Genomic DNA, 72,089 nt, shown 5'->3' with positions numbered 1-72,089 from the left:
TACCAAACAATCAACCTTCTACCCTCCAAACCTCCAAATTTCCACAAGGGCTAAAAAAAGGCTATTACCCACTTCCAAATGGGGACTACTTTGATAATACAACTTTCTAATAGGTTTACAAACTCAACTCTTCAAACAAGACTTAATTCCAACTTTTTCCTACTTGAACCAACAAAGACCTATTACACCCAAGGTAGAAAAAGTGGGATTTGATGTTCCAAGACTCCCCAAAACCAAGAATGGTTTCAGAAAACTTCAATATAATCAAAACAAGGTAAATCACTGATTAGAACCACTATTGACAACCCACAATGCAAACTGTTGTAATAGACCTAGTAGGCTATTAGGTCTCCTATCACTATTTTTCACCAATAACACAAAAATGTTACAAAGGACTTAGCAAAACAAATACAATTTTAGGTACCATTTTCAAAGTATTAAAGGAATCCAAAGTTACAAGACTCCACTCCACTCTAGCATGTCTTAACCTTGTCCATGCACTCATGCCTAATTAGCAAGTGTAAGCATGGTCTACAAGGCAATGATCAAGAAATGGGTTCATGGAATAAATCTCCCAAGTCTAGAGTGTTCTCCTAACCAAAATGAAAGTTTTTTACTGATTTACCAAGTCCTCAACTCCTTTAATTCATATTACTCAACCAAATTGCATAAACAAGGTCTAATACATGGGCAATATTAGACCTAGGGCTTGCTTCCATAAATCTCTACAGCAACCTCCTATCTCCAAACCTTTGGAATAGGATAGTAAATTGCCCTAGCTTGCTCCATACAAATTTGGAAGAATTTCCAATGGTGGAGTTTCAAACTAGGGCCATTTTTTTGGCCAAACCCTTGTTTTGAGGGTTTCACAGGGCAGCGAGAGGAAAAAATTGATAACTTTTGAAAGAAAATTGATCTTCCCTTCAAACCAATGCCAAAACTCTCTATAATGTCAACCCCAACTTACCAATGCAAAATAGCCACCATGAAATTAGTAAAAATCCATACTGTATGTCAAAACAGAGCCAAAAGTGTTGGAACAACAGGTTCTTTTATCGATTTTGAAAGCAAATACATATGAAACTCCTTCTCTACCTCCAACTCATGTGCCTTGAGATCTTTCTCTATTATTCATGTTGCATTTGCTGCTATTTTTCCTTTCCACTATACAAGGTATTCATAATATAAAATCTTCCTCCTGGTCTCTCTACTGATCCTCTTGTCTAGAATGGGTTCCATAATGGGTTTAGGCTTTGGTGGGAAGGTATCCTTCAATTCTTCCTTGAGATCTGCAATAGTACCTACATCTACATCATCTACAATAGCACCCTTAAAAGCATACAGGCCAGAGACATTGAAAATAGGTGACAAGTTAATATCATGTGGTAAATCAATTTGATGGGCATTATTGCCACACTTTTTCACTATTTTAAAAGGACCAATCTTCTTCATCTACAGTTTGGTATGTAATTTATCTAGAAGTTTGGCCTTATTGAGGTGAATCATTACCATATCCCCCACCTTAAACTATAGTTCTCTTCTTCTTTTATTTGCCTGCTATTTGTACTTAGTGGAGGTGTTTTGCAATCTATCTTGTACATGTTGGTGGACTTCTCTCATTACCTCTGTAAAATCCTCAGCCTGTGCACTTCTTCTTTCCATGTCCTTGACTTCCCTAAGTTCCAAAGTACCCCTAGGGTGAGTGCCATAAAAAATTTGAGAAGGTGTTAAACTAGTACTTCTATTGATGGAATCATTGAAGCCAAATTTTGCATGGGATAAAATTTGCATGGGATAAAACATAATCCCAAGAAGCACCGCGTTGTTTAGAAAGACACCTTAGCATGTTCCTTGATGATCTATTGATTGCCTCAGTCTATCCATCAAATTGATGGTGATAGGAAGATGAAAAAAACAAATTGGTGCCTAGTTTTCTCCATAGTGTCCTCCAAGAATGCCCTAAAAACTTAGAGTCCCTATCTGATATGATGGATAAAGGCAACCCACGAAGCCTAACAATGTCTTTGAAGAACAAACCTACTACATTGGAGGCATCATGAGTGGTTTTGCAAGCCATGAAATGAGCCAATTTGGAAAACCTATCCACAACTACAAAAATACTATCATAACCTAATTTGGTTCTTGGTAGACGAACAACAAAGTACATACTCACTGAGTCCCAAGGTTTATGAGGTATTGGGAGTGGGGTGTAAAGTCCTGCATTTGATGAGCCTCCTTTTGCTTGTTGGAAAATTAGACACTCCTCAACAAATCTCCTAACATTAGTTTGTAACCTTGGCCAATAATAAAATCTAACCTACTCCAAAGTTTTATCCACCCCAAAATGCCCTGCTAAACTACCACAATGTTTTTCTTTTATGATATTTTCCCTAATGGATCCCTTAGGAACACAAAGCTGACTCCCTTTAAACAAAAGACCTTCTTGCAAGATATACTCACCAAATTCAGTGTGGCACCTTTCACCCATGGATTTGCAAACTTGATAAGCCTCCTTGAAGTCTTCATCTTGCTCATACATGTCTTTCATGGCATGAATTTTAATGCTTTCCAACTGAACTTCCTAAATGGTCAAGTTTCTCTTGTTAAGTGCATCATCAAATTTATTAGTTTCTCCCTTCTTATTCTTAATAGTAAAGGTGTAGGCTTGTAGAAATTCAATCCATTTCATATGCCTATGATTTAACTTTTCTTGCCTATTCAAGAAACTCAATGCATGATTATCAGTATATACAACAAATTCCTTAGGCAATAAGTAGTGTCTCCATTTTCTAAGGGATTGTACAATAGCATAGAGTTCAACATCATAGGTTGAGTATTTTTGTTTGGCCTCATTAAGCTTTTCACTAAAAAGGCCACAGACCTACCCTCCTAACATAGAACTCCTCCAATTGCCTTATTGCTTGCATCACACTCTATTGTGAACAATTTATAGAAATTAGGTAACACCAAAACTAGTTGGTCTACAATTTTTCTTTTCAAGAATTCAAAATAATCATTTGCCTCCTTAGTCTAAGAAAATATACATTTTCTTCCTCCTTTAATTGTATCTATCATTGGAGTGCACAAACCACTGAAGTTTCTTATAAAATTTCTATAGAAACTACACATGCCATAAAAGCTTTTTATCATTGAAGGAATGGTGGGTGGTGGCCAATTAAGGATGGCTTCAACCTTGGAAGGATCCATATTTAGTTCTCCTCTTGATATCACAAATCCCAAAAAATTAATTTAGCCTACAAAAAAGAACATTTCTTGAAATTTATCATTAGTTTCTCTTCATGAAGCCTATTCAAAACCAAATCAAGGTGCCCTAGGTGTTTATCCTTATCCTTGCTAAATATCAAAATGTCATATAAACACACAACAACAAAATTGTTGAAGAAGGGTTTTAGGACTTCATTCATTAGCCTCATAAAGGTGCTAGGTGCATTTGTCAAGCCAAAAGGCATCACAAGCCATTCATACAATCCTTCTAATGTTTTAAATGCTATTTCCCATTCATCTCCACTCCTGATCCTAATTTTATGGTATCCACTCTTGAGGTTCACCTTTGAATAGATGCTTGCCTTCCCCAAACAGTCTAAAAGGTCCTCTATTGTTGGCATAGGAAATCTATATCTAATGGTTATCCTATTGATTGCCCTTGAATCTGTACACAACCTCCAAATACCATCTTTTTTTGGAGCTAGGACTACAAGGACTACACACGGGCTTATACTTTTCCTAATGAACCCCTTGGATAGTAGATCTTCAATTTTCCTTGCTATCTCTTCATTCTGCTTTGGGCTTATCTTATAGGCTACCTTATTTGGAAGTGTAGCCCCTAGGATGAAGTCTATGTAGTGATTAATATCTCTTTTAGGAGGCAAAGTCTTTGGTTGGCTACCTACAACTATCCCCTTGTATTTCTCTAACAAATACCTTACCTCCTTAGTCCCAACATTGATGACCTTGGGTGGATCTTGTGGTGGTTTAATGGGATGTTTTTGAGGTCTAACAATCAATGCATAATAGGGTGTATCCTTCTCCTTGGTGATCCTCATGAATTGTTTTTCCCCTACCAACATTACCCCATTTGTAACTGAGCTTCCATCATCAGGCAAAGGTGGAATGGTGTACTCAATCCCATTCTTGGTTATGGTGTAAATGTTTGTTTTACCATCATGTTTTGAACACACATCATATTGCCATGGCCTCCAAAGAAGCAAATGGCATGCATCCATCTCTAACACATCACATAAAACCTTGTCATGATACTCTCCTATCTTGAATTCTACCCACCTACTCATTAATGATGGTTTGTTTATCTTTTGTTAGCCATGACACCTTCTAGGGATAAGGATGATGACTTCTTGTTAGTTTCAATTTGTCTACCATTTCCCTAGAGGCCACATTATCTGAGGATCCAAAATCTACTATAACTCTGCAGACCTTGTTGTTTACTTTGCATAATGTTTTGAAAAATGTTTTCCTCTATGGTGGTTCTACAATTGCAGGGGCTTTAATCAAGGTTCTTTGCATCATCAAGGATTCCCCATGCTATGGAAGTGTAGGCCTTGAAGTGGCTAATTGATAGCAAGTGACACTTTGACTATCCTCCTCTTATGTCAATTGGATTCTCCTATCCCCTTGCTTGTTCTTTTCAGGGAATATAAAGGACTAATGTCCTACTTGATTACAAGTGAAGCATTTCCCTGTAAACATACTAGGCCCCCTTCCACTAGATCTTCCTCTACTATTTGGTCTCTTGCCCCTAAAAGATCCTCTATTAGTGGACTCCCCATCAACATTTGATCCACTACACTCCTAATTGTTGTTGAAAGATCCTCTTCCATTAAACCTACCTCTACCCCTATTATAATTACCTGTACCCCTACTACTTGTGTAGACACCCAAAAATCCTTTAGAAAATAAAGTATTTTTATTTTCTGAAAAAGTCCCTGATGACATCATCATTTATTAATTAATTAATTTATTTTTATACCATTAAATCCCTTTATCTTAATTAAAAATATTTAATTAAGGAATCCCTCCCAAAAATGTTTAAATCTTATTTAAACATTATTTCCTTATTTATTAATTATTTAATTAATAAATTGACCAAAAATTCCAAAATAAATAATTTATTTATTTTTTGCCAAAAACTTGGCCAATTTTCTTAAGACCACTAACCTCTTCCAAAATCTTCTAATCCTTCTTTAATTTTGATTAAAGGCCAATCCCATCATTTCCTACCCCTAATCCCGACTCAAAATATTTAATTAAGATTAAATATTAATCCTCATGTTTATTAAAAATATTTTAATAAATATCTCCACAACCCAAACCCTTGAAATAAATAAAACTTTATTTATTTCCTAAAAACCTTATTTATCCTCATCCTAGGAAGTACTAGACTCTTCTAGAAATTCTTCATCCTCATCCAAAGCCTAGACTATTCTAGAAGATGTCAATCCTTATCTTTGACCCTAATCCTAATCCCCCCCTAACCTTGTCACATTCCCTAAACATGGGTTAAGACTTGCTAACCCAATCCAAACCCAAAAAATATCTCCTCCTTCACCCACCCTCATTAAATGCCATCCACTTGCCCATCTCTAATAAGCCTAATCTAATCTTAACCCAAGCCTAATCCAAGCCTTAATCATTTGCACATTCCTAAGTCAAACTTAAGACTTTCTTAATCCAACCCAAGTAAAAATATCTCAAGTCTCTCACAAATATCCCAACCATAAAACTTTATTAAGCCCACAAAGCCATAAATGACTCTTACAAACCCATTTATTGCTCTTACAAGCCATTATGAGGGTCTTTATGAGCTTTGAGCCTCTTTTGTTGACCCCTCAACCCCTCTTGCTCTAATCAATGACCATATGACATGTGTCACTCCTTGATTGGCTGTAAGGAAGCACAATCCATGTGCTCTCCTCTCATTCAATCTAAACCTTCCATAAGCTTTCTCCCATCCTTGCATCCTAGCCCTTGATCCCTCAAGCCTTTTGCCTATTTAAGGAATCCTCTCCCAAGCCATTTTAACACAATCACCCATAGTAACAAAGTAATGCCATTTTGATCATGAAGTAAAGCCATAATGCCATTTTTGAAAAGTCATTTTACATCAAATCCATTCATCCAAGCCAAAATCCATCAAGAATACCATTGAAGCCTTTGGAGAATCGAGCATACATCTTATCTAATTAGACAAAGCTACTAAACAAGAGAGATTCTCATTGAGAGAGCCCATTAATGACTCATATTCTCAATTGAGAGCTCATCTTAGTCTATATTGAAGTTACGTTTATTTAGTTTTGTGAATAGTTTTTGATTTGATATTTAGTGTTGTTTGCATTACTAATCCTCATATACATTCTGGCATTCTTAAGTCAAGCTTAAGACTTTTTTAGAGATGGGTAAGTGGATGGCATTTAATGAAGGTGGGTGAAGGAAGAGATATTTGTTAGGTTTGGCTTGGGTTAGCAAGTCTTAACCCATGTTTAGGGAATGTGACAAGGTTAGGGGGGGGGGGATTAGGATTAGGTTCAAAGATAAGGATTGACATCTTCTAGAAGAGTTTAGGCTTTGGACGAGGATGAAGACTTTCTAGAAGAGTCTAGAATTTTCTAGGATGAGGATGAATAAGGTTTTTAGGAAATAAATAAAGTTTTATTTATTTCAAGGGTTTAGGTTGTGGAGATATTTATTAAAATATTTTTAATAAACATGAGGATTAATATTTAATCTTAATTAAATATTTTGAGTTGGGATTAGGGGTAGGAAATGATGGGATTAGCCTTTAATCGAAATTAAAGAAGGATTAGAAGATTTTGGAAGAGGTTAGTGGTCTTAAGGAAATTGGCCAAGTTTTGGGCAAAAAATAAATAAATTATTTATTTTGGGATTTTTGGTCAATTTATTAATTAAATAATTAATAAATAAGGAAATAATGTTTAAATAAGATTTAAACATTTTTGAGAGGGATTCCTTAATTAAATATTTTTAATTAAGATAAAGGGATTTAATGGCATAAAAATAAATAAATAAATTAAATAATTAATTAATTAATAAATGATGATGTCATTAGGGACTTTTTCAAAAAATAAAAATACCTTATTTTCTAAAGGATTTTTAGGTGTCTACATTTTGCCCCTCTTTGACATAGTGTTGAAACAACACTATTTCAAAGAAGTTCAGATATAAATGACATGGAGATGACTTTATGGAGCAACACAGTTGCCCCAGTCTCAGGTAGAAGGGAGAGAATGGACTGCATGATGCCCCCTTAAGAAGGCCGTGGGGAGAGAAAATGAGGCTTGACAATTTTTTGAAAAATATAAGAATCCGGAATGATCAAGGAGACTCAGATTGGCAAAGAGAAGGGGTTGAATTAGCTCAAACTCTCACTATGGGAGAATGATAAAGGAGAATCAGATGCACAAGAGGAAGCAAGATTAAGACTTTAGGAAAGGTGGATATTGACGGAGTAGAGTGCTATAAAAAGGAATCCAGGATAGGGAGAAGGATGAGGGGATTATAAAGCTGATGCAACAGGATTTCAAAGAGTCAGATTGGCGGAAGATGGGTTTCGGAGATCCCTAGGACTAGGATTGTGGATCTCGAAAGATGAGGCTTGGTGGATTGATTGGATTGGTGGATCCCTAAGACTAGGATTGTGGATCCCTAAAACTAAGAGTGATGATTTATTTTGAGAGATACGGTTGCACAAGCTAGGGTAGGAGACACAGATGCTGGATATGGATGGGGGATAATAGAGATGAAGGGAATCCATTGAAGCTTTTGGAGTAGGGGGATACTTCAAAGAGAAGTACCACCATGTAGTTGAGCACTAGATTTTCTATAGGACTATTGGTTAATTGCCAAGGTTACCAAGAACATCAAGGCCATGTCACCAACTGTCTAGAGGACTGATGAACTAACTTAAATTAGTATGCAAATTCTTTTTGATTGTTTTAATTTAGTGTTTCTAACATACTAAAGTAGCATATACATTCTAGCACGCCTGGTGGGACCCCGCATGGGTCATGCTTGTTATCATTTGTAGTCAAAATTGCATGTTTTGTACTAACTTTGGCTGATTTTGATGTTTTGGTGATTGGTAGGGGCATTTAATGAGGTTTTGCAGGTCCAAGGAAGCAAGAAGAAGATGAAGCAAGAGTTCTTTGCAAACATTCTGATGGGATTTAGAGTGTTTTTAGATTTTTCAAGCTTATAGGTGGACGGAGCACTTGGAATTCTTCTTCCTCTTCTTGTCTATATTCTTCTTCTATTCTATCTACTTCTTCTTCTTCTTCTTGTGGGATCTTGGCCAATTTTTTTTTAAGGGAGCAAAATCATACACACCTTATTTTAGTGCTTAAAATGAACCCCCAAATCATACTTAAATCCATTAAAAACTAAAAATTTCCCAAAAAAAAATCTTTTAACAAGTGAAACTAAACCAATCCAATCATTTGCATCCTCGCAACATCAAGATTTTAGATGCATAGGAACACTTCATTTTTGGAAACTTAAAAAGAACTTCAAGTTTCCATTTCAAAAGGTTCAAAATCAACACTAAGTGCACACAAAATTCTAAATCAAACTCAAAGCATCAATCAGGGATAAAATGAACTTCACTTGCAAATATTTTAAAGTTCTTTTAAAATCTCATGAAAACCAAGAGTCCTAAATGGTTTCCAAAATTATCCTAAAAGCTTTGTTATTTGTTCCAAACAAATGTCTTGTTGCAAAATCTTGAATGTTTCCTAGATTTTTGATGCATCAAAACAATCTAGGAATATCATTTTTGGGCTTAAAACATGCAAACTAGAACACAAAATCTTGAATGAAAACCAAATTCCAAAGAGTCATTTTTTTTGAGTAAAAAACAATCTTGAATGATCTAAATTGGAAAGAAAAGCATCCCTATTCCTTCCTCTTTGAATTTTAGTTCAAACAAACTCAATCTTGAATGATCTAAGGTTAAAACAAAGCACTTCAAAGTTCTTAAAACAACACGCAAAATCTCAATCTTGAATGCTCGAAGGAAAGAGCTTGAATGTTTAAACACTCGTCTTTGAATGCATATTGCTAAAATCACTCTTGAGTGACATGGATTAAAATCAAGTTTGTTTTTTTTCATTGGAATGCATAACGAATCCAATCTCTAATGCCACAGATCCAATAATCATTATCATACATCACACTTCATCTTTTGGGACATAAAAAGAATCCACATTTTAGAAACTTTCTAACTTATAAAAACAAATAAAGACACTTTTAGTGAGTTTTTTGTTAGACTCACCCTCTTTAATCACCCATCATTCTAACCATTGGTTGCAATATTAGTGTCATATATGGGGATGGGTCTACCTAAGAAGGTGTTAAATGCTCCACAAAAATCAAACTCCACTCACTTGAGTTTTTATTGGTTTTTCTAAAATAGAATTTTTTTTGAATGCACATTAGTCTCACTAACACTTCATTTGGGCATAAAAATTGAACAAATATTGACATGGAGGGCATCCAAGTGCATGCTTGAAATTGAGCTTTACACACATCTTTGTTTTGGCCTTAAAAAGAACAAACACCAACTCTTGAATGCCTTAAAGGAAATATATCGATACTTGACATGGAGGGCCTCCGAGTTTCCTTATTGACCCTAACTCTCCTTTGTGTATTCATTATTTGATCACTTCTCTTTTGTTGGCACATTTCAAATTGGAATTGAACCTTTGCATCTTAATTACGTGTGTTTTGAAAAAGTCTAGATCAGAAAACTTAAGCGTTGGTTGGAAAATAACTCTGTCTTTTAGCCCAAGATCATCCAAGTCTTCTCTCCCCTTGTCATCTTTCGAGGCCATCTTGGGTACATAAGATTAGGATCCAAAATCTTGTTTAAGTTTTAGGAGGCCTGCTCAGGGATTTCATCACCCCTTGGGATGACCTCAACTCTAGCGTTTTGGTAGAGGATAAAGATCGAGAGGTGAATCCAAAGACACCTCTCTTGGGATCAAAATTTTGTCACTCGGGCTAAGCCTCAAGGAACTTTATACCCTTGAGAAGTGAAAGAGGAGAAGTGGGTTATCGCTCCTCTTAGCTGTGTGACATCTTTTTGATTTCATCTACGAAATTGGGCCTCACGTACCTTGCGTATATCAAGGACTCCCTAGCTAAAATAAATTTCATCCTTGTAGAAAGCTTCCTAGGATGTTGATGTGTTTGATATGCTTGCTTCAAACTTTTGGCTGCTTGTTTGTTCATAGCTTTTGAATGAATGTTTGCCAACTTTGGTCAAAATCCCAGAAAACTAGAAATCTCTTAGCTTAAGGCATACTTAGCGTAGTCACTACCTCATCAGAAAATCATCCAAGCTCCCCCGCCGCAATCGAATCTATCTAGTTCTTTGCTTTAGAACAATCCCAAATCCAAAGTCCATCCAAATCATCCCCCCAGCTAGCTAGCAACCCAATCCAAAATCACCCAAGCCTTTAAGGAATTGTTGTTACTTTGCCAAAGTTTGCTATCCAATCAATCTATCCAAATCCCTTAATCTCCCCAATGTTATCCCTTTGATAGAGCTTTTTCTAGGGTAATCCAGCCTTGTCACTTGTCATCCCTCATCACCTTAAGCTAAAGGTTGGGATCCACAAGTGGTCAATCTCATGTCATGCCCATAGGATCATTTGTCTATCCTCAAGTTGATAACAAAAGCCACCAATCCTGCACATAGGCAAGAAAAACTCTCACTTTTTGACAGCATACCCTTGAAGTCTTCCATCCACAGGAAAGCCAAAAATCTCCAGCCAATCTTCCTTAGGTCTGTCATGCAACTTTGACTCTCCCTAGGAAATCTTTCATCAGCCAATCCAAAATCTACGCTTAATCCAAATCCAACCATGAGCTTCCATGTTCATCCATATGCAAGACCCCATCCCCATCTAACTCATCATTAAAACATGAAATCCCAACCCTATCATGATGAGTTTGGTCACATTGTCCTTTCTCTCGCTACATCCTATTCCAATGATGATGAAAATCTTGTTGACTACGATGGGTATCTTGAGAGCCTTAGATGCCTTCTGCCAACTATCCCCCAAAATCCAAGCATTCCTCCAAAATATCTAGTCATGCCATCTCATATCCCAGCTTCTCCTCCATCACCCAATCAACCAAACTTCCAATCTTCCACCCCCATCACACCAGCTATTCTTATCAATCCACCACCTCCACCTTCGACACACGAGTCTCTTAGGAATCTCCTATAGGAAATACAAGAAAAGCCACCTCCAATAGTCAATAAGCCATGTCATCTAATCCAACCATGTGAAGTAGTCAATGATGAAGCTTCCCCATCTATAATATCACCTCCATCTCCCATAGCTATCATCCCCATACCATCCATCAAATTGCTTAAAATCCTTCCACTTACCGCAAGCATCAAAATCCCACCACCTGTCAAATCCCTCCAAATCTTATCCACATCACCTCCAAGCATTTTCCAAATCTCCCGTAATGACCCTTATGCATCCATCTTCTACTCACCCATCTCCACTACCGAATTTGCCATCTATCCATCCACTGTCTTTGAAGAATCCATCCCTTCACCTCCTATCATACCATCCACTCTAATCCAATCCTATCAAGATCCTACCCAAAAGCATGTTGACATCCCCTAAAGCATAAAAAAAGATATCATCGTACCATGTCTTCCATCCATAGTGCAGTCACCATCCCCTCCATCTCCAAAACCTCAAGCCATACCTCCTCTACTGCAGGATATCTTTTCATCCCATCAGCTAAATCAAGATCCTATCCTACCATCTCCTCTGCTCCATGCTTCCATCTTACCACCTATCCAAGATATTCCACCATCTATAATCTACCCTCTTGGTTTACTTACATTTATCCATGGTGGCACCCTCTCAACAGAAGAATTAATAATAGTATCTCCTCATTGCAGAACACCTAATAAAGTACTTCTACCATTTTCTACAAGCAAAAAGTTTCCTTAGCTCGTTCAAATGCTCAATCGATGGCATTATCAAGGTCAAGGTTTAGGACCACAAGAGCAAGGATTCAGAAAGCCTATTATTGCACAAAAGAATCTAGGATTTCATGGTCTTGGATATGTATCCAAAGGCTCACCATCTAAAAGTGTTGGTACACACCATCCCCAAACCAAGCCTATCTCCAGGCCCACCATGCCAGCCTCCCATCACTCCTTCAAGAAATCTTATGTCATCCCCCCTCCACCATCTTTGCAACCCAAAACAACCTACCATATCCCCCCTTCATTCACTAAATCCATTTTGGGTCATTATGTCCCAAAATCTACCATCCTCCATCCTCCTATCAGCCATCATAAAAATCCTATTCCCTCCATTCCTACGCAAGATCAACAAAGGCACATATCAGGGCACATAATCCATCATCATCCCCCTACACACTCTTCCATATCCTCTCCATCTCACAAAGCTTCTCCCAACCATCTTCCCAAAGCTTACCATAGCAATGTGAATGCCAACTTCAAAATGCATAAAGCTAAAAATCCACATCCTAGGCAATCATATGTCTATTCTAAAAGACATACTCCAAAAAGGCAAAATCCAATCAAAGAATGCAAAACAAAGAAAAAGCCTATGAAAAGAAAATCCAAAACCATGTGGATCCTAAAGAAAAAAGTTGAAACCCAATGCATAATGACATCCACCATTGCTAATCCCCCATCCAGTGACTCGTGTCCCCCATCTCCTAACTCCATCTTGGGTGCCTATATCCCCAAGCATGATTCCACAAATCCTCCATCAAGCCCACATCTACCATCTATCACCAATATGCTCTTTTCACACCCGTCCCAACATGTGCCAATGTTGATCTTGCAAGCATCCCCATCTCATGCTCCTTTCTAGCCTTTTCATCCCTCCATCTCCTACCATCAATCCCATCTAATCCGATCTAATGCATAAATCACACATCCGATGTACCAATATCTAGCAACAAAATTGAACATTCCAACAGCCAGTGAAAAATCCCAAAAAAGTCAAAAATAGCTAAAGAAAGCCAAAATCATTCTAGCTAAGTCCAAAGTCAAAAATTCAAAAAAGAAAAGAAAAATAAAGCATCCACTGGTGAAAAATTGGCAATTCAAGTGCCAAGTATCATGACGAAAACTTGGCAAACAAGCGTCATGCGTAATCCAGCCATCCCTAGCTTAGCCTATCATCCTCATGCTTTTGGTCACATCTTTTTGTCCAGCTCCATCTTTCAATTTATCCACCTATCTTTCATCCTCTAGGTTTTATCTATCACTATCCACTTATCTTCTACAACCTCACCTCATCATCCCAGCTATCATCCATCTCCATAGCGCCTTTAGCTTTTCCATCCTAGCTTCAATCCTATCACATCCATCATAAGACCTCCTTTTGCATGTTATCTTTTGACTGGGGGCACTGTATTCCTTGGAGATCTTTTCTTGTCCATCCTCCCTTGTCATTGGTATCTTGCTCTAGGCTATCCTCATGCAAATCCAATGTCATCCTCTCATTGGCCATTCACTCTAGCGCCATCTATCAGCTCAGCTGCCACCAACCTTAGCATTGTCCCCATCCTTGGTCACACATCTATCATCATCATTGGATGCATCTTGCCAAATCCATATCTTTTGCTATCACCTCATCCTTAGCTTCTACATCTTGCACCAACTTGAACCATCCCGCTATCTTATCATCTGGAGCTCCTATATAGCTTGTAAATAATCTTGTATTCAATGCTTGTATCATATCTTGTATATCCAATCTTGGTCTGTCAGCTTGTACATCCTCTTTAGCTTAATACCATTGTATCTATCTAGCTTTCATGTCAGTTCATCCTTGATCAACATCTTGCACAAATCGTACAAATCTTGGTTAGCTATTCCAATGCATCCTTTAGCTAGATCTTCTGTCGTCAAAGTGTTATCCTTCTCAATTTAGCTTGCCAAGTGCATCACTCATCCAAATCCACTAGCTTAGGTGCTCTCTGATAGATCCTTGCAGGATATAGCTTTCCTAATGTTTGATCTTGGTCTATTAGTACCTTGTCCTACCCATCTCATTGGCAAATGGTTCTCTTTGGGATTTTCTCTTTCTTTTGATTTGGAATCTCCCCTTTTAGGTCTTGAAGTATCTTTTCCAAGCAATCTTTTTGTTCCCTCCTCAAGGTTGCTACGATCTTCCATATCATGGTATGCTTTGAATGGGGCAATCTAAGCATAAGATATTGATTAGGTCTTTCGTTTGTTTTTCTTTTCTTCTTGTGGGTTATCCAGTGTCAGTTCCATGTTGTTTCCTCAAGGTTTCATGTGTGCTACTGGGGCAATCCTTGCGTGTTTGTTTTGAGTCAATTCGTTAGTCTTCTGGATAGTTGGTGACATGGCCTTGATGTTCATGGTAACCTTGGAAATTAACCAACAGTCATATAGAAAATCTAGTGCTCAACTACATGGTGGTACTTCTCTTTGAAGTATCCCCTTGCTCCAAAAGCTTCAATGGATTCCCTTCATCTCCATTATCCCCTATCCATATCTAGCATCTGTCTCTCCTACCCCAGCTTGTGCAACCATATCTATCAGAATCAATCATCACTCTTAGCTTTAGGGATCCATAATCCTAGTCTTAGGGATCCACCAATCTAATCAATCCACGAAGCCTCATCTTTCAAGATCCATAATCCTAGTCCTAGGGATCTTCAAAACCCATCTTTTGCCAATCTGACTCTTTGAAATCCTGTTGCATCAATTTTATAATCCCCTCATCCTAGATTCCTTTTTATACTGCTCCATTCCTTCATCCTCCACCTTCCCTAAAGTCTTAAGCTTGCTTCCTCTTATGCATCTGATTCTCCTTTATCATTCTCCCGTAGTGAGAGTTTCAGCTAATTTAGCCCCTTCTCTTTGCCAATCTGAGTCTCCTTGCTCATCCCAAATTCTTGTATTTTTCAAGAAACTATCGAGCCTCTTTTTCTCTCCCTACCGCCTTCTTAAGGGGGCATCATGCAGTTCATTCTCTCTCTTCTACCTGAGATTGGGGCAACTGTGTTGCTCCATAAAGTCATCTACATGTCATTTATATCTGAACTTCTTTGAAATAGTGTTGTTTCAACACTATGTCAAAGAGGGGCAAAATGTAGACATCTAAAAATCCTTTAGAAAATAAAGTATTTTTATTTTCTGAAAAGTCCTTGATGACATCATCATTTATTAATTAATTAATTATTTAATTAATTAATTTATTTTTATGCCATTAAATCCCTTTATCTTAATTAAAATATTTAATTAAGGAATCCCTCCCAAAAAAATTTAAATCTTATTTAAACATTATTTCCTTATTTATTAATTATTTAATTAATAAATTGACCAAAAATTCCAAAATAAATAATTTATTTATTTTTTGCCAAAAAACTTGGCCAATTTTCTTAAGACCACTAACCTCTTCCAAAATCTTATGATCCTTCTTTAATTTTGATTAAAGGCTAATCCCATCATTTCCTACCCCTAATCTCAACTCAAAATATTTAATTAAGATTAAATATTAATCCTCATGTTTATTAAAAATATTTTAATAAATATCTCCACAATCCAAACCCTTGAAATAAATAAAACTTTATTTATTTCCTAAAAACCTTATTTATCCTCATCCTAGGAAGTTCTAGACTCTTCTAGAAAGTCTTCATCCTCATCCAAAGCCTAGACTCTTCTAGAAGATGTCAATCCTTATCTTTGACCCTAATCCTAATCCCCCCCTAACCTTGTCACATTCCCTAAACATGGGTTAAGACTTGCTAACCCAAGCCAAACCCAAAAAATATCTCCTCCTTCACCCACCCTCATTAAATTCCATCCACTTGCCCATATCTAACAAGCCTAATCTAATCTTAACCCTTGCCTAATCCAAGCCTTAATCATTTGCACCTTCCTAAGTAAAGCTTAAGACTTTCTTAATCCAACCCAAGTACAAATATCTCAACTCTCTCACAAATATTCCAACCATAAAACTTTATGAAGCCCACAAAGCCATAAATGACTCTTACAAGCCCATGTATTGCTCTTACAAGCCATTATGAGGGTCTTTATGAGCTTTGAGCCTCCTTTGTTGACCCCTCAACCCCTCTTGCTCTAACCAATGACCCTATGACATGTGTCACTCCCTGATTGGCTATAAAGAAGCACAATCCATGTGCTCTCCTCTTATTCAATCTAAACCTTCCATAAGCTTTCTGCCATCCTTGCATCCTAGCCCTTGATCCCTCAAGCCCTTTGCCTATTTAAGGAATCTTCTCCCAAGCCATTTTAACACAATCACCCATAGTAACAAAGTAATGCCATTTTGATCATGAAGTAAAGCCATAATGCCATTTTTGAGAAGCCATTTTACATCAAATCCATTCACCCAAGCCAAAATCCATCAAGAATACCATTGAAGCCTTTGGAGAATCGAGCATACATCCTATCTAATTAGACAAAGCTACTCAACAAGAGAGTTTCTCATTGAGAGAGCCCATTAATGGCTCATATTCTCAATTGAGAGCTCATCTTAGTCTATCTTGAAGTTACGTTTATTTAGTTTTGTGAATAATTTTTGATTTGATATTTAGTGTTCTTTGCATTACTAATCCTCATATACAACTTGTTTCACCTTTCCTCTTATGTTTCTCTTCAATTTTTAAAGCCATATTAAAGCATTGATGTACTAAACCCAAAGTAATCAATGTTAGTTCATCTTGAATACTATATTTTAAACCATTCACATACATTGCAAGTTTTTTCTTCTCTATCTCATACATGTTGGCTCTAAGGGTTAGATTTTTATCTAAGATTTTGTAACTTTTTGTGCACCAAAACCTCATAATCCTTTGGTATGAACTGCTTTCTTATCTCCACCTTCATCTTCTTCCATGTAGAAATCTGCTCCTTGCCCTCATCCAATCTTTCATTTTGCAAAAAGTTCCACCAACTCAAGGCAGGACCTTTGAGTTTTGCCTTGGCAATCCCGACCTTCTAATTTTTAGAGGTCTTATCACATTCAAAGTAGTTATCTAAGGCCTCAATCCAATCCATGCATACATTAGGGTCCAACTTACCATGAAAAGTGGGTAAGTCCCCTTCTCCTTTCTTTCCAACCCTCTCCAATGCAGCAAGGAAAGGCCTCTAATTTGCAAGAATGTCCTCTTGTTCTTCATTCCTCACCATCTCCTCAGGTTTTGATTCATCAAAACTCCCTCTCCTCATTTTTTTCTTCAGTCTATCCAATTCCCTCTTCATAGTCCTATTCTCTTCTTGAACCATTCTACTTTCATCCATCTGCTCTTTGACTAGTTGGTTAACTCCACATTGGTGATCCTCAAGGGGGTCTTCCTCTCAAGTTCTTCTCCTCCATCAAACATTATGTCTCAACAAATTAAAGTGGCCCTGATACCACTTGATGTAGAGTAAGCACAAGGAAGCACCAAACAATCAACCTTCTACCCTCCAAACCTCCAAATTTCTACAAGGTCTAAACAAAGGCTATGACCCACTTCCAAATGGACACTACTATGATAATACAACTTTCTAATAGGTTTACAAACTCAACTCTTCAAACAAGAATTAATTCCAACTTCTTCCTACTTGAACCAACAAAGACCTATTACACCCAAGGTAGAAAAAGTGGGAATTGATGTTCCAAGACTCTCCAACACCAAGAATAGTTTAAGACAACTTCAATATGATAAAAAAAAGGTAAATCACTAATTAGAACTGCTGCTGACAACCCACAATGCAAACTGTTGTAATAGACCTAGTAGGCCATTAAGTCTCCTATCACTGTTTTTCACCAATAACACAAAAATGTTATAAAGGACATAGAAAACCAAAGAAAATTTTAGATACCCTTTTCAAATTATTAAATGACTCCAAAGTTACAAGACTCCACTCCACTCAAGCATGTCTTAACCCCAACCATGCACTCAGGCCTAGTTAGCAAGTTTAGGCGTGGTCTACAAGGCAATGCTCAAGAAATGGGCTCATGGAATAAATCTCCCAACTCTAGAGTGTTCTCCTAACCAAAATGAAAGTTTTTTACTGATTTACCAAGTCCTCAACTCCTTTAATTCATATTACTCAACCAAATTGCATAAACAAGGTCTAATACATAGGCAATATTAGACCTAGGGCTTGCTTCCATAAATCTTTGCTGCAACCTCCTGTCTCTAGAAATTTGGAATATGTTATAGTATATTACCCTAGCTTTCTCCATATAAATTTGGAATAATTTCCAATAGTGGAGTTTCAAACTAGGGCCATTTCTTTGGCCAAACCCTTGTTTTGAGGGTTTCATAGGGCAGCGAGAGGAAAAAATTGATAACTTTTGAAAGAAAACTAATCTGACCTTCAAACCAATGCCAACACTCTCTATAATGTCAACCCCAACTTACCAGAGCAAAAAAGCCACCATGCAATTAGTAAAAATCCATACAGTATGTCAAAATATAGCCAAAAGTGCTGGAACAACAAGTTCTTTTATTGATTTTGAAAGCAAATACATATGAAATTCCTTCTCTGCCTCCAACTTGGGTGCACAGGACCTATATAGGATATTTTCAACTATTTCAACTAACCCATAAGTAATTTTTTGTAGTTAGAGGTTACATTACAAAAAGTTGTCAATTTGTTGCAAAAAGTTACTAATGCAACTTTTGCAATTTTTATACCTTTTAACATTTTAACCAATTTCCTTCCTAAACCAATTCTAATCATTCCTAAATGTTTTTCTAAGGCTAAAAAAATCTAAACCAACCTAGAAAACATAAAACAAATGAAAATTCCACTTTTTGGATCAATTGATGCCCAGGTTCATATTAACACCTTGGGGTCTTGTATCCATTACATATGTGGTTGGGCTTAGGAGAATTCTTCATCAATCCTAAGGCCTTATTACATTGAATAAAACAAGCATTTTGTTTAGGTTCTTTCCACCAGTCAAGCCTAGAGAATGACCAATAGAAGAAGGCATGACATTGTTAGAGGCTCTAGAATTAATTATACAATTACTTAGTTTGTGTCCATTTACATATAAGGACACATAAAATGGATTGGTTTTCTAATTAGGAGAGGTAGCCAAGACTGAGGACTCTTCTTCTTTAAAATGTATAAGTAGGATAGGTTCCTCAATAGTGAGTGGGCCATTATTTAGTTGGGGTTGTTTGTTGCTAATAGTAGTGTTGACATTAAGGTGAGTTTTATAGCTAGCTTCACCTTTATAGTAGTCTACTAGTTTCTACAATTCAACATGGTGGGTTTTTAGGTAATCAAGGGGAGAAACTTGGATACAAGCATCTTTACAATATTGAATTATATCAAATGAGGAATTTTTCTTACCATTTAATTCAAATCTTATTTGTTCTTTTCTCCAAGAAAGGGAAAGCAAACACGCTAGCTATAGCTAATGAAGAGGCAATAGCTATGTCCCATACATGAATTGAGTTCACTAGGCTCTTATCTCTTTGACTCCTCATTGCTACATTCATTTTTACTTTATCCAAGATGGTGAAGCAATTACCTCCAACATCATATTCCAGAGTTTCCAAGGGGAGTAGAATCATCTTTTCTTTTAGAATATTCTCTTGTTAGCTCATTAATAGTACTAATTTTTTTGTATCTATTCATCTCTGAACAAGAGTGGCCATCATGATCTGATCTTAAGTAAAATATGCACAAATTTTTCTTCTTGGGAGCTACTTTGATGGTAAGATTTTTTTGAGTAGATGGTAATTGCAATGGTTTCCCTTCCATTTTCCTTCTTGGAATATCATAATAAGGTTATTGGAAAGAGGGAACTATTTTCCCCATTTGTCTTTTCTCATTTGATCATTTTTGAAGCATCACTTCTATATAATTGGCTCTACTAACAACAAAACTTGTCAAAGTTCCACTTTGAAGCTCTCTCTTCCATTTTTTTGTTTGCTATTAGATCATCCTCCAATTCTATTGCCAAGGTCTAAGCAACTTGAAGATTAGCCACATGCGCTCTTCTAATTCAAAAAATGGTGTCTGGGGGCATTGAGGCAATGAAAAATATTTTTTGATTATCAGCAGTTAGCTTGCTCACAATAGGAATCTGGTTGACTAGTTTATTGAATCTTATAATGAAATCTCTCATAGGAATGCTAGGTTCCTTCTTAATTTGTGTGAGTTGGGACAATATAGTATGTTTAGCCTCTATGCTCTTATAGAAGGCCTCAAATTGATTCCACACATCATCCTAGGTCATAATACATCACATTGAAAGATGTTGAAACCAATCAATTACATTCTCAACCAGAGTGTCTACAACCATTCTTATTGCTATGTCTTCATGCTAAGGAAAACTAATGCTACATGATGCAAAGAAAGAAATGATGTGCTTATCAAAAGAAATTTTCCCATCACCATCACCATTAAATTTGGGGAATTTCTTTCAAGAATCTCTTGGTAGGTTGTTATTAGCAACAAACTAAAGGGGAGAAAACCATTGAAGCAAGGAAAATTACTGGTATTGGCTGAAAGGTGACAATAGTAGGGGATAGAAGTCCATGAAGGATGAGAGTGTTACACTATGATGGGACTCAAGTGTGGAAGATATGAGGTGAAGAGGAATGATTGCATTTTTGGGAAATTAGATGGGGCGATGAAAATAGAGCTCCATGGATACCTTGAAACACTGGATTTGGTGAGCAAGCTCTTCCTCTTCTCAGAGGATCTTCAAATATTAAGAAATTAGTTTTCTTCAATTCTTTGAACATTGGGTCAATTTTCCCTTTGCCATGAACACTTCTAGTATATGTAGGATCCATGATGAATTCCTTAATTCAAAATGGGCATGCTGCTCTCAATCTTCTTTCTCGTAATACTTCTTCCCAATACTCATCATTTGCCTCTTCTCTTTTGAGGGCAAAGTTGACTCTTTAATATTGGTCAAGAGACTTTTGAATTTTCCAGGAAAGAGTATTCAATTTATTATGTCTTCTTACTCTTCTTTGAAGTTGATGTTGGGTTTCACTATCGAGGTTTATCCTTTGTGAGGCAACACTGTTTCTCCTTATGAGCTAATATGCACAACTCAACAAATTAAGTGTCACAGAGATAAATTTTAAATTATCTAGTAAAGTCATATACATACTAAGAAAAGATAGGACATATAGGTAAGTCCCCAGTAGAGTTGCCAAAAACTATTGGTTAACAGTTTGTCTTCCTTAATTCTTTGGTTTATACCTTGACTCTTAGAGCACCAAATGGATAATGGAAAAGAAAGAAGTTAACAATATAATGGATTAGTGTAGTAATCTATCAAAGACCCCTAAATTGAAAGGTACAACTCCCTTTAAAATGCAATATTTGCAATGAATTTTGTTTTTAAGTTTTTGGGGGTATGCTATTAATTAGAGAGGAGAAGAGGACAAGAAGTAGATTATTCAACACTTCAAACAACCTAGGAAAATTTTGAAAAAGTAGACTAATATCTATTATGTAACCTATTCTAATCTAAATGTAATATTGAAATACATGCAAGACTACCTACAATGGAAAAAGAGAGAAAATTATGATTGATTGGACAATTCCTAGATTGTTGAAATAGTTGAGTTTTGATAATACCTGGATTGTCCCCTTTTCAGACACTTCATTAATCATTTTCTGAACCTCTCCAAAAATTAACTGAAACACACATGAACTACAATGCACAAAACAAGGAAAATAAAATTTCTTATGCGAAAAAGAGTAAATCTTATGATCTATAGAGATGATAGAAATAAAACAAATTTTACTTGTGATCATTCAATTTTAGTTATAATACATTCTTTCCAAACATCATACATCCACTAAATGAACAACCAATCAACTATAGAGCCAAAGTCATATACAGTTGTCCCAACTATAGGAGTTTTTCCCACAAATAACTTTACCAATGTTATTAACTCCTTAAAAATTTACATATATAGGCCTCTTCATAATGGCTAGTTACATTTTATGATTGCATTGCAGAACATCTATGAATGGAGGAAGCTAAAAATAGGACTTGACCAAGTCATCATCCATTATAGAGTCTAAGCCTACTAAGGAAATGCCAAAAATGGCTACAACAAAGAAGTGAGATAGTAGAGAGAGAATAAAAAATGTCTAAGAGAATACTAGAGCATCATGCTTTCTTTAGAGTCATTTCCTATTTTAAGGATCCTGCAGGAGATGGAAACATTGGTCTTCATATGGATCAGTTCTTGCAATAGTGTCAATTTCTCTGTCAATCTATCTATTGCATTTTTCATAGTACTTTGATGACTAGGAGTTGCCTCCTTTAACTTTTTAGCATCTAATAGTATATTTCTCAAATTCTCAATGAGTGGAAGACCTTGTGCCTTTATTTGATCAATCCATGATCTACCAATTTGACCATATTGTCTTTCTTGCTACAACTTTAAAAGTAAATTATTATTCTTTCTACATTTGGGTCAAATGTGCTAGTTGAAGTACTTCCAAGTGCAGACTTGAGAATCCTTTAATTCTTTTTTTGAGGACTTCAACATCTCCTTCTCCACCTTTAACTCCTCCAATCTATCTTCTATCTTTTCACTATTAGATTTCCATATATTCACCATGGAATCATGAACTCAAATACCAATGAACAATGATCTAAATTGAAACTTTTCAATAGAGAGCTCATGGAAGTTTCCCTCCTTATGAGGCTTTTCTATCTCCATCAAAATGTGGCCAGTAGAGGGATTAGTAGCCAATCCTTCTATGGATTTCTTCTTCTTTGTCTTCTTCTATTGTGGTTGAGAAGAAGTTGCTTATGTGATAAGGTCCTTGGATGGGGTGGCTTCTTCATATCTTTGCTTCTTTCAATCAATGGTCTCCTCCAACCATGACTCAATTGAGAGGACATTAATTAATGGTTGTAAAGCAATAGGATCAAAGAGTTTCCTTGGCAATGGGGGATTTTTATTTCTTTGAGAAACATTAGGGAAGGCAATGAATTTGGTTGTCAAGAGGGACAAAGTATCCCCTTGCTATGATGTATCCTATTCTTGACCATCCATGGGGTTAGTGTCACCATCTATATTGATGACTTGGATAGGGGAGGTAGGCTTAGCCATTGATTTTCTTGCTCCTGCTCTTTTTCCTTGTCCTTCTTCCTAACCTTTCCCATATTTGGAAGGGATCCTCCTCCATAAGTAGGGGTAATTGGAACATTCTTGTTTGGAGATTGATCTCCACCTTGGTTGATAGATTGGGTTGGACCTCTAGATGTTGAAATAGTAGTAGTAGTGGTCATTATGGTTTATTGGGAAACTCTAGAAGATACTCCACTAGTGGACCAAGTGCTTCCCAGTCTCTTCTTTATTGTTCGGGTCCACTCTACCCATTTCTCATCGTCTTGATGATTCCATGCATCAGGACCTCCATGGTATTGATGATAGGACCTACAAGTGGTTAGACATAATGTGAGTTCCTTTAATCTTCTTGTAAGACAAGGGATGCATATAGGTTCCATCATCTACAAGATAAAAAACATAAATAAAGTCATTATATAATTTAATCTCATCAATTGTCAACCAAGACAAAAACTTCTCCTAGGTTTGATATTCATTAAGAAATTCAGCCTAAAAATCTTCAATGTCTAGAACATGTCTATAGGCATATCCAAACTTCAAATGATCTCACACAAATTTTACTAGGTCACACTAAGGCCTAAGTACCTCATAATCAATCAACTTGATTTTACTGTAAAAAAATTTTTAGTGGATTCTGAGAAACAGATCTAGAGGCACATGAATAGGGTCCTACCACTATGGGGATGGAAATCTCGGCTATCTTCTTCACATTTGAACATGAGATGTTCACTTCAAGTGTTAGAATCTGAAAAGATTAACAACCCAGAAAACTAGTGCAAAGAGTAAATATCTAAACTATGAATGCAAATGATACAAAATCAAAATAGCAACACAGAGTTAGTATCCAAGAGAGTAATGTAAATGCTAGAAGAAAAATAGCATTACGAGGATGAAAAAACAAGAGATGCAAATATAAGCCAGGTAGCATGCTTATATAGGCTAGGAAGAGGGAGGAGGTGGCAACACCAACCAATGAGGAGCAACCATCTATCAGACTAAAGATAGCAAAGTATCTTCCCAAGATAGCTAATGGATGCTCACATGTAGGAAGGTGACACCTCACAACCATTCACCTAATAAGACATGCTTTATTAACCTAAGCGAGATTACTAAAAAGTGTAGGAAAAACCTAGCAAAATAGGAAAAATAAAAAACTACACTAACACCCCCCCATAAGTGAAGCTTAGGTGGATGTAGAAATGGGTCCCGGCAAGTCAAGCCTGATGAGGTACCCATGTACATAAGATTTCCCAAAAGAGAGAGAAAAGAGACCCCCCCACACAAAAAAAGTTAGGACTCCGAGTGAGAGGAAGAGGCCCCCAACAAAGCTCACAAATGAAGGAACTTGCTCTCAGTGAAGGGTTTGGTGAAGATATCAGCAACTTGCTCGAAAGTCAAACAATAGTGAAGGTCAATGACATGACCATGGATGAGCTCTTGGATGTAGTGCATGTGGACCTCTATGTGTTTGGTCCATTGATGATGAACTGGATTTTGTGAGATCAAAATGGCACTCTGGTTGTCACAAAATATGACTGATGGCCGTCTGATCTAGATACCAAACTCAGTGAGAAGATGTTGAATCCAAATGGCCTCAGTGGTAGAATTTACAGCCCCCTGATACTTAGCCTCAATAGAAGACAGAGCAATAGCAGACTGCTTTTTTGCTTGACCAACAAACAGGACCTAACCCAAGTAAGAAGCTATACCTTGAAGTAGACTTGCGATCCTCAAAATCACCTGCCCAATCTAAATCTGTGTATCCTACCAAATCAAGCTCAATACCTACTGCGTAGTGAATCCCACAACTATGAGAACCCTAAATGTAGTGAAGGATCCACTTGGCTGCTTTCCTGTGTAACTCATGGGGCTCCTGCATGAATCGAGACACCATGCCTATAGCATAGGAGATGTCAGGTCTCGTATGAGTCAGATAAATGAGACTCCCAACAAGTTGGCGGTACAAAGTGCCATCAACAAGTGGAGAAGAACATTGAGCCTCAAGTTTGACTCCAAAAAGGAAGGGAGCCAGAGCAGGCTTACAATCATCCATATGAAATCTCGAGAGTAAATCTAGAGCATACTTGGATTGTGTGATGGTGATCCTAGAAGGAGACTGAAGGATCTCAATCTCGAGAAAGTAATGCAACAAGCCCAAGTCAGTCATCAAAAAATTGTCTTGAAGGGCCACTTTGACAGCCTTAATGGTGGGTGAAGAACTTCCTATGATCAGCAAGTCATTGACATATAAAACCAAAAATAGAAGTGAATCACCCTATTGCAAAATGTAGACATTAGGATCAGAATGGCACCGAGTGAACCCAACTGATAGAAGGAAGGAGTCCATCTTGGCATACCAGGCCTAAGGAGCCTATTTGAGGCCATAGAGAGACTTTCAAAGATGACATACAAGTGAAGAATCCTGAAGGAAGTCCTGTGGCTGCTCCATGTAGATCTCCTCATGAAGGTCACCATGAAGAAAAGCACTCTTCACATCCATCTGATGTACTTCCCAATGATTAGCTGTAGCAATGGCAAGATCAATTACTGGCACAAAAGTCTCAGAGTAGTTAATCCCAGGAACCTGGGAGAATCCTTTGGCAACCAAGTGAGCCTTGTGTTTGTCAACTGACCCATCTGCTACAAATTTTGTCCGATAGATCCACTTACATTGAACAAGTTTTCTTCCTTTAGGAAGAGGGACAACATCCAAGTGTGGTTCCTCATCAAGGAACTATACTCTTCCTGCATAGCTGTATCCCACTCAGAAATACCAAAAGCCTCATGAAAGGACTGTGGATCTAAGGCAGTAGCAATGAAGACATGTGGAGCATCCTGGAATTGTGAACGAGTTTGCCTAGTGTCTGATGGATCCCCAACCCAATCACCTACAGACTGTAAGGTCTGTCTAGCCCAAAGTGGGCAAGAAGATGGAGAATCTAGAGGGGAATCATTAACCTCTGAATGATGACTAGGAGAGGAAGGAGGTGAGTTCTCTGAATCACTTTCTGCATCAGAAGTAGAGGTAGAAGACTGTTCAGGTGAATCTGACTCATCAGAAGATCTGTCCTGTATTCCAAGTGACTCTAATGTCAAGGTAGAAGGAGTTGGAGAAGTGATAGAAAGTGAACTTGAAGATCCCTCCTCAAACTGAACACTCCTCTCAATGAATAACTCATGTGTAGTAGGGTGGAGCAACCGATAACCCTTCACACCATCAGGATAACCTACAAATATGCAAGGTCTACTTTGTGGATCCAAGGCCTTACGTTTCTCTATAGGAATGTGGGCCCATGCAGGGGATCCAAAAACTCAAAAGTGCTTAACTGATGGTTTTTGACCACTCCAAGCTTCAAAAGGAGTAACTCCCTTCAAGGCTCGGTGAGGAACACAGTTCTAGATATAACAAGCACAGTTAATGGCTTCTGCCCAATACTATGGTGCAAGAGATCTAGAGTGAATCATACAATTTGTGATTTCCTTCAAGAATCTATTATTCCATTCTGAAACACCATTTTGCTGAGGATTGTATGGAACTAAATACTGTAAATCAATCCCCTTTGAAGTACAAAATATTTCAAACCGATGGTTGACATACTCACCACCATTTTCTGTGCGCAAAACCTTGATGGATTTCCCAAATTGCTTTTCTACAAAATTTTTGAAGTCTTGAAAATGATCAAATACCTCTGACTTTTATTTGAGAAAGTACACCCATGTATATTGAGAAAGGTCATCAATGAATGTGAGGATATATCGGGCCCTACTGAAAGAAGGATGTTGAAATGGACCAGCCAAATCACTGTGAACTAACTCTAGTATCTGTGAAGCTCTCCATGCCTTACTTTTGTTAAACTTTTCCTTAGGATGCTTACCAAGAATGCAACCTTGGCAAACACTTGAGAATTGAACCGAAGGCAACCCTATGACCATGCTCTGCTAGTTGAGCTAATGCAAATAGCAAAAGTTAAGATGGCCAGACTTCTCATGCCATAATTTACTCACATCATTAGAGTGAGTGAGCAAAACAGATGAAGGAGGATCAGGAACAAAGTGAGAAAATAGATAGAGCCGTGACTGATGATCTACTCTCCCAACTGCAACTACAGAATCACTATGCAACTCACGTATCTCCACTGAATTAGGAGTGAACTCAACCTGCTTGCCTAAACCTATTTGAGTGATTTGGTATATTGATAGGAGATTAGTTGATAATGAGGGTACACAAAGAACATCATGGAATATGCCATCCCCCACATCAATAGACCCTCTCCCACACACCTCAATAGGAGTGTCATCACCCATCAAAATAGAAGGCATAGTACATGGCTCCAAGGATGCAAGTTCTTCCTTAGATGAAGCCATGTGGTGCAAAGCACCCAAATCAAGAACCCAAGTGGATGGTGAGGAAGCAACTGCAACAAGAGCTTTGCCCTTTCCTTTCCCCTTGTTGTTTTCTTTTTCCTTGTTAGATTCTTCATTAGAACTTTTTTTGATAGACTCAAGAACACTAATATTATTCTTCTCAAGAATGTATGTCAAGTGATCAATTTGTTTCTTCAAACATTTATGTTCATCATGACCGGGTCTTTTACAATATGCACATTTAACCTTTTCTTTCTTAGGCTTATCGCCCTTAGAGGATGAGGTATCAATAGTTTCTTTTGAAGCAATTGGTATCTGATCCTTCTTTTCCTCACTATTATTTTGTTTCTCATCCTTACTATTGTTGTTACTACTTTGTCCTTTTTGTTCTTTTGTGCCTTGGTTGGTTGCTAAGGCATGTGACTTAGAGGACTTAACAATGCCCATCTGGATTAGCTTGTCCTATTCTCGAGTGAGATTGACAGCAAAATCATCTAGAGATGGCATGGTGAATTGAGTACCAAGTGCACCCTTAGTAGCATAGAAGGTAGAGACAAACACATAATATTCTGAACTTAGCTTAGAGAGAATATTGAGAATTAGTTGTTCATCTTTCTTTTCAATTCCACATTGTTTTAACTATAGCCTTAATGATTTCAATATGGTGAAGAAATCTTGGATTATGTTAAAATTGCCTAGACTCAAACTAATTAATTCATTTTCCAACATATGACCCCTCATTGAATCTTGTATGCTAAATAATGTTTCTAGCTTTGTCCATACTTTATTTGGTGTATCCAAAGACTCAATGTGAAATAGCAAGTCAGGAGAAACAGACAAACACAATGTTCCATATGCCTCATCACATTTGTTAAACCACTTAGGTTTGTCTTCATCTTTAGCAGGTTCAGTTTCAAGTCCCATACTTATCCTATTTAATCTAGCTTTCCTTAAGTGAATTATCATTCATGATTTCCACTCAAAGTAATTGTATGGAGTTAGGATGGGCATATTTGTTTAATCCATGATGAAGAAATGCTAAAAAAAAGAGAACCTAGCCACGACAATGCCCCCCCCCCCCCCCAAGAAATATGATTTGGCACTTTATTTTAGTGCGTTTACAACTACCACTAGAAAGAAATACTTAGTGGTCTTGATTTCAATGCATTACAAACCCTCATGAAGAGCATATGCTAAAAGTGAAACTTGGGCACAATAATCAAGGAAACAAATAGTACCACTACGATCTACTCAAAAAATATGCACTTTCAAAAAAAGAATCGCTTCGATACGAGGTTGTATGAGAAAGTTATGATCCTCTGAAGTTTTCAAAATGAGAACTGTGCATAGTCACAGCTGATAATCTGCAATTTCTAAAGAATTCATGCATGAAAATAAAAAAAACAACTCCACTAGTGGATAGAGCACAAAAAAATAGCCAAGTTCATAACAAGAATCATCAAAATCAGAGTCTGTATGAGCAAGAACAAGACATTTAAAAACTGCATTCAAATTTGCAACTGCCAACGGAGAGGGGTATGGCTGTAGCCTTTCATGCTCAATTTTGCAAAATATACAGCTTGCATGCAAAATCTAAAAGATACCCAGATGGTTTTTCAGGGCTGCGAACAAAACCCAGAAAGTGTTTTCCTTGCTGATGTACAAAAAATATTGCTATAGTGTAAATCAGACACCTTTAACAGTAAAAAATGGCTCCAAAAATCAAGAAACGACCCCAGAAAACAAAATATGACATGCAAATGCTGGATCAGCTTGCTAAGTCCATTAATGGCATGCTAAAACCTGCAATACTGATTGAAAACTCCAAATATGCAAGTTGGTTGTCAGATTTGAGATTGAAACCCCAGAGAAAAATCATTTTTGTCAAAACTTTTTTGATTCTCAAGATCATCCAAAGATGCAAGAGAAGAGCATACTTCATTTTTCAAAAAGTACAATAAAATTTATTAGCCCCCCCCAAATCTCTCAAATAAGGAAACTAAAATCTACTCTTGCACATAGAAAAGCTCTGATACCATGTTAGAATCTGAAAAGATTAACAACCTAGAAAACTAGTGCAAAGAGTAAATATCTAAACTATGAATGTAAATGATACAAAATCAAAATAGCAACACAGAGTTAGTCTCCAAGAGACTAATGCAAATGCTAGAAGCAAAATAGCATTATGAGGATGCGAAAACAAGAGATGCAAATACAAGCCAGGTAGCATGCTTATATAGGCTAGGAATAGGGAGGAGGTGGCAACACCAACCAATGAGGAGCAACCATTTATTGGACTAAAGATAGCAAAGTATCTTCCCAAGATAGCTAATGGATGCTCACATGTAGGAAGGTGACACCTCACAACCATTCACCTAATAAGACATGCTTTATTAACCTAAGCGAGATTATTAAAAAGTGTAGGAAAAACCTAGCAAAATAGGAAAAATAAAGAAATACACTAACATCAAGTATGTGTTGACACAATCTAACAATAAAATCCTTGTCCTATAGGTACTTAGGAAGTCTTTTGGAAAAACCTTCAAAAACACCAATCGATAGGTAAGAGAAACTTAAAAATTGGATGAAAGAGCATCTAAACTGGTTAATAGCCAAAATTTCTTTTGGTGAAAATCTTCACTTAGGGCTGCCTTGCGATTCTTGATATAACCTCATAGTGAAGGTGTCACTCACTTTCACATATTCCTCAAAGCTCATTTGTAGCTGAATGTGTGGGTAGAATTTATACACCTTTGTATTTTCATCATAGCCTTATCTCCTGGGAAAACTGAGCCACAGGTGATGTGTAGCCAAGGCATAGATTAAATGCAAAGACACGTAAAAATTCTTGAATATCCTTGCTGAATTCAACCATGAGGTAAGCTCATCGCATATAATTTTAGCCCAGCCGATTTGTAGTCCTTCAACACAAATGGCTTGCACCAAGAAGAAGTGGTGCTAAATGAATTCCATAATTTCCTCTTTTCCTTTTAACCTGGGAAATAGTTCCAGGATGTTAACAATATCCCTTTATAAATTGGTCCCAAAAAGCATTTTTGGCATCTTGCTCTTCTTTGAGCAAGGCATTTGGAACCATGTCCTCTGCATATCTTCCCTTCTCATAGTTTTCTTCTTATTAAACATGGATGCAGAGGATCCAAAATCAATATGACAATATTCCTCCTTTATTGGCACACTGAATGTAGACTGTATCAATGCCTTTTTTTATTGAAAGAAGGATAGACTAATCAAGAAGCAAGATTTTATTTGTCTCTAAATCATATCTTTTGATGCATTGTCTAACCAACTCTAGAGCCTGCACAAACATGGAAAAACTAATAGCTTCCACTAATTCACTTTCTTTCAACTTCTGGGTAATTAGGTGGATGGGATGAGAGTTGAGCCTTTTGTGAAGATCACTTAAGTCATAGAACTAGAATCATGTACATTAGTTAAATCCTATAACTCAATTTCCAGGCTTATAAGTTTGTCATAACCTATTGCTCTGATTTCCATTTTCTATGATCTTAAAGGATGAAATTCTCAATAAATAATTGTTTAAAATAATTGAGGAAAAAAAATTGAGGTAATTCCAATGAAATAGATGTATAAATTCAAATGGTGGTACCATACAAACAAAATTAAGTTCAACCAATAATCATAACCATAGGATTTGTAATAAATTTCATAACCAATGGCTATTTAAATTTTTTCATTTCCATGCACATAAGGATTCATAATTTTGAAATCCATATTACATCACTTAAAGAAAATTCATATCATTGAAGGTCACTTACCAAAACAAGGGATTTAGTTTAATGAAAAATGCCTTGTTTCGTTGATCCGGGATGAAGATTTATTCGACAACTTAATATGTGCAGAGGAGAGAGCACAAATCCACCTTTCTATAAGCTTCTCTTTTCTTTGATTTGGGAATGTAGTGATGGGAGTGATCCTTTGATAACTTGAGCACTTCATTTTCTCATTTTCTACCATGAACACTCAACACCCGATCTTCTTTATGTTGGGGTTGCACCTCTATAATTGAATAAAAAGAATCTTTTAGGAATTTATGTAGAATATTCACATATCAAAGTCACTTAACTTTAATTCATTTTTAAAGTCTACAAAAAAGTGGGCTTTTATATTTCCTAGGGATGAAAAGAACCTCTAAAAGTAATACTTTCTAGAGAGCGGAAATATTTACAACATTTTCCCTTTTATCTTGATCAGATAGCTTTGAGGTGAGATTTTGAGCACAGATCCTTAATTATGGGCTCATAATAATTTTTTTAGCATCATGTTTGGGTCTTGTTTACACATGAATATTTGGAATTGGGCACAAGCCAAGTTGGCTTCGGAAACAAAATAAAATACCTTCATTTGCATTAGTGAGTAGCTAAAAACCCATAGACCCATCTTTCTTCATAGAAATAGATTCTACCTCTGAGACTTGATTTGAGACCTTCTTGGCTCTAATTTACACTTTCCCAAATCTTTCCATTATGAGACAGTCAGGTGTACACTTGTTAATACCATCATGACTTTGTTCCTTGAGTACATGCTTGATGAACTTCACTAAGGGGAAAACCAACCTGATTGTTGTTTAGAATCCAAAGGAAATGAGAAAGATGGTGTAAGATGGAAATTATAGAAATAAGGAGAACTTATTTCTCATTGGGAAGACACTTAAAGAACATCCCAAACAAACTTAAATCACCTAAACCTCGAATGCAATAAAAAAACAAGGAACCTATATGGAGGGATAGGGAAGGGCAAAACAAAGGATACATAGAAAAGATGCAAAGTGATATCTTTGGGAATTTGATGAGAATTAAGTCACCTAAAGGCTACTTTGACATGTTTTCTTGAACATTAACTCAATAAATACCAACAACTACAACTCATAGGGAAAAACTGAAAGTTAGCAACAAAACCCTAAAATTTTTCTTAGGATTCTTGAACATGTTCCAACCTCTCAAGGATTTTTTGGGTCTTGGGGTCACCACCTTCTATACAATACCCTAACTCAATTTGAGTGAATTTAGGGGTTTTAGGGCTCTAACTGGCTATTCTAAAAGTTGGAAAGTACAAGGCTATCTACTAGATTGGTATGAAAACACCCTCTTTACTATACCTTTGAAAGACTCCTATCTTAAATCTCCAAGTTGAATCATGGCTCTAGCTATCCATGTCTACAAGTTATGCTGATTGCACTTTGGTCTTCCCTAGCTAGACTCACCATAGGCTCACTTAGGGGAAAGCTTTAAAAATAGCTTCCTTGAATTTGAGAGCCCAAGCTTATATACATTGAAAATACATGGAATCTACTCACTATTCCCAAGAGGCCATACATTTTGGATAGTGGGAAAGTGAGCTAGAACTCTATCTTTGCCAACTACTTGGACATGACCAACAATAGTGCAAGAACAAATATATTTTAAAAAAGAAAGTAAAAGTGTAGAAAATACCTATGTAATATCACACATAATCAAGAAAACATCTAAGCCACACATAGTAGCTGTTACAGTACCATGTTCAATCCTCTAACTAACTATTGTCATGAAAAATGCACAAATTTGATTAGAATTACTTCAAAAATCTAATTTCACAACTTCTATGTCCATATAATGGGTGTCCAACCCTACATCTTGGTTAGGTGTTTGGGTAGTTATTTTCCCCTTAGGGCTCTTTTCCACCAAGTTTCAACTTTTTGGCAATGTTGCTCAAGCAACTTTTCAAAGTTGCAAACTTGTACAATGCAAGTTTTACATCTTTTTGACAAGTTTCTCCCAACTTAGCCAAATGAACTCCAATGCTTCCCAAAATTAACCAAAGACCTCAAATAAGGTAAAATCATCATCCCAACCTATCCTATACCCTAATGACCTCATGATGATTTTAGCATCATCCTTGTGTAATCAAGGGCTTTTACATCTTGTTGATCCCTAATTGAACTTACAAGTGTCCTGAGACTCTTCAATTCACATCCAATTGTACTTATACCATGGTCCACATGACCTTATGTAAAAAAATCAAAACACTATAAAATAACACACATACACTTGAAAACATGGATTGATCAACCAATCCTTGGGTGCTCTTGCACCAAATGCACCCCTGATTGACACCTATCGTAGGTCTCTCCTTTGGGTCCCATGTCTTGATATGTTTAGGGTGTTAATTCCTATGTAGGTCAACCTATGAGATTTTTTCAATTAAAACCTCTATTTAAACCCCTCCATTTGTTCTATTTTTTATATCCATTCACAAGAAAGCTTATCATTCACAAGTGTTCAAGCATCCTCAAACTCAAGGTTTCAACTGGTCAAGAAATCAAGTTTTCAAGTCTTTAGGAATTCCTCCATTAAAGATCAAGGATTCAAGAATTTAAGAAGTTGAAGAAGTTTATGTTCTATTTCTTCTTCAAATCCATTCATCTTCATTTTCTTAGCATAAATCAATTGGTGAAGTAAGCACATTGCATTTGATTCAAGAGATCTGAATTTTATAAGGTGAATTCATACATTTAATTTACACTCATGAAAATTACTTCAATTCAAGGTTAATTCCTAAAATGGATTTTGACCAAGGGAAACCCCCAAAATGGATTTTGACCAAGGGAAACCCCCAATCGACAACAAAACCCCTTTTATTGTAGGTTGCCGACATCAAATCGATGAATAGGTTGCAGAAATGAGTACTCTTTTCTACCTTCTTCAGAATTGTAAAATTAGAATAAGAAGCACACACTATAGGATGGGGCACACTAGACCCCTAAATATCCTATTTCCCCCTTGAAGATCTAGTTTTCCTATGATTGTTTGGAAAAATATATATGGGTTTTGTCTATTGCACTATTTCAAGCTTGGATTTGTCGACTTCCATTCATATTGATGAGAACAAAAAGCATAAAAAATAGACTTCAAAGGTGTGTTATTTACCTTATTTTTCCTTTAAGAATATTTACATATATCTAACTTTCATCACACACCCACATCCACAAAGGATTTTTAAAGACTTGGATATCTTCCCTTAATTTTCCTAGACCTAGTTTGAATTGGTACTCTTGTTGGAAGGGTTAATGGGAAACAAGATACTATGGGGGGGGGGGGGGGTGGGTGAATCAAGATTTGAAACTTTAATCTCAAAACCAAAATACTAATTTCCCTCCTAATTCATCTCATACTTTAGATCTTAACATTTAAAACTGTAATGATGAAACATAAATGAAATACATCACACCCACGAAAGATTCAATACATAACACAATGATTTGGTAACTCAGAAACACTTAATTGTTAAGGTAAAACTGGGATGGAGATGAAACCCAAAAAATCTTCACTATTACAACATTAAATTTAACCTATTAGGGTTGCAATGTATGATCATAAGATATGATCTACCCTGTAAAGGGCTTACCCTATTATTAGCTTTAGAGATTGTTAGGCCTCACCTTGTTAAAGGATTTTTACATTCACAATGAAGTAAATACTTTGTTAGGAGGTTTACATAGATATGTTAAGGCCACTCTAATAAGAGATTTACCCTAACTCAATTAACTATAACTAATTTAGTACCTAATCCCTCATTTTCTTTGTAAGTTGTTCTTGGGTTTCCTCTTGGCAATATCTCTAATCTGATCTCCTAATCTAATATCTCTATTAAGTACTTGACTACTCTAATTTCCCTCTTTCTAATCTACTTTTAGACTTAGTATTTTTCTCTTTACACACACATACACACATTCTCTCCTTTATTTCCTCATACATACTGATTCAAGCGTTAGAACCCTCCTTAAATAGGTGTGTTGTGAAAGGTTCTAGATCTTGATCAACGGTTTATAATTCATCATCTTTTGTCATTTCTATCTAATTTTTTGACTTGTTGAATCACATATGTTTGGATAATTACCTTTTGCAATGATGCACGATCATCTCCTTAGCTAGCTCTACACATATTAAATGTCATATAAAAGTTGGACAAAATGGTTTACATATATGTTTGTGCCATTACCAACTCATATGAAAAAACTAAACTACTCTACACTTGAATTTTCTGATGCTTAGTCATGTTGACTCATTTCTACTATCACTTGGAGTCTATATACTTTCTATCTCAACAATTGTTAACTTGTCAATGTGCTCAATTCCAACTATATTGATCAACACATACATGTGCTTAGTCTCAATTGAATATTTGATAATAACTATCCTACTCAGTATAAGCTTTGTGTGCTTGGCCTTTACTAGATGACTCGGTCATAGTGATGACCATGCAGTCTTTCCTAGTAAATGACTAAGTGTTTAGAGACTAATAGACAATATAGGTTTAGAGATAAACAATATTCCCTTTTGATATTAGTGGAAAAAACACTTTGTCATGAATAATCATTTCCTTCAAAATAAATACCCCCCCTGAGACCATAGTTTGAATCTATAAAATTTGATCATCTAATCTCTAATCCTTAATTTTCTCATTTATTATCTAATCATTTGATGCCTTCTAATGCTGCTTTGTTATGTTCTAATTCCTTTATTAACACTTCACAAATGTTTCCCCTTGTGGTTTATTTTACTTCCTCTTTTGATTATTTCACCAATATTTCCCCATTTTTTTTGTCATAAATGGTAATAGCTTAAGTTGAATCAATTTCAACTTATTCCTAATTTTTGTATCTTTAGCCGTAAGCTTGACTAACCTCTTTTGACCAAATGTCAATTCATTACAGGAGGATGTGATTGAACTTGCATTCATTCCCAATGTAACTAGACTTGTTCTTATGTCCACATGTAGTAGTTCTAATGAGCATTTAGTATCAACTATAAAGAAATCAATATCATACAATTTTAGATAGAATATAGTAATGGTTTGCAAAAATGTTTCTGGTTGTGTGATCAATGTAGAAAGATCAACTTGTCTATATACAAGTTCTTATGAGACTTTCTCTAACACTTCATGCTCAACTCTTCATTCAGACCATTGTAACAATTTATCATCAATCTCTATATATTTCATCTAAATCTTATTAACTAAATATACTAGCTGATCCAAAATTGGATGTTAATTATTCAAATTTGTAATCACATCTACAAAAATTTCTTTGACAATGTGTAATATCTTCTTTGTCTTCTACTTTCTTCTCAACTATTTTGATGCAAGAGCATCCAGAGGTATAAGGGAAATCCTATGTCACCCAAAAAATGTACTTAGACTTAGTTTCTATTTCATGTGTTTTCATTTTTGGATACCCATTTGGGTCAAATAAAGGTTCCAACTCTCACAGTTCCACTACCAGTGTTCTAGGATAGAGTATTTGAACACCTTGGGATATGTGTAAATGCTGAAAAAATGGAGTATGTAATTGAGCCATAATTTTGGTGAACTAGGATGTGTAAATTGGCCAGATGAATGTAATTGTAATTTAGAGCATTCCAGAAAAAGAATAAGGTCAAAAGGCCCCATGGTTTGAAAGTTATCACAATTTTTTGAGTTTTGGAGACCTCCTAAGAATGCTTCAAAGTCAGGTTAGGGGCATTAAATGATCTAGAAAAGGGCTGAAAAATGAGGGACGAGTGAAGCTGGTCCATAGGACTATAGATCACTTTGAGAGCTTTTCAGAAATGTAAACAGTTCATCAATTAGAGCTACAGTTCAAAAGTTATGCCTCTCAAAAGTTCAGTTACCATTTCTGGATTCTTCTAGATTTGCATTGACTTCTAACGCAGCTTCTAGAGCCTTCTATTTGGTCGGTGGATGCCAACTAGCACTTTCTAGAATGTATTCCTAGTCCTTAACCCTCCAGGGTCTATTTAAGGACATTTCTAGCATTGTAAAAGGAAGTTCGGAGTGGAGTTTGAGAGGAGGTACTAGAAGGAGAAATTATCTCCAGATTTATGCTATTGTAAGCCCATAGGGCATGTTATCAAGTCTATTTTCTCTGTACTAGATGTATTAGCTTATTTACAAAGTTAATAAAATTTCCCTTTCCTATTGTGTCCATTCTGTGCTTGGGTCATGTCCCCATCATACTCTTTCTTGGCCTTGTGGCTCAACAAGGTTTATATCTCTAGCATTTGCTGAAGTTTTAAATTGTTCAAATCATATGTAGGTAATGTGATTACCTCATAAATACTCATTGACTCATCTTCCTTGCCTAACTAAGTCACATCTTGAGATCATGGTGTTGTATCACTTGGTAGTGATAGTTGCAGTTGTTTCTGATTGTCACTCGATCTCAATCTTTACTACTGTAGTTATGTAGGAATGACCTATTGTATAGGTATCTCAATTGTGTGTTAAATAAAATTTGCATTTAACAACTGAATAAGAACTTGAGTGGCCTCTTTCTCTTTTTGTGTCACTTCTTCTTCTTCCAATTCATTGCATGTGCCGTTTACAAAATTTTCTTCTATTCGCAAAATAAGCATTAAAGAAACTGTTGTAAACATAATTATAGCCATATCAATTTTCTCAACACTTGTATCCTTTGTAATAGATGTCACATCAATATCATTAGTCTTATTATTGTCAAGCTTTAGATAATCTACAATTTGTAATAAAATTGGGTTAGTGTAGAGCTTGCTTGGATTTGGCATTAAGCTCTGAATGCACTCTTCAATTAGTATATTTAGATTTTTTGGAGTGGTGTCAGTGTCATCTTCAATGTGAAAATATCATTTTGTTCATACTAATTGACTAATTACTAAATCTCATCAGTCATCTTTGAAACTTCTTTCTTGTAGGAATCTTCAAAATCTATTACATCTCTACCTTCCCTCACTTCCACAGATGGAGTAAGAAATCCAAATGCTTATTTCCATATCTGAATGCTATCTTTCTCAACTTCATGAGATTGATTTTTCAAAATATTATATATCCTATCTCTTGGCATAAAATTCTTTACAAAATCCTTAAGGGCTATAGACATGTGAGTCATCCCCAAATCTGGCATAGTTTGTGCCAATGTTGTCCTTCTTATTTGTTTCTTTGTGCCCAGTGCCCACTTCTATTTTGCATCAACTCATTTGTAAAAAACTTTTAGGAATCCAACTCCCAATTCTAAGGGTGTATGTCTAAACTTGATCATCATGACAATCATAGGTTCTTCAAGCTTATCTTGATCAACATTATTCAAAGTATCATAATGAATTATCTTTAAAACCTATAAAATATTTGGTTCTCTTAACTTTTTGCATACCTAATGCACAATCATTGGAGGGTGTCTCTTCACTATTTTAAGTTTTCTAGGTTCATCAAACTTGATCTATTCATCATCTTCCTCCTCCTCTTGTGCTATGATCATTTTTATCCTCAACTTCTCTTGTGTTAGTTGCTATTGTATTCTATCGGGATTCCTTTTCAGTGATGAACTTCCTATGACTTTCTTGGTAGGGGGATGAGATGTCTTTGAAATGGTGATAATAACCTTTCCCTTTGGCTTTTGAGGTGTCACCATCCCTTGCACATCCTTTGTCAAGTAAACCTTACCTTACGCTCAATAATAATAATCTTTTTTTCTTCGTTGCCTTAGGCTTTGCAATAACAAGTTCCTTTCCTTTTCCTTCCTCAACCTCTATAGATTGTCCAAATCCTTATCCTTCTTCTTAGTTACCACCCTTGGAATTCTTCCTTATTCTTCCTTTTCCATTTCTTCACTATCTTGGGCATGCCAGATTCAATAGTTAGCTTGGCAATTACTATTTCATACATGCCAAATTGCTCAACACCTACATCTATCTCTTCAATCAAAAGTGTAGTGACTGCTGCAATGACCTTATCTACATTCACTTCATAAGGCATTAGCCTTATCCATACTAACCTTGAAAAAACTATTTGAGCACAAACAAAATCTATATCTACAATAAAACATATTTCATCATAATACTTATCTACCACAGACTTAGGAATTATCATCCTATTTCTCATCTTTATTTTGAATTCTTCAAAATAATTATCCATTACCACTTCAAAATTTTCTCCCAACCTACTAATTAAATTGTTCATTTTCTCTATAGCTGGTTAATTCAAGAGGTATTATTTACTTTCTTTATTGCCTCTAAATTCTCTATAAGTTGGTGAAGTTGTAGCTTGGCAAGGTCATAGGTATGATCCTTTTTCACAATCTTGTAGCTCAAATCCAATGCTACACAGGGTACACTATTCAACCTTCTCGATTGATAAAATATGTGTGCAATCAAATGAACCAATTTTTTAACTAATGGGTCCTTAATTACATCAATTGACATTCCTTGACCATTCCACTTTTCCTTAGTCATATTTTCAATTTTTTTCTTTGTTACACTTCTTATAATTTTTGTTCAATCCAAGATAGGGTACCTAGTTACCCTATTAATGATGGCCTTTTTAAAATCTTGATCGAAACACTTTCTAACCATACTTTTATGTCATAAATTTGGCTAAGCACAATATTTATCCATTCAACCTTAAAAACCTTTGGAAAACCTAGGGCATCGGTAAGCCCTTTCTCAACAATGATCTTGTGTCCATCCTTCAAAACTCCATCTATGCCTAGCTTCTCATAAGCTACTATGATCTCAAAGTCTCCAATTTATCCTACTTTACATAGGTAACAAGATCTTACATCCTGAATAGTCAATACTATGGTTGAATTTGATTTTAAAGCTTTAATATCATCAACATTATTTTCAAGGTTTACATAATCTCTAAAATTTGGTGGAGGAATTTGATCATTTCTTACAATTTGTTCACTGCTAACCTTAAACATTTCACTCGCACTGGTTGCTAAACTCGCCTTGATCAACTTAAAATCTCTTGTGAGCTCTTTGATCACTTGGTGAATGAAAATGATTGCCTTAATTTGATAAATACCTTCAATTTTTTTTGTTTTAAGTCTATAATTAATGTCTTTTTACTTGTTTGGTGCATGAAAGCTAGCTCAGTCTCCATGCTTACTTGATCATGGTTAGCTCACTTGGCCAATACTAATTCATTTAGTCAATACATCAACATGTTGGAAATATAAGAGGAGTAATTGAGAGGGGAGGGGTGAATTAGTTATCACAACAATAAACCCTAGATCCCTTAGATGTCAATACAAATCAAAATCAAACATTGTTGAAATTGAAAATATTGTTGTAACTCAGTTAGCACTAAATCACTTGATAGATACTAAGAATTACTTGTTGGTCTAATTTTTTACATAACTAACTTCTCTTAAAATCATGGTATAAAAATAAGATGTGAGTCCTTTTATTAGATCTTGGGGTTTTAGGTTTTGGTCTCATACTTTTGGTACCTTTTAAAATCTATGTAAAGCCCTAGGTCTTGCCCTTTTATTTTATCCAGGCACGAAATTTTAAAAAAAGAAAATGTTCTTTTCCTGCCTGCTTTGAGGTCATTTTTGAGTCCTTTTGAAAAGTTTTATTCCACCGTTGGATCTTGTTTGAATCCATGGTTGTCACATACTCGCTATAAAAAGTTGTGAGGTTGTTTCCTATAGCGATGTAGCGACCATCGGAGAACTATGTTGTGGTACTAAAAAATGAAGTCCGACATCAAAAAAAATGTGTTAATATGAAAATATTATGGTCACATGTTATGTGCCAAGATTGTTAGTACTAGAAAGGATGCACGAGGAGAAACTCGCAAATGGTGTCACTAGAGTTCAAGTTTCTTTGGCGATTCACTAAGTTGCTACTGAAAAATCTATGCAACCTGTTAGTAGTGACATAGTGAGTGTCTGGATTTTAAAGAAAGCAGTAACCTTTTTAAGGTTGATGTGACTACAAAAATTCCTGTGCAGTCTCATAAATATGCACAACCACCTTCTCTGACACCAACATTAATTGGTGAAGTTTCAATCAATGTATCTTTTGTTATCCATCACCAGAATTATGAATCCATTGGAGGTCGCTACTTCACTACCCAAAAAATCATCAATTTCATGGTAGCGACATAGTGAGGGCCCAATCATTGCAAAAGATGACATTCTTTTAAGATAGGTAGTGATTTTGAGGATCCCAAGGAAGATATTTTGCAAGCTCTACTTTTATTTCTGTGAAGGTCATGTCATTCATAGTTTTATTTCCTGGCACTGATTTTTGATGGGTTATTGGAAGTCGCTATCTCGCTAGTTAGAAAGTTAGTGATTTTTTTGGTAGTGAGGTAGCGACTAGTCAAAAGGTTGTGATGTAATCAAAATTTTCAAAAGGTGGGCCTTGAATGAGTGATTTGTCAAAATTGAGTTATGCAGATCAAATGACACGGTGGCATCCTACAAAGCATTTATAAGCTAGAAATTTTGAATCCGTCCAAACTCGCTATTTTTCTACCTAGAAAAGTGGTGATTTTGCTAATAGTGATGTAGCAGCCCACTTGAAAATAACAAACATGACAAGGTCAAGGAAGTGTGATGTCACTTAAAGTTTTAAATAATATATATATGTGATTACATGTTAAGCTAGCTTAGTGCCAGTGGTAACCTTGACCCATTACCCATGCATAAAATATGCAAAGAATTTTGATCGTCAAATCAAGCATGGATCAACGATACTCACTAATTCGCTATGAAAAGATGTGCAAAGATTATGTATAGCAAGCTAGTGAACGAGGGCCCCATCATTGTTCTTTTAAGAGTTGTATCAAATGTCTGCCACACGATCAAAGCAAAATCAGTGGTTATTGCTATCTCGCTATAGCAAGATGCTTGAAAGTTATGCATAGCGAGGTAGTGACTTGATGACACTTGTCTGTAGTCATCAGTGGGCCTAGATTGAAATGCCAGCATTGAAGGAAAAGTATAGATGGAAGTAGTTTATTGGTTTGACTGCTAGCATGCTAAGAAGAAAAGTGAGTCAACCTAGTTTTCATTCTTGGATCATAGGATTTTTCAAGGATCAATGGTGCAAATTTAAAAGGAAGTGTGATACCACTCTATTTTTTTATTCTGCACATTTATGATGAATGAAAGCTTCGTGTGTGAGAAAAATAGAGTACAATACAAGAGATTTCATTACTTCTAGTCTCATGCAAACAAAGATTTCACATTTTTTGCGCACAAGAGCTTGTTGATCATATTGTGTTAAGCCTGGTAAGGATATGAAGCAATTCCTCATTTGTTCGAGAGCAACTGCAAAGGTTTAGAGAAGAACAAGTTTGGCAAGTCAAGTAAGTACTAATATTACAACCTTTGTAGCATTCCAGTTCCCATTATTATGATCAAGATTCCTCCTAAGAAAGCATTTTCTGGGCAAGTTAATTATATGGATAGGAATGTCCATGATGATTTGTTAGAATTACTCCCAGAATCCACCACCAAGCCTACATAAGTTAAAAGGTTAATTTCCTTAAACCATAGGCTTAAGATTGCTAATGGCCTATATGAGAAGGTGAACTAGGTTAGGGATGCAACAACTACACAAACTAGTCTTGTCTTATTTAAAAAGTGGTTTTTAGAGAGGAATTTGTTTGCTCCGCATGCTAACATTTGGAATTTTAATTTGGGAAAGCTAGTAGTTCCAATTATTTTCATGGATTATGATTTTATTGAAGCCATTGCCAAGAATTATAACCAAGCTATTAGGGTGGTGAGAACAAATGATGGTGTGGCTTTGATCTCAATTAGTCTTGAAGAAATTACAGAGGTTTTTCACCTAGAACCATTTTCAGATTACCATGTGCCAATTAATCTACCAGAACTAGAAAATGAATACAAAGCAAAGAAGGATGTAATTAGGGGAGGTTCACTAAGGGCACACATTGGCACAATAGGAGCTTTTCCAATGATTACTGTAGATTCTAGGGAACCTTTTAAGAAGAGTCTTTTCACTTCTTAGGCTGTAGAGATATATAGGACCCTATGTTGTATTTTTGGTGAAGATGAACAAGTTTTCATGCCCATTGGCCTTATGCATATGATGGTTCAAATTGCTTCCTTTGGTGTAGATGTTATTTTTGATTTTGCTTCCTATTTGGCTGAAGAAATTCATACCGATTTAGTTGGAATTGCGAAGGGAAAAGTGGAGAAAACTTTTTGCCACTATTCTCTATTCATGCATATGTTCTTGTTTATGGGGGTGACACATTTTGGTAATGAGATGGAATTGAATAGAGAAGAGAATGGGGAAGCATTGCTAGTTCAATTGTGGAGTGTAGATATGACCCAGGATGCTGATAATGCTAGTTTTGTCAGATTTGATATATATTTTGCCTCCAAATTGAGATGCCTCATATTAAGTGACAACCCTAGGATTCCCAAGGCACTAATGAGTCTCATTAGGCCTATGGATAAACCCCACAATTTGAAAGTTTCACATAATTGGGGAGATATTATTCCCTACTCTATTTCTACTATTTTTAGAATTTATGGTTTTAAGGGGAGTCCTAATGTCTTGCCCTACCAAGTACCTTTGAAGGTAGGAATGGCTGGAGTTTTGTGGTAATTAGGAGGAGTAGAAGAAATGTTTTTGTTGAAAAGGAAACTAAGGTCAACTTTCCCTACCTGAACAGTGGCCCATTAGTTTGTGATTACTAAAGGGGGTTGGCTCTTTTTGCATAAAATTGTGGATCAATACAAAATGGCTGTTTCCCATCCCTGTTTTTGTGATACTAAAGGGTTTTATAATCGGACTTTGAGACATAGGATTAAATTGGGAAGTATCAAACATGACTCATATTATCTAGAGGACATTATAAGAAATGAGTTCTCCTTTTAGGAATAGGAAACTAAGAAAGAAAAATGGAGAGTCTATTCCCAAGTTTTAGAATTCATTCATTATTTTGATTAGAAATATAGTCCTGTAGATAATGCTAACACAAAGGCTAATAAAATAAATAAGCTCATGAATACCTTCCCTAGAATAATGGAAGCTATAAATGAGAAGAAATAATTTTTTACTGATTCATTCCCAGATAAGGCCAGTGAGGTCATAAGGAGGTTGGTTTATACTCCTAATGTGGGAGCTAGTCAAATAATTGTAAAAAATAAGCTTGGTTACACTGTAATTCAAAATAAAAGGGCTTCTATAGATAAGGGCAAGAAAATAATGGGATCCATCAGTGCAACCCAAGAGGAGAGGCCTAATGAACCTATTCCCAAGAGGTAGAAGGTAATGAAAGAAGAGAGGCCTCAATTTAAGGAATATTCACCCACTCAATCCCCTTTTAGGATTGGAGAAGAATAGCTCACTGGTGAGAAAATTGAGTAGATGGGATCACAGGGAGGTATCTTTATTACACAAGAATAATTAGATGAGGTTAACCCTCCAGAACCTCCCCTACCAAGTTTGGATCTAACAATAGCTAACTATAGAGGCAGGGAATTAGACCCTATGTTAGAACAGGCAAGCCATCAATTTTTGGTTGATGACAACTTTGTGAAATCTAGGGCTTTCCAACAGTTTTCATTGAGGGCAAACATGAATATTTTTGAAGAGAGATGTAAAAGGTTAAAAACAAAGCATCCAAAAATGGCTGAAGCTTCCATCCAAAAATAAGAAAAAGAAGAAATGATAAAAGAATTTCAGAATATAAGCCCTGAGGAGGGGAGGCAAATGGTGAAGGCATCTAACATTTTATTGTTACCAAATTGGGATATTAGTGATGCCTTAGTTTTCAGTTCTGTTTCAAACAAATTGAATTTGCAAGATCAAAATGAAAAGGACTTCAGGGGCACTACATTTATTGAGGATCAAGCTGCATTGGTTAGTTGGTCGTTAAGAAGAGGATCTAGAGCCACATCATCACAATCAGATGAGTCTAGATTGAAGGGAAACATAATTGTAAGAAGGGTTGTTGATACCTCACATGTGCAGGTAGCACACTGGAATGTGGATTCATCTTGATTTCTTTTGGCCACTGCTAAGAAGGAAGAATAGGCTATGTTTGAGTTACAGAGTAAATATGAAACAATTCTTGAAGCCTATAATAAGGAGGTAAAAAAGAGAATTGAGCTTGAAGAAAAGCTAATGGGGAAGTCCACCAAGCCAAGAATAACATACCCCCATCCTCCAGTGGAACCTTTTAAATCCACCCCCCTTGTAGAAATACCAGACATGCCCCAAAGGAAAGAATATTACATAATTGAGGATTTTGAAGAAGAGAAAAGCAAGGTATGGGCCTTACATGTAGAGCTAAATATTCAATATGAGGATAAGCTTAGAAGGGCTCTAATGTATTTAGTAGATAAAATTTAATGGTCCTTTTTCTATTATTAGTTGGCAAGAGTAACAAGTGTATGTAAGGAATTGAAAACCCATGATGAAACCCTCAAGCCTATTGTTAATAAGTAGGGAAAAAGGGAGAAAGAAATTACTCTTTTATGTTTTTTAGTTATAAGGTCTTCCCATGACCATATTGAAAAAATGTATGATGTTGCTAATGACCTGCCAGACTTTGATAACAGGAGAATTGCTTTACTACTGAAAATTGTTTCTTATTTAAGCAGGTACAAGAATAAAAAATTTGATTTGTTTTCCTGTGCCTTGGATAGAAAGAATAAATTGAAAAATAAGGATGAATGGAGTAAAGAATTGGATGACCTATTTTACACAAGGATAAATAGGGTTGTAAATGAAAAAGGGCATGCCTGGTGGGCCACCACAATAGAGGAATTGGTTAAAGTCCAGTTATTTTTTGATTCTTTGAGACAAGAATTTGTTGGTTTTGATAATGAGGCTAACTATATATTAAAGAAACAAGATGATATCCTACAATTCAGCTGGCCTGATGATGAACAATTTAACACCTAGATGGCAGATATTGCTTTTGGTGAGTAGTTAGAAGAAGGTGGTATAGATGATGATGAAGAACAAGAAGGTGAGGTGCAGATCTTTGACACATCAACACTAGATCTAAAACAAGAAGAAGGTGAAAGTCACTGATTAGTTCCTACTATAGGAAAAGAAGCCTGAGATGTGGACATGACAAAGGAGCTATCAAATGAAAAAGTAATATTGCCTGTTCAAGATGAAAGTAGTGGAAATCCAACGGAAAAAATTAATTTGGAGGCACCACAGGATAACCCTTCGTTGGCTAGTTTGGTAGCCACGTATTCTGAAGATTAAGAATAGTAAGTGATGAATCAAAAGTTGATGATTTGCAGTAGTAACAGAAATGGGCCTACCTAAATAATATTTTGACACACTTGGCATTTTGTTATACATGTTTTTGTCTCTTGTTAATGGTGTTACGTTTCTTGTTTGGAAGGACACTTGTCAATCACATTTTCCCTTTGCTTTTTGCAACTCATATTTTATAAATGAGTTTTCAAGGCATTGTGAGGGTCAAAGACTTGACAATTTTTATTCTTTCAAGAAAATACAGTCGGTCTAGTCATGTTGTAGTTTTTTTGAGTTTATTTTTAGTCATGTACTTTTCTAATGAAAAATAGAAATACAAAATCAGTATGATCTTCTGGGTTCTTTCTTGAGTTTTTATTGGTCATTGTATTAGTCAGCAAAAGGGATAATACAAAGGGGTATTTACATCAGATTTGTGCCATTATTTTCTATCTCCATTTCATGAGTTTATTAATTTTGAGATCATTTGAATAATGTTCATTTGATTGAATGCATTCTAGATGGGATGTATATTGGTTGCATTGTTGCTATTAATTCACTGGATTATGTAAATGCTTCAATAAATCAATAGAATTCATGAGTTTATGAAGAGGATATCATGTAAGAATGGAAATAGGTGATTATAGTTGATAGCTTCAATTAGAAGTTAATTGGACAAGGTCACCTACCAATAATTTATTCTTTTTGCCCAATGGATAAGGTACTGGTCATATAAATAAGAGATGATTGAGAGTAAATTCTGCCTCCACATGAAAAATCAATTATAAATTCAAAATTATTCTTGTTCTATTTGGTTCAAAGTTATAATGCTAGTCACCACTCATTTACATTCAATTTTTTGGGTCTTAGGTAGCCACTATTTCTAGGAACACTTGTGAACTCAAGGAGAATTATGACCAGATCTACTTATATGGGATGCATATATATTTGAGAGTTTTAAAGAAAATTGACAAACTATGTATGTGCTTGAGGGTAAAAGATGAGAATTAGAATGAAACTAAAATAATTTCATAACACAGTTTGCAATAGAATCATCCTTAGGTATATCCACCTTGGTTTAGCAGGGCCTAAAGAGTAGGAAACCATCCTTGGTTTCGTTAAAGTTGGGTCCAAATGATTTAATTGTATAATTGACTATGGGAATTGGCTAATCCTTATGTTATTTGAGTATTATCATTCTAGTATTGAGTATTTTGTTGCTCAGTAGTTTCAAACACCAACATTACTGATACTAAGAAATCACTAAAATATTAAATTATTAAGATGTTTAGTGCTATTAATCACAATTAAGTTAGTTGCAAAAATATTTTAGAAAATAACATAAACACATATGGCACCAGGATTTTACATGGAAACCCAATTTGAAAAAAATACCAATGGTAGCTAGTCACAATTTTTCACTCTTATGAAGTGAACCCTATTAGGAGCTAACCCTATTAAAGGTTACAGATCACACTAATAGGGGTGACCTTATTAAAGGATTTAATAACCATATTAGGAGTGGGCTTGTTAGAGGTCTTTAGACATTTCAATCTAGAAATGCCACCTTGTTAGAGGATTTGAAAATTAATTGTTAAGCTAACTTTGTTAAGAGATTTGATATACTGCTACAATTATTAGAGAGTAACAATGATATGACCTGATTGTTGATGCAACTAAATTTCTAATTTTAGATATATCTTCTAGCTTGAATACTTGATCTTCCTTGATCAAATAAAACTTTTTAGCTCAACCAACTCAAGATAATCTGTTGTCCTTCCAATTTGCTTCCTTGGTTTATCTTTTCAATCCCATACTTTTTTTTTTCAATCCCACAACTTGAACTTATATCTTTAGTCTTGTCAAGTTGGCTTGAATACACTTATACATATTTAATATTCATCCCTTAAGTCAGCTATACTTAACAAATAAATTCATCAAACTAAATATGTTGATTCAAGAAAATCCTTTTTTAGCCGACCTAGCTTAATCAACGCTAACTTAGAAAAGACTTTTTTCAAATTTCTTTTGGTAATTGAGTGAGCCTAGTTAACACTGGTTCTATGCCAACTTCTATTTGGTTCCCAAGTGAACTCAATAGACACTATCTTCCTAAAAAATTCATTTGGTGGCTAAGGAAACTCAACAGATATTGACTTCCTAAACTTGATTATCTCTGGAACACTCAGTAGATACTGGAAATTGTCATCATTGCTTGAGTAAGCTCACCAAAAATTGACTGGTAAAGAATTTACATTTTGTGTAACATAAAAGATAGTAAAAAATTGAACACATATTTTCAACAATCTCCTTCTTTATCATTGATGGCAAGACAAGATGCTATAATATAATGAAATTTTAGAGTAGAATAAAAGTAAGGATAATATCGTTAGTTTCATTCTAATTCTTATCCATGAGAATTACCTCTATGAGTGTGAACTCCCTTTAACATCAATCACTTCCTATGGGATAATTCTTTGGTTATTATGATTATAGTTTCTCCCTCTATCAACAAACTCTTCTTCTTTACTCTTCATCTGACTTGACAACAAACTCTCTCTTTTTGACAAAAGCATAAACAAATAAATTTTTTCTTGATATTGACAAAAAAGACTCCCTTTTTGAAATCTCATGCCAAAGATATCATTAAGTGAACTTCCACATGTACCTTATGTACCAATTCATATGTAATTAGCCTTTTATGACACTGCATCAACTTGACTGATCTTTAACATGCTTGGTTGATGCATCACTAAAATCTGATTATTGAGATTCAGATAGGGGAATGACCCTTAACTCACCTCTTAGATACAACAATACATCCTTATGTAATGGTTTGGTGAATATGTCTAGAATCTTTTCTTTTGTATTCACATATTCTAATCTTAATTCCTTGTCTTCCACTAATCCTCTCAAGAAATGATACTTAATTGCAATGTCCTTGGTTTTGGTATGCATCACGTGATTTCTAGAAATGTTAATTGTACTAGTGTTATTATAGAAAATAACTACTAGATCTTTGATCTCTTCCTTCATTCCTATCAATAGTTTTTTTAACCAAACAATATTTGAACAATCGACTACCACAACAAAATATTCTGCTTCTTCTATAGATTAAGAGATACAATTTTTCTTCTTGCTTGTCATAGAAACCAACCTCTTTCAAAGAAAGAATGCTCCACCACTAATGCTCTTTCTATCATCAATGCTCCCTACCCAATAAACATTAGTGAATGATTTCAATTCAAAGTTGCCTCTTTTTTTATTCCTCAAAATATAATCTTTAGTACCCTTTACATACCTCATGATTCTTTTTATTTCCATCTTGTGATTTTCTTTTGGATTAACAAAGAATCTTGCAACCATTCCAATTGCTAATGCTATATCAGGTCTTGTATGCACCACATACTAATTTTTCCCGATCATTGATTTGTATGTAGTTTGATCTACCTTTTTTGAATCATCATCTTTAGAAAGCTTGTCTAGTAGACATAGGTGTTCCAACTGTTAGAATTCTTTAGAATAACTGAGAGGGGGGGTGAATTAGTTATCCAAGGTCTAAATGCCCTAATAATACATTTTCACTAATTATAGTGAGCCCATTAAACTATTCATCCATCCAAGCTTTAAAACAACCATCTTAGCAAATTACAACAAATCAACATGTAGGAATAAAACATGCAAGATCAACACATGACACAGTGATTTATGTGGAAACCCAATTTGGAAAAAACCACCAGTAACATGCTACTCAATTCTCACTCTTCTGAAGTGATGCCCTATTAAAGGCCTACCTTGTTAAAGGCTTACAACACACTATTAAATGTGACCTTTTTAGAGGATTTCACCATACTGTTAAGAATAGGCCTGGTCGAAGGACTTTGGAACATTAACTTGGAATGTCACCTTGTTAAAGGATTTACAACATGGCTATTAAACCAACCTAAGTCCATAGGATTTATACTAACTGTTACAATTACTAGAGAGTAACAATAAGGGCTTTTGATCTGATACAACTCACAACATATCTTATAGATTTCAGATCACACTTCAGTTCAATCCTTTGCTTGGCTTTAATTGGTGTGGCTCTGACAACTTTTCTTCCTCTCAAGATTTGTCTCCTTGAGTCTTCTTGCTCATTACGCCAATGAAATCATATCTATGGTCACCTATCAAAATAGAGTTTCTATGCTCTCTTCCTTCTTAGCACCTTCTTTAGCACTTCATGTTTTCATACTTGACCAACCTCTCTGCTTCATGACCATATGACTCCTTAAACAGAAATCTAAAATACTTTTCCTGCTCAATTCTCCCTCTCCAACTTTAGGGTTTAAATAGATTAGGTAGGATACAATGTATCTGTCCCATATCTCACTCTTATCTAGAAACTTCATCTAAAATCTAGTTGTATTCACAAAAAAATGTTTTACATAGTGTTCTGTGCCACTAGCTCATCATTCTTATCTTCTATCTAGTTCAAAAAATTCTAGATAACAACCATGTCAGCTTAGATTTGGTGAATCTTTGACTTTTCAAAATAATGCAACAACTCGACATTATTGGTTTACTGATGCTCAGTTCCTTCTATGTTATTTGGCTCCTATATCATGCTTGGCATCTAATCTTCACTCGGCACTTGATCTTGACTTAGCACCTGATCTTCACTTGGCACTTGATCTTCACTTGGCACACACTAGAGTTGAACTTACTCAGCTATCTCTAATGAACTTAGTTAGGCTTAACAACTGACTTAGCTAAACCTTACATCTTTAATGTATTTTAGTGTGTCCATTCTTTATGTCTTGGAGTATGTCATCAATACACTATTTCATCAATGGCTTAGCTGATCCTTGTACTTCATTACAATATCATAACTTCAACCTTTCTCTAGGTGCTCTAGTTACATCTTATTGATTTCCTTCTCCTTGTCAATCAACCAATTGAAAGCATTTGGATCACTAAAGCAATTGTCATTCCTACAAGTAGCACGTTTGAAATCAATGAAAAAACAATGATTGAAAACATTCTTTACTAGTTCCATTATTCTTCATTCATGATCTTTTCAATCATTTCCAACAATCTCCCTCTTTGGTATTGATGGCAAACCAAACTGATCAATTGATCAACTTACTTACCACCAAAATTATATACATTTTTTGCTTCTTTCTGCTTCTCCCTCTTGACTATTGCATCCTTACTACTGATCTCATATATCTCTATATATTTACCTTTTATTGATCAGTTTCTCATATATCTCCCTCTTTGACATAAATGCCAAAGATGTATCATTTTCAACATGCTAAATATAAGCTTTTCATCTCATGTTTTCTCTCTTTGTCACCATGTTTGTGACTGATCTGGAGTTTTTGTTCCTCTTGTCATCCTCTGCATCATTCTTCTGATATTTCAATGATTTGTTCCTATTGATGCAGGGCAACTTTTTTTCTGCTTTAAACTGCTTGAGTTAGGGGCATTACCCCCAACTTGCCTCTAAGATATTCATAAGCATTCTTGGGCAATGGTTTGGTGAAGATATATGTAGTTTTTTCCTTTATGTGAATGTACTCCATCTTCACTTGCTTGTCTTCTACCAATTCTCTGATGTAGTGATACTTGATTGCAATATGCTTGGTTTTTGCATGCATTACTAGATTCTTGGATATGTTTATAGCACTTGTATTATCACAATACAGTATCATAGGTTTGGTTACTTCTTCTTCCATTCTTTTCAATAGATGTTTGAGCCACACAATGTTTGTGCAATTGATTGCTGCTACCACATATTCTATTTCTGCAGTGGACTGAGATGTGCATGTTTGTTTCTTGCTAGTCCAAGTAACTAGCCTTTTACCTAAGAATAATGCTCCTCCATGTGTGCTTTTTCTGTCATCAATGTTGCCTCCCCAATCTACGTCTATGTATGCATTGAGCTCAAACTTCTCATTCTTTTTGTAATATAGGCCAAAATCATCAGTTCCTTTGAGATACCTCATTATTCTTTTTACTACCATGAGATGATTTTCTTTAGGATTAGTAGAGAATCTAGCCACTATTCCAACTTCTAATGCTATGTCTGGTCTACTATGTACAACATATTTTAGTTTTCCAATCATGGATCTATACATTGTTTGATTGACTTCAGCTAATTCATCATTTTTGGATAGCTTATGTCCTATTTCCATTGGTGTGCTAACTAGTTTGGAGTCTTCCAATCCAAATGTTTTAAGTATCTCTTTGATGTACTTTGATTGTGTCACAAATATACCATGTTTTAGTTGATGTATTTGCAATCCAACAAAGAACTTGATTTCTCCAAACATAGACATCTCAAACTCATGTTTCATTTTGTCAGCAAAACTTTTTCAAAGCACTTCCTTTCCTCCAAAAACTATGTCATCTAAAAATATTTTAGATACAAGAATATCCTTACCTTCTTTTGATTTGATGTACATGTTGCTGTTATCATCAGTTCTTTCAAATCCTATTTGCACTAGATACTTGTGAAGTCTCTCATACCATGCTCTAGGTGCTTGTTTTAGACCATAGAGAGCTTTATGTAGTTTAGAAACCATATCCCTATTGTTCTCATCAACAAATCCCTTTGGTTTTTTAATATAGACTTCCTCTTCCAATATACCATTCAAAAAAGCAGACTTTCACTGATACATTTGGTACCAAATTGCAATGACAGTGCCGTTGCAATTTGTTACCAAATGTATTAGTGAATTTACATCCATTTGATAGACTTTAAAACCTTTATACGAAGCATATGCAAGTAAAGTTCTTACTCCTTCCATTCTAGAAATAGGGGCAAATGTTTCTCCATAGTCTAATCCTTCTTCTTGAGCATAACCCTTACTTACTAGTCTAGCTTTGTTTCTAGTAATCTCACCATTCTCATCTAGTTTTTTTCTAAATACCCACTTGGTGCCAATCCCATTCTTGTTAGCTAGTTTGGGAACCAAACTCCAAGTTTTGTTCTTCTTTATTTGATCAATCTCTTCTTCCATAGCTTTATACCAGTCACCATCTTGCAACACATCATACACTATCTTATGTTCAAATTTTCTTAATAGACATGATTCATTCTTTAGTCTATTCCTTGACATTGGTCTTGCATCTTTGTCACCAATTATCTATTCAATAGGGTGATGTCTCTTCACATATTTGGATAGTCTTGGTTCTGTGCTTGTTTCCATGTTTGATCTTTTAGATTCAGGGTCACTTTGTACTTCGTTGTTAGGTAGTTCTACATCTCTTTCATGTGTATTAACTTTCAGAGTCAGAATGTGCATTTTCTTCATTTTGTAACTTGGCTTCTGAATGTAGCTCGACATTCACTGGTTGTGACTCAGCTAAAACTGAAACTTGCTGTTGAATCCCAGTTTGATTGATAGCATCCTCGTTAGCATGCATTCCTTCATAAGAATACACAAAGGTTTTGTATTCATCCATTCTCTTTGATTTTTCAACTTGGACTTCTGTATGCTCATCAAAGTTTACATTTTCACTTTCTACAATTTTTTTAGTGTTAGTATTTAAACACTTATATGCTTTACTTCTAGTGGAGTAACCAAGGAATATGCCTTCATCACTTTTTGCATCAAATTTTCCATTTCTAGTATCTTTAAGGATAAAGAATTTGCAACCAAATACTTTGAAATGCTTTATATTGGGTGAGTGACCATACCATAATTCAAAAGGTGTTGCACTTCTACCTTTCTTGACTTGTACTCGGTTTAGTCTATGAATAGCCACACTTACAATTTCTCTCCAATATTTTAGAGCAACAATCTTCTCCATCATTAATGTTCTAGCACAGTCAATCACAGATCTATTTCTTCTCTTAGCAATTCCATTTTGTGGGAGAGTTCTAGGAGTTGATGTTTGTCTCTTGATTCCTTTGTCATTGCAAATGTCTCAAATTCATTTGATGTGAATTCACCACCTCTATTTGATCTCAAGCATTTCAAACTCTTTCCTGTTTCCTTTTCAACTCTAGCCACATACCACTTAAATATTTGAAAAGCATCAAATTTTTTCTTTAAGAAGATAACAATCATCATCTTGGAATAGTCATCAACAAACAACATTATATATTTATCTCCTTTGTAGCTTTGTACTTCTATTGGACCACATAAATCAGTATGGACTAACTCAAGTACTTCTTTATATGTATAGTTTTTACTCTTGAAATTTGATTTAGTCATCTTTCCTAGCTGACATTGTTTGCACATGATGTTGTCAGGCTTCTTCAGTTTAGGTAAACCTCTAACTTTCTTCATTTTACTAATATTGATTAGATTATCAAAGTTGACATGACATAGCCTTTTATGCCATAACCACACATCATCAAATTTTGCAACAAAACAAGAATCATTTTCCATATCAAGATAAAATAGATTACTTCTTGTTTGATCTCCTTTTCCTATCAATTTACCATCAGTATCATAGATTTTTACAATTTTGTTTCCAAATTCTACTTTGCACCCTACATTGCCTAACTATGAGACACTCAAAAAATTGTAGTTTAGTCCTTCAACATAGTATGTATTATCACATGGAATTTTCTCTATAAGCTTAATGGAGCCTTTTCTTTTGATTTGACATGGAGCATCATTTCCAAATCTATCACTATTTCCATTATACTGAGTAAAGTCAACAAACTTACTTTTATCTCCTGTCATTGGATGTGAGCATCGACTGTCTACAATCCAATTGTCATTCTTGTTCATACATGTTACTAGTGCTATAGAATCTTCTTCATCAAACTGGTCCTTCATGGTCACATAAACAACTTTATCATCATTATCATCGGAATCCTCTTCAACAGTATAGCACTTCTTGCCTTTGTCTTTGTAATTTTTCTTATCATCTTCTCTTCTATATTTGTACTTGTTTCCTTCCTTGTAATCCTTTTTCTATGTACACCTTACAGAAGTATGTCCTACTACATTGCAATTGAAACAAATGATAGGCAACTTACCCTTGAATTTTCCTTTGCCTCTATGAAATCCTCTAGCTAGTAATGCTTCCAATTATTCTACATCTTCCTCATCAGTGCTACTATCACTAGATACATATTCATCTTTCTTCCCTTCTTTGATTTCACCTATTTAGTATCTTTTAGTGATAGCTTGGCCTTGAAAGCAGATTCAACATTCTCAGGTCTGTAGTTGTCAAAGTTAGATAGCTAAAATGTAGTGAGTCTACTCACTATTCCTTCAAAACTTAGATTGTTTCTTGGTACACATCTTAGCTCTTGTATAGCTGATACTCTAATAACATAGATAGGGATCAAGGTTCTTAAGAACTTACTATTAATAGTATCATCATCTAATTGACCACTCAAAAATCTTATTGCACTTACCACTTCCTTTATTCTAGAGGCATACTGAGTAGCATTCTCACTTCCTCCATTTTCATGTCATCAAACTTTCCTCTGAGAATTTCTTTGTTTGCTCTTTGGATATTCTGATCTCCTCCATAAATTTCTGATAGGGCTTTCCACATCTTGAATGCAGTGTCACATCCTTTGATATCATCAAATTCAACATAGTTGAGTGCAGAAGTAATCTCCAACATTGTTTGATTGTGTTCCTATTTGTTTTTCAAATCTTCTGTAGTAAGAGTACCAGTTGGATCAACATGTTTAGTAACAATTGAGTTTTGGGCATAATCTTCTATGGATCCAAGATGTAGCTTCATCAAGCTTTGCCATGCAACAAGGTTGTCTTTGTTGAGCTTGAGAACTTCTCTCTTAGGCATTTTGATCTTTTTCAAGTCTAGTCCCTTTAAACTAAATCAATAGCAAGGATCTGATACCAATTGTTAGAATTCTTTAGAATAAATGAGAGGGGGGGTGAATTAGTTATCCAAGGTCTAAATTCCCTAATAATACTTTTTCACTAATTATAGTGAGCCCATTAAACTATTCATCCATCCAAGGTTTAAAACAACCATCTTAGCAAGTTACAACAAATCAACATGCAAGATCAACACATGACACAGTGATTTAAGTGGAAACTTATTTTGAAAAAAACCACTAGTAACATGCTACTCAATTCTCACTCTTCTGAAGTGATGCCCTGTTAAAGGTCTGCCTTGTTAAAGGCTTACAACACACTGTTAAATGTGACCTTGTTAGAGGATTTCACCATACTATTAGGAATGAGCCTGGTCAAAGGACTTTGGAACATTCACTTGGAATGTCACCTTGTTAAAGGATTTACAACATGGCTATTAAACCAATCTAAGTCCATAGGATTTATACTAACTGTTACAATTGCTAGAAAGTAACAATAAGGGCATTTGATCTGATACAACTCACAACATATCTTGCAGATTTTAGATCACAATTCATTTCAATCCTTTGCTTGGCTTCAATTGATGTGGCTTTGATAGCTTGTCTTCCTCTCAAGCTTCATCTCCTTGAGTCTTCTTGATCATTATGCCAATGCAATCATCTTTGTGGTCACCTATCGAAACAGAGTTTTTGTGCTCTCTTCCTTCTTAGTACCTTCTTTAGCACTTCATGCTTTCATACTTGACCAACCTCTCTGCTTTGTGACCTTATGACTCCTTAAATAGAAAATTGGAATACTTTTCTTGCTTGATTCTCCCTCTCCAACTTTAGGGTTTCAATAGATTAGTTAGGATATAATGTATTTATCCCATATCTTGCTCTTATCTAGAAACTTCATCTAGAATCCAATTGTATTTGCAAAAAAATGTTTTACATAGTGTTCTGTGCCACCAGCTCATCATTCTTATCTTCTATCTAGTTCACAAAATTCTAGATAACAACCATGTTGGCTCAAATCTAGAAAATCTTTGACTTTTCAAAATAATGTAGCAACTTAGCATTATTGGTTTACTGATGCTTCGCTGCTTCTATATTATTCGGCTCCTATATCATGCTTAGCATTTGATCTTCTCTCGGCACCTAATCTTCAGTTGGCACCTGATCTTCACTCGACACTTAATCTTCACTCAGCACTTGATCTTCACTTGGCACACACTAGAGTTGAACTTGCTTGGCTATCTCTAATGAACTTAGTTAGAATTAACAACGGACTTAGCTAAACCTTACATCTTTGATGTATTTTAGTGTGTCCATTCTCTATGTCTTAGAGTATGTCATCAATACACTATTTCATCAATGGCTTAGCTGATCCTTGTACTTCATTACAAAATCATAACTTCAACCTTTCTCTAGATGCTCTAGTTACATCTTATTGATTGCCTTCTCCTTGTCAATCAACCAATTGATAGTATTTGGATCACTAAAGCAATTATCATTCCTACAAGTAGGTAGGTTTGACATCAATGACAAAAAAATGATCGAAAACATTCTTTACTAGTTCCATTATTATTCATTCATGATCTTTTTAATCATTTGCAACACCAACTAATATAAAATCCTCCATTCTAGACTTCTTCAATATCTCCTTGATATACTTTAATTGAGTAATGTAGATACCATCCTTCTTCTATTCAATCTACAAGCCAAATTTTTTTTAAACTCTCCAAGCATTGACATCTCAAATTCCTTACTCATTTTCTTTGAGAAAGATTTGCACAAATCATCATTTCTAATAAATAATCTATCATCTACAAAGATTTCTTCCAACACAGTCTTCTTGTCTAGTCCTTCTATGATGTATAGGCTATTGTTGTCCTTAGTTATTTAAAAACTAACCTTAATGAGGTAATTGTGAAATCTCTCATACCAAGCTCTAGGGGCTTGTTTTAGACCATAGAAAGCTTTTTGTAATCTACAAACCATGTCCCTTGTGCTAGGATCAACGAAACCTTTTGGCTGCTCAATGTAGAGTTCCTCTTCTAAGATTCCATTCAGGAATGCTGATTTCACATCCATCTAATATACTTTGAAATATTTGTGTGCTACATATGCAAGGAGTGTTATAATACCCTTTAGCCTAGAAAAATGAGAAAAAGTTTCTCCATAGTCAACACCTTCCTCTTGAGCATAACCCTTGCAAACTATCCTTGCCTTATTTCTTGAAACTTCTCCATTCTCATTCAAATTATTTTTGAATACCCATTTTGTGCCAATTACATTCTTATCCTTGGGTCTAGGAACAAGAGTCCAAGTCTTATTCCTTTCAATCTAATCAATTTCTTCATTCATTTCTTCAATCCAACTCTCATTTTCTAATGCATCTTTAATAGTTCTAGGTAAAAACCTAGTAAGAAAACATGTGCCTTTTAATTTGTTCCTTTGTCATTGTACCTTTTGACATCTCCACTGATTTTCTTAGGTGCATGATGCCTTCTGACATATCCAACAAGTCTGGGATCCTTCTTTCTGAATCCCACTGACTGTAACTCTGGTCATTCAGATTATGACTCAGTTTCTACTAGCTAAAAATTGGGTCCCTTTAATGACCCAGGTTGCACTGGTTGTAACTCAAGTTGAATTGCAAATTTTGGGGACTCGGGTGGTGAAGATTGATGACTCGCAATTACATTAGATAAAGTGTTAGGCTCATAGTAAACAATGTTTCTATATCTTTTAGGTTTCTTAGTACTTTTTTATTTAGTCTTTTCTAAAAAAATCATCAATATTCATATGTGTAATTTCTATAAGTTTACGAGTAGACAGATTCAAACATTTATATGCTTTTCTCCTATTTGAGTATCCCAAAAATCTACCTTCATTACTTTTCAAATCAATTTTTTTTAGAATTCATTTAATTGATTGGAAATGAATTCTCCTCCTCTATCTGATGTTAAATGTTTTAGTTTCTTTCCTATTTCTTTCTCCACTCTAGCCAGCTACCATTCAAACTTTTGAAAAGCTTCTGATTTATCATTCAAATTTTTAGTGTAAATGATTAATTACTATTTACACTTTACTTAAGTTTACTTAGGTTAATGCATTATTATATTAGTTGTCATGTAGACACCTAAGAGTATGCGTAGTCATATGAGTTTTCTTGTTGACAACATAGGTGTTAGCAACTTATTTAAGCACATGGTGTCTACAACATCTCTTTATGAGATACACCTATGTAAGCTTATCCTCTCATCATTGCAAAAACTCTTGTGTTCAATGGAGGATAATTCACTTCTAGTGGATGTGTTCTTAGTTGTTAAACTTATCTCTTTGTTGACTCCTAGTCATACTAGATACCTTTATATATAGGCACTTCTAGTGTGTATTCATCAGATATTCATTCTCATGATTGTTATTATGATCATACATTATTAGTCCATATTTTTCTAAGTTCTTGAGCTTCTTGATCTTGGTGTCATTTTTCCCTAAGGAAAATTCTTACATGGTATTAGAGCTATATCAAATTCTTACATGGTATTTGAGCTGAGGGAAATTCATTTCATAGCCATTGGAGACCATTTTTGCTTCACCTCTCAAAAGACCATAGGTTAGATCTAGAGTATCAATAGTTATTAGGAGTGTCTAGAGCCAAAGAAGACCTAACCATTGCATCTAGAGTGTCGATTTGGTGAATTTTGACTATAAATTTTCCTACCCTAGGCCATAGTCAAATCTTAGGAATTTTTTTTGCAAACTAGAACTCAAAGGCCTGATTTACAAAATTGGTATGATCTTTTTAGATCTATACATTTAATTTTATAGATATGAACTTTTTTTGTGTCTCTGCATTTGTTAATTGTTGATTTGCAATTTATTTTGAAAATTTTGCAAAAAAACTAGCCTTTTAAGTCAGTAGGAGAGATTTTTTGTAGGTGATGATTGGAGCTTGTTGGTGCAAATTAGATATTGGCATCACATTTAGAAGGTTAAAAAACCCCCAAATAAGCTTTTGTTTGACCAAAATCAGACATTTGAGGTGAAATTTAGAGTCATTTGATTTTCGGAGGTGTGACAATAGTGATTTAGGAAAAATAATTATAGAGGTGATTTTCAAACAACAATATCTCCCTCATACAAACTCCTTTTTTCAAGCAATTTTTTTATGTTTTAGGGTAGATTTTTGTGATCTACACATTGGTGCAGGATGTTTGAGATCTCACCTCTTAAATTCTTTTGCAAATCGCAAATGCTAATTTTGGTAACTTCAAAGGCTTAGTTTGGGCTCATCTGGACACATATTCAGGTGCCATTTTTTTTAAAAGTGCATAATTTTTCATCTACTTTCTAGATATACAATTAGATTATAGGCTTGTGTGGATAAAAACATCACTTTTAGAAATAACTCCTTTTTTGCATTATATTGTTTTGCAAAAACTTCAAAATTGTTGTATAGTTGAGAAACATTGATAAGTGCCATATTTGAACTCCAAGAGGAGGTTGTAAACAATAAAATTAGAAGTCCACTTAGGCCCTAAATTGGCAAGTGGCTATTATAATAGCTCTAGATATAAAGTACCAAATCATATATTAGGGGGGGTTTCTTTAATTCTCTTTTTCATTTTGGGGGTGCATACATTATTTGATTTCATGGAGTCATACCACAAGTGTTAGTTTGGTTTAAAATTGAAATTGACAAAAAGGAACTATCATAAATGGAGTGCTTTGATGATTGATCATCTAAAAGAACATAAGGAAATATTTCCTTATCTATGTTCCAAAGAACTTCCCTCTTACACTGACAGTTAGTTCTTAGCATAATTTTTCAAGTTATTTTTATAAATATTAGTATGGATTGTTTTGCTATCCTTACATAGGCAAGTGATCCTTATGACCTTTGGATGTGTCTTTGGAAAGCATATGGAGATCCACAAGTCCCTAACATTCCCAAAGGAAATTCTACCTCTAGTCACTCTAGTTATGGTACGTATAACTCTAGTTGAGATCATACCTCCTGATGCTCCTATTGCTTCTACTGATCTAGTTCAAGCCATAGATGCTCTTGATTTAGTGCAACAAGAAACACTCTATCTTCCTATTTTAGCTTCATGGGATGACTTCCTTCTAGACATTGCAGTGTTGTTTGTGAAGTCTTACATTGAAGATGTGGCAGACATTATTGATGACATCCATCTTCTCTTTGTGGAAGAGAATTATTTTTAGTTGTTGTGAAGGAACACTCTGACCCTCAACCAATTGATCTTTCTTTTGAAATTGATATGATTGTGGACACTTTTTTTCAGTAGTTGGAGGAGGATTCTTTTACTTCAAAGGAGACATATTAATCTTTGGAGACTATATTCTACTTTCCTCAGACATGCTATCTTTTGAGGATTCTTCCTACTAGTTGGGGAGCATTTTCTACTACACCTATGGCACCACTTCGTCCTATAAGGAGGAACATCATTTAGTTTTTATGGTGCAGCTTCTTTAGTCATCAAGGAGATTCCTTCATGTGTGTGCATTCATCATTGAGGGGAGGCTACATTGCTTCTCTTCCTACATCTTTCTGTCCATAGTGGAAAGTATATTTTCACCTATACTTGGTGTATCTTTTTCCTAAAGGAAGAAATGTTTTTGTTGCAGAGGGTTTACAAAGGAGCATAGGAAGGATTTGTTGCAGAGAGTTTACAAGGGTCTTGGGAGATGGCTCCGAGAGGATTGGACCCTGAGATGATTGAAAATCTTCATGATGTGGTGGAGAGAATTTTTTCTAAGATGTCTTGTTAGTTTGAAGCTAGTTTGGCTGACCAAACTAAGGAGGTGGTTGCTTGGTTTGAAACTAGTTTAGATGATCGAGGTAAGGAAAGGATGAGGAAGGCATTACATAGATGTTTGTGGAGCTGGAGTCTACCAATCTAGAAGAGACTTGTTTGGTTGGTTAAGAGACTTGTTTGTGAGAGAATATGTCATAACAAGGTTAAGGTGGAAGAGGATGGTTTTGCTAACCAATTTGTGGAGTATAATATAGAACCTACAGAACAATTAGAGGTTGTTGCTAAGGATATTACTAACCTTATTGATGTTGGGACAAAGATTAATGTTCATGATTAGTTGGCTAAGTCTAACATGGAAATTGCAGAGCACTTGAACATGGATGATCCGGTTGCTATTGGTGGTGAGATGTATGTTGCAAATCATCTTGTTGTGAGCAATGAGATGGTTAGTATTGAGAGTTTTGCATTTTTTGATGGGGATCTACATATTTTTGTAGATATGGAGTTTGCCACTACTGATGTGGAGTTTTTTTGCTACTAGTGTGGAATCACTAGTTGCTGATGTGGATGAGGGATTGTTGTTGAAGCATTATATTCAGTTTGTTCTTGGGTGTTAGCATGCTGATTGGGTTACTAATATGTATTTGATTCTAATATTTTACTAGATGGAGCATATATGGTTGATTTCTAGATTCAGTCTATTGACTTTGATGAAGTGGAAGACTTTGGTAAAGATGAAATTGGTTGCAGATCTTTCTTTGAGCATCAAAGTATGGGACATACTTTTCTATTTACTAGGGGAGTCTGATGTAGGAGCATAGAGATTGGATTTTGGTTGTGTGATTATTTTTATGGTTAGGGATGATTTGGAGACACATTGGAAAACCTTTCCTCATGATTTCATGGAGAGTGGATGGATTGAGTTGAAGTTTAAACTATTTTTACCTTGCTGCTAGAATTGCATTTTTCTAGTTTTTGGGTGCTTGTTGCCAAGAATGTAACTATTTATAATTAATGAATGAGATGATTCAAACTTAAAGGATTGAAGAGAGCCTAGATTAATTCCTTGTTTCAAGTGTGAAAGTCCTAACTCTTTATAGTTTGGGAGATATGGCAATTGTCCTACAATATCAATTTTTGGCAGACTGCGCGATAGTTTTTTGTACTTGACTTTTGGAGTATATGTACAATTTTCTTTAAAGAATCAGCCTTTGAAAATTTGAGGGTTTGTAGAGGACCTAAATTTTTATCTATGGTTAAAATAATGAGTTCTAATTCAATCAGATCTAGGAGATATCATGATTTTTATCTAATATCAATTTCTAGGCATTTAATTGCTATTGCAAGCCGACTTGTGGCATTTAATTTATGTATTTGTATTTAATTTGTGTTCTGGGCTGACTTGTGGCTTAGATCGGTATAATTAAAAGTTGTGTTTAAGTCTTTAGTCATGGATTCATGGAATGATTTAGGTGGGAGTAGATGATGGGCAAGTTTTCTCGAGTTTGTGAACAGATCACTGAATGTGAGGTAGCTTATAGTAGGACTATGATGAAATTGTGAATGTGTGGATAGAGCACCCAATGTGAGGTCGTTTACACTTAGATCTTGGATAAGTTTGGGAAAAGATAGGGATTTGGCTAGAAAACAAGGATATTTCTTGGTAGGCTTGTGAGCACAAGTTTAGATTTCCTTGGTGGTTTTCTTCTAGATTGCTATTATGTTATAGATTTGGGCTAGCTGGGATAGTGTTTGGGTTGGATCTTGAGGGATCTTGTAGAACTAATTTTGCAATTTCTATTTTTATTTGGCCTAACTTAGAAGGCCTTACAATTAGGCATATTGCATGTAATCAATTACATTTTATGAATAAATAGTTCTAATTGGTATCAGATCTTGCATTATTGTTTCTTGCCATTGTGTTTCTCCTACATGGTTGTATTGCTGGGGGCTAGGATGACTCCATGTTTATCCTAGGATGATTCCAAAGGTAATGATCATGTTGAAGTGTGTGTGAGGTTTGGAGGCCCACAATCCATACATACACTTTTGGTACCCACCGCTGAGAAAAACAATTTCTTTGGCCTCATCTTTCTTATTTGCTAAAATTTTCATCATTCGACCATACTGGTCCGTAGAGTACTCCAGATTTTTGTGTGGAAAATTTGATTTTCATGCAAATATTTGAGGGTTTTTCATGATGCTCTACACTTTATTGCATGAAAAAGTGCCCCATTGTGTAGATTCTCACATGACACCTCATTTTCTTGTGCAAGTTAGTGAAAGATCTCACGTGGACCTGCTCAAGATTTTGCACGAAATCTTGAAACAACACAGTTAATTTGCCATTTTTTACTATGTTTTTTATTGATTTTTACTGACATCTTTTCTCTAAAGCATCATTATTCCATTCTTCTAGTTTTATACAGCCTAATAGTTGTCTTTAGGACATTTGATGAAGACTGCTTATATAAACTCTACAAACATGAACTGACTATGTGTTTGCAAGATGCTTGTCAAAGATAGTTTTGTCAAAGATCAACTTAAAAACCCATTAAAAAATGTGTCTTCTTTCTTGCTTTCCAAACATAGTCTAATTAGGGCTTGTGAACTTCTTAGGGTGCAAGATAGGGGAATAGGGGAGTATTCTCTTTACCACTTGGAGGTCATGACCAAGGGTAAATCAGAAACCTAGAAGTTTCTGAAAGATGACATTTTGAGGGAGGCAAGTAGCTTAGTGGTTCTCTAGTACAAGTCCTTTTCTATAAAGGGATGATGATTTCCTTTTAGGGAATCAAAATCTTGAGAAAGGACAAGTTTGGATTGATTAAACTAAGTCAATGATTAACGCGTTCTGCTTGTTTGGGTGAGGTGACAAGGTAGAGGATTATGCTTTTTCCCCTTGACAAAAGTTAGAAACTCAAACCCTTAGATCTAGACCACTAGTCTCAGTCTACCTTTAGAGGGTGATCCAACCTTTGGGAATGACCCAAGTGAGCACACTCCTTTTGCCAGAGATTCCAAATCACTCTAATAAAGAAGCTTTGCAAAGTAAAAGACTCCAAAGCTAGATTAATTTCCTCTCCTTCACTCTTGATATCACATGTCAAGGAGAGGCTTTATTTGTTGCACCGGCTAGTTCCAGCCCTAGTCTTGCTAAGCAAGTGTGTGCACTTTTAGATGTTGGTGTGGGTTACTAGTCTCAACTCTTCTCACAGAGCTACCAGGGATCAATTTGAATGGAAGCCAAGTAAAAAACCTTGGTTAGAAGCTACCCAGTTCACCTCTGAAAGGAGGCATAATCTTTGTGCAAGGAGGGGGAAGAATCTCTCCTGTAGAACTCATCATATGCATGCTACTAGGCATTGGATGGTGATATATGCACTTGACCCCTGCCACAAGGGTTTTCATTCAACATATATGTTATTGATCCCTTTGAATACACCAAAAATATGGGCACCCTCTAGGGGGTGACATGACTGTGTGAGGTGCATGCATGCACATAAGTTGCGGGACAAAGGTTTTGCCTTCTCTAACATTTTTGGTTTTAGGGATAAAGTGTGTTTGTTATCGAGTCATAAACATGTCCAAACTTGTCTAAAACAAATAAAGGTCAAGATTCCCCCATCCCTCTGAGTTGCTTTGTCCTTAGTTGGATTGTATTTGACTACTGGTTGCTTCCCATGTCTTGTTTAAAACATTTTGTCTTGTTTGAAACTAAACACTATCCAACAATTCTCAAAGTCAATCTTGTTGTTTGTCCAAAATCTATCCAACAATCTATCCAAAATAGTCTAAATTTTTCAAAAATCTCTTCGAAATCAATTTCTATTGTTATTTTGGTCTTGAATTTTGTGCACAATTTTCAAAACTTCGCACAAGCTCCTTTTGTCTGGTTATCTTTTCACGTGGCTCTGTCCAAGTTCTCACACAAATAGTTACACATCTCCATGTGAGATCTTGACTCAATGTCCTTACTTTTTTGTCAAACTTTGCACTTCTTTGCATAGCCTGGAGCATATCCTCACATGAATTTTTATTGCTGATCTGAGTCTTCACACATGCTTGTACACTTTCTCACATACCTCCCAAAGGATCTTCATGCAATATCTTGTGTCTACACTATCAAATTGGTCTGTTAGAGCTATCTACACTCTATACCTAGTCTATTTCCTACATTAGTTTACTATTTCTCTGTTTGAAAATAGTTCCAAATAGTGTCATCTTGCTTAGCTAAGGATTTGTGATCCATAATTTCACTAGTCTCATATTTTAGTTGTCTTGATTCTTGTCCTTTAGTTTTTTTCATACTCTACATCATGATAGTCATAATCTTTGGCTATTCTAGTCTTCACTTAGACTATTCGTACCTTAGCATACAACACTCTTATCTTATCCTTTTGAGACTATGTTCTAGTGTGGTCCTTAGCTAAAGTTTTTGCTTCTTGTCCTTGTCTGTGACTATGGTGACAAGGAGTGGAAACATGTTTTATCCCCTTAGGCTTAGATGAGGTAGAGCCAGGGGTTGTAATCATGACAAAGGTCACTTCTCAGCTTGCACATAATCTGTGTCTAGTTCATCTAATGAGGAGACTTCACAATCTCCTTCACCTATTAAAGAACCTCGAGTTTAGAGACGATTCTCTATAAATATAAGGCAAACCAAGAATCCCTTGTTTCAAGATGTTCCTAAAGCTAACAAAGGTCATACACCTCCAGATAGCACAACTGAGTTATTTTCTAGAGGACCTTTCTAGTCACATCATACTGAAACTATTCACATTCCTAAAATGGTTGATCACGAGCCTGAGTTTGGTCAACATAGTAGAGACCAGGAACAACCTAGGAATGATAGAAAAAAAGACCCCTTCTCTTATGATGAAGATGAGGAAGAGGTCAAGATAAACTCTAAACACATCAAAAAGTGTCATAATGACAAACACTTCAAGAAGGCCATGGAAATCCTACTCAACAAAGAGAAAGATAAATACTTTCTCAAAATTGCACAAGAGGGAGCTAAGTTACCTCATCACTTCAATGTTGAAACCATTATCACACCTAAAGAGGAAACTAAAACTTCTAAAGTCCAAAAATAGCTAAAAATCATGCAAGACCAACTAGCTCAAATGATATGAGACAAAGACAAATCTGTAAAGACATACACTCTAGATGCTCTTTGTCCATTTCCATTCGACAAGAATATAGACACGCCTCATTTTCCAAGAGGAGTTGAATTTCCTAAGTATGAAAAATACTTTGGAACTACCAATCCCTAAGATCACTTGCAGGAATTCGGAGCCTTGTCCATGGAATTCATGAATAACCAAACATATCTCATGCATTTATTCCCTAAGAGTCTAGGTGGTCAGGCTATGGAGTGGTTTGCACACTTACCTCCATGTATCAAAACATTTGATGAGATTGCCAACTTGTTTGTACAAAAATACTCACACAACATTCAAAATCCTATTAAAATCTGAGATTTGTGTAATCTTAAATAGAGAGTTGGGGAACGTTTCCTCACATTTCTCCAAAGGTGGAGACAACTCTACACTAAATACTCATGCAAGATTCCTAAAATGGAAAAGCTTGACATTTTCACTGATAATCTCCTATCTAATTTTGGGTATAGAGTCTAGCTTCAAGGTCCACACACCTTCAAAGACATGGTAACAAAAGCTATATGCATAGAGGAATTCATTGTTAAGAAAGGTGAACTCACCCTTCAAAAGGACACAAGACAAGGATCCACCTTTGGCAAAGACAAAACCAAGTATGTGAGTAAAAAATTGAGAAGTTGTACATGATGGAGTTGTCAAAAACATAACTCCTAGACCTGCCAAGGTAGCCTTCAATCTTACTAATAACCTCAAAGCACCTAAATAGGTTGAGAAACCTCCTCCTGATAATAGGACATCTGGGAACAAACCAAGAAACTCATGGGCTACATGTCCAAGAGAGAGTATGCACCTTTGGGTGAACCGCTCGATGTGGTTTACAAGACATTGTTGCAAAAAAAACTCATATCCCCATTGGATAATTCTCATCCTTATGATCCACAACCTTGACCACCATGGTAGAATGAAACAACATTCTGCAAATTTCACCAAAAAAAGGGTCACAAAACTAGCAACTGCATTAAGCTACATCAAAAGATCCAAGACCTAATAGAAGATGGTGATTAGTTATGGATGGACACAATAAGAACATGGATCATAAGGCTTTTAAAGAGCCATTCCCATCTTATGACAAAGGAGAGAGTTCAAAATCAAAACCTAACAACAAGGTCAACTACACTTACTCTAATGATAACAACATGATTAACATGGTTGAACATGTGGATGTTGAGTACTGTGGCATCATTACCATTAGGGGAAAACATGATAATACTAAACCTAAGACACCATTCATCTTAAAGGGTCCCTACTTCAAACAAGTTTGATTATGAACCATCTCAATCTTGTACTAATGCTGTCACATGTTCTTGTGCTAAGATGGTTCTTAAAGGCCCTACGCTTTCTTCTCCTAAAATAGAACATAAGGATAAAATGCTTGCTGGTCCATCTGGAAAAGGTGTAAAACTTACAAAAAATGCTACAACTACTAGCTAGATTATTCTTGATCAACTGCAAAGAACTAATGCTCAAATAACAATATTTGAGATGCTTAAAATCTCACCTGCTCATAGGTAGATTTTGGACAAAGCCCTCACCGAGGAAAAAATTCCTTGAGATCTTGATCTTGAGTGATTCTAATCCATGGTAGGTCACTTGACCTCATCTTATTACATGTCTTTCTCTGAGGACAATTCATTAAGTCACCCACACAATCAACCTCTACATATCAAGGTCATGATACATCAGAAATGTGTCCGTGAGGTGCTCATTGATAATGGAGCTAGCTTGAACATTATCTTTGCAACTTTACTTAGAAAACTAAACTATTCTGAAGAGTCTATTGATCCTCATCGCAAGATCACCATTAAAGCATATGACGAAGTTGAACAAAAATCCTTAGGTCTTGTGGTGTTGCCTCTTCATGTCGGTCCTATAGAGAGGGATGCCACCTGTCAGGTTCTTAACATTCCCTTGGCTTATAATATCTTGCTTAGAAGACCATGTGTTGGTGTTTCAAAATGTTGGAGGGTTTTCAATTATCCCACTAAGAAAGTGACACATCTAGGGGCAACTAACTCCCATTTTCAACATGCCATTTCTGACAATAGGCCAACTATAAGGCATGACCCTTCTTCTACTTCAAGCTCTACTAGACCTAGGTGAGTAGGTCTCAGATTCAATTGATACCGTACCAGTGCAAAAAACATATCCCTAAATCTATTAAATAGATACAAGCCCTTATATCTAGTAGTAACTCATGAAATGACATAGATCTGTAGTAGCTAAATGCAAATCTAGAAAATTCACAAGTTGAGTGAGGGCATTCTATTTAGGTCCTTCAACATAAAATGGAAAGAAATTTTAATTAATAATGTTGATTTCAACAAACCCTCAAATATGCAATAGTAAGCAACTAATGATCCTGTAGCTGATCAGTGCCTAATCCATTGGGAAAATCCATGAATCAAATGCATACATATGGATATATGATACTTGTTTATATACTCATATATCTAATCTATATATTTAACTTGTAAATAGACATCAATGCTCAAATTAAATCCCATTCTTACATGATATCCCCATTAGTAAACTTGCAACCCTGTTGATTCCCTAAAGCATTTACACAACCTCTTAGGTCATAAGAAAAAATGAATAACATACAACCTGAAGGGACTGCAATTACAACCTAAGCTCTATGTCAAAGATTGTAAAACATTGAAAATTAGCTGACAGAGGAGATAGAATTCAATTGAAACTCAATCATCTACTACTCTTTGTATTATTTCCTCGAAATTATACAGTCATATGCATGAAATGAAAGACATGAAAAAACCTAATAGATCTAAACTTGCTGTATTAATCTTCCTATTGTTGTTCATACAAGAAGAATTTGATGAAAGAAATGTGGTTTCATAGTAAATCAATGGAACCCTCCTGGTATTACCCAGAGAAAACTGCCTACTAATGGTTTCTCAGTGATAAAAACTAGAACCCTTCAAATGATAGAAAGAAAGAATGATATAGACAAAATGAATTTCCCGAATCTGATATGCAACTGCCATCTATCCACTTGAAATTCAATCTCTGGCAACTGAATCATCTCTATCTTCTTTCTACCATTGATTTGATTTTTTTTTCATCATTTCCTGTAACTGATTTGCAAATGTCTATTTTTGAATGATGAAAACTTGCTGAGTCACCAAAAAATTTGATTTACCCATTGAAATGCTGGTGAAATTTTAGTTTTTATTGAATAAATCTAAAAAAATTTCAACACAAACTGAATGCTCACTATCTTTTAACCATATTCAGGTGATTATTATGTTAAAAATCAGTTTTGGACTCTGATACCTGAATTTCATTGCAAGATAAGAATCTGAGAGAAGACCCTGTGTAGCTTGAACAGATGCATTCTTGTGCAGAAACTAACCCTGGAATCAAAAAATTTAGACTTTCACGATTTTGACGGTATATGATAAGGCATACTTTGCCTTCTAGAAATGCCTGAAATCTCCATTTGAAAATCACCCCCTCTGTTTGAAAACACAGGTCTGCAACTTTGATTTTAAATTTTGAATTTTTTTTTTAAAATCATAAAGTTTAAACTTTAGAGTTAAACCCCTTTTAATTCTAAATGCCACATTTTGAAAAAAATTTAAAAATTATTTTATTTTTATCCAACCCTTCAATTCTGAGGTCAAACTTGGTTTGACCAATGCCACGTGTCACTTGTTGATTTGCGTACCTAATCTGGACCATCTACCACATGTCATTGCCATATCATCCCTTGCTATGTTGCTATAGAAGTTAGCAACTGCCATGTCATCGATGACATAGCAACCTTGTGACATGTGTCACCTTCTGTTACATCAGCACCTCCTTGAGAATGCCACATCATTGCCATATCATTGCTTGGCTGCCACTTGTCCTTCAATCATTCTTTGACAACACTATGTAGGTCCTATGTTGCTTCATCAACACCTTGCTGGAATTCAAGCTTTTTCGACAGGTTGCTATGTTGCCATCAGAAAAACTCACCATTTTTTGATGGCGAGATAGTGAATTGCCAAATTTCTCACCTTTTTCGGGGACCTTGAAACATGGTGATGTCATTTCCTTAATTTGTGTGTTTGTTTAAAATTTCTTTTTCTTTCACATCATTTATCTTTTGTCATCCAGGGCCCATGTGTGCTTGCCTTCTCAAAAGGCCTCTTTGATACAACTAATGGGACATGTGTAATAGCATTTAAAGAATATGAATAGTAACCCCCAGAGGAATGTGGGATAATTGACATTGACCCCTCTTGCCAAAAATGTGGAGATGCTATCCTATTCACCTCTCAATTGATTTGCCTTTGTTCTCAGATGTGGAGCTGCTATCCACATGATGCCTGAGCTATTGAGTGGGGCTGTCCTTCAATCTTAAAATGCAGGCCTTTGAGATTTGACATTAAACATTTCTTTGGAATGGATTACTTTTTCCCATGAAAGGATCCTTTCAAACTTTTGTTCGTTCTTCTTCAAAACAAATGCCTGCTCATGTATGTGTGGACTTGGTCTGCCATGAAGGATGGGCATGAGTTTTAACAAAATAAAAATAAAAATCCTCTATTCAAAATAGACTGTCGCTTCCCCCCCCCCCAATTATGTGGAGTGATGTAAGCACCGTTCCTCTATCTATGTGAATGGGCTTTGCCTATGAATCTACATATTCTCCCCTCACGTGTGCTCTTCCCCTGATGCTATCCCCTGTTTCTTGCAAACTGCCCTGCAACTTTCCTTTTTTCCCTTGTGTGTTTTCCTGCTC

The sequence above is a fragment of the Cupressus sempervirens genome, chromosome 7, assembly GCF_028749045.1.
Source record: "Cupressus sempervirens isolate cs-2001-9-10 chromosome 7, ASM2874904v1, whole genome shotgun sequence".
NCBI lineage: Eukaryota > Viridiplantae > Streptophyta > Pinopsida > Cupressales > Cupressaceae > Cupressus > Cupressus sempervirens.
This window is presented reverse-complemented; position numbering follows the sequence as displayed.